The sequence below is a fragment of the Crinia signifera genome, chromosome 1, assembly GCF_055691185.1.
Source record: "Crinia signifera chromosome 1, ASM5569118v1, whole genome shotgun sequence".
NCBI classification, from domain to species: domain Eukaryota; kingdom Metazoa; phylum Chordata; class Amphibia; order Anura; family Myobatrachidae; genus Crinia; species Crinia signifera.
The window spans coordinates 39250505-39322593 of record NC_139217.1 but is presented as its reverse complement, the minus strand read 5'-3'; positions in this window follow the sequence as shown (position 1 = coordinate 39322593).

Genomic DNA, 72089 nt, shown 5'->3' with positions numbered 1-72089 from the left:
TAGCCATGCCCCCAACCCCCTGGCTGTGGGAATAGACGCTGTGCCATATCATGAGGTGGGAGAATGTGTGCATAGAATGTGTCTTCTATTCTGTCTGTGTATTTGTTTGTTATGGGATATTTAACCTTTTACCTTTTTATACTATAGACCAATACAGTGTTACCTATTAATATGGTATTCTATACACTGCCCATTGCATAAAAAGACCAATGTATATATAAATGTTTAGGATTTGTAGTTTGTTCCTTCATTTTCTCTCCAAGACTTTTGCACTTGCTCCAATTTTTTACAGAGCAGAAAATAGGGGACTGCATTTCAAACCCCCCTTCCCGAATTCCTGCATTTGCCCCTGGAAGATGCAGTTATAAACCAGGTGGGCAAGATGTCGGTTGCCAGAATCCTGGTGCCAGAAACTCGACTGCCATCAAGACATCTACACCTGAACTTTAACATGGCTGAGGATGCAGACCCCAGAATCTCAATAGCTGTCATCCAAAACCTAAGTATTACCCCATCCCCATTTTTTTTAATTTCCATATTTTTATTTTTTACATAGAGAAGGATGCCGCGATCTAATAGCTCTGTTCAAGCTTCAGAAAAACATGGATTTAAAATGCAGTGTATTTTCCATTTGTATTTTGAGCTGATTTCGCAAAGAAATTCCGCCATACAAATGATAGTAAATTAGACAATCTGATAGAACTCGGCTGTATATAGCCACTAAGTTCTATCAATGGGCTATTCATTCGTACAACCAAATTCAGCTGATTTGTAATTTTACAGACATGCAGGTTCCTGCCATAATTAGAATCGAATTGGTTCATTTGTACCCATTCGATCTTAGTAAATTTACCAATATTTTAGCAAAATGGGCAGGATTACATGATTGTACAATATGGAGGTGGTACCCACCATTCCCTTTTATGTTGGACTAGCTGACCCGGCCGGCGTTGCCTGGGAAAACCTTGGGGTTTTTTTATTTTCAAAATTGCTAAAAAATGTAATCTTACAGTATGCTGTGCCAAAGACCTAAGATTGTAATTTGTTAAAGATTCCACCATAATGTTAGAATGTGTTTGCATTATTACTCAATGAGGGCAATGAAATCAGGTGTGGTGTTGTTGTTTGAAACACAACGCTCCTGAGTTGATAACTTGTATGTGTTGATGAATTCCACATCCACTCCTGAGATTTAGCACCTATGACATACCCTCCAACATCTGAGGGTCAGAAATTGGTACAAAATCAGAAAGGGATGTGGCCACACCTCCATTTCTATGCTTTCAATGGTACAGTTTCTAGGGTGTGTAATTACAGGCGCAGAGTGCGTGGAGACCGGGGTGGGCGTTACTTACCGCGCCATAATTATCTAAAAATCCACTGCTCCCTGCCACTGACTTTCCCCTCATTCAATCCTGTCTGCAGCAGTATCTGAGGCCTTTGTGTATCTGTGCAATGTTTAAGTGCGTGTTTTGTGTGTTGTACTGTTTTTTGGGTGTGTGTGGTGAATGTGGGTGTGTGTTGTGCTGTTAGAGGTATGTTATGTGTGTGTTTGTTTGTTTGTTGTGTGTATCTGCCCAATGTGTAAGTGCGTAAGGTGTGCCACATATAAATGTGTGTGTATCTGTGCAATGTTTATGTGTTCTGTGTATTGTACTGTTTTTGGGTGCGTGTTGTAGTGAGTGTGAGTGGTGTGTTATGTGTGTGTGTTGTGTTATGTGTATCTGACGAATGTGAGGTACGCTACATATATATGTGTGTATAGTGTGCTGTGCTTATCCTGGCAATTCTTACGTGTGTGTGTTCTGTGTGTTTTTGTATCTCCACAATGTTTAAGTGTGTGTGTTCTGTGTGTTTGTTGTACTGTTTTTGGGTGTGTGTTGTAGTGTATATGGGTGTATATGGGTTTGTGTTGTACTGCATGTGGTGTGTTATGTGTGTGTTTTGTTGTGTGTATCTGTCCATTGTGTAAGTGTGTGAGGTGTGCTAGGTGTATATGTGTGTGTTGTGTACTATGTGTGCATATGTGGTGTACTGTGTGTGTGTGTGTGTGTGTGTGTGTGTGTGTGTGTACAATAAGTATGTGTGTGTGTGATGTGTGGTCTATGTATATCCTCAATTATTCCTAATTGTAAAAAGTCTTCACCATAATGTTGGAATGTGTCATTCATACTCAATAACAGCAATGAAATCAGATGTGGAGTTGTTTCTTCGTCAACGGTTTCCCAGATTGTCAATCTTTTTCCCATATCATCAATGATGGCAAATTAAAACTTGGTGTTTTTTAAATTTCTACATCAAATTTCCCAAAAACTGGCTTCAAGGTGCACACCACCGGGTCCAGAGGTATATTGCTGCTGAATTTGGTGGCTCTGAGTGCCACGGTGTGTCTGCAATGCGACAGACACGCACGCACACACACACACTCTTCAACTTATTATATAGATTATTCTCCCATGAACATAGTTAAATAGGAGTTAAGGCTGAAAAAAGATGTGCACCTTCAAGTTCAACCTTGGTTGGTGTGTATGTTACATTTGCTACATCCCTTATTACACATTGTGTATTCTGATTTATTTAAAGGCAGATTATTATTGTTGGTTGGATCACTGGATGTTTTTGCCCAATAGATGTTTGCCCAACCTTATTTTAAATGTATTTATTGTGTCTGCTGACACCACATCCCCAGGAAGAGAGTTCTACAATTGTTTTCCTTATAAAGGTGCGTACACACAGGGGGAGATATATTGCTCAGTGTCTCTTTTTCATCAGCGACCAGAGATGGTCGCTGATGAAAAGGAACCTCTGCCGGGGGAGCCACAGAGATAATCAGCTGGTCGCAGGAGCAAGCTTTAGAATGGGGCTGAAAACGGGAGAACCTGGCGATTTATCGCCGGGGCACACTCCCATCACTGGCAATATGGTCGCCAGCGACCATATTTCCAGTGATTATAGCCCATATCCCTGCCGTGTGTGCACGGCTTAAGGGAAAAAAATCTTCTTTCCTCTAGTCCAAACTCATTCCCACTTGTCCTAGAGTCCTTTCTCAAAGTGAAAAGGGTGCCTGATAGTTCCTTATATTGGCTCCTGATATATTTGTACATATTTAGCATGTCCCCCCTTAAAAATCTCTTTTCTAGTGTAAGAAATCCAATTTTTTTCAATCTGTGTTCATAGCTTAAAAACACCCCTTTATTAGCTTTGTTGCTCTTCTTTGGACTTTTTCCTGTTCTAAAATGTCCTTTTTATAGTGAGGAGCCCAGAATTGTACTCTGTATTTTAGATGTGGTCTGACCAATGCTTTGTAGATTGGCATAATTACATTTGAGCAGTGTTGCCTACCTGACCCTCTCCTTCAGGGAGAAAATGCTCTGTTCCTGGGCTTCCTTGGTAATGTATGATTGCCATCACCTGTGGTAAAACACCTTTCTTATCAATTACCGAGCTCACCACAGGTGATGGCAATCATTACCAGGGAAGTCCAGGAACAGAGCATTTTCTCCCTGAAGTAGAGGGTCGGGCAGGCAACCCTGCGTTTGAGTCCCTAGTCTCCCTGGCCACACATCAGACCAACTTTCCTCCAACCATCCAACTAGTTGGTTGGTTGGACTGAAAATCTGGTACTGTGTGGGGGCAAATGCCAATAAGCAATTTGCTCACAAATGCAGAAGAATGGACAAAAACATTCAATAAAATTGTTTAAATCAAATAGGTCCAACTACAGTACATTGTCTGAGTGACAGCTGTTATCTATTTTCAGATTTGGGAAACAAATTACTTAATTACAAATTAAATTTGCTCCTATCCAGTACCAGGTTTTTATTCCATCCGAGCAACTAGTTGGGTGGTTGGAGGATAGTTGGTCTGATGTGTGGCCAGCATTATACATGTTTATATCCTGATGGCCTTATTTGTTGCTACATGACACTGAGCCCTATACCCCAGTTTGCTATCAATTTGAACTCCTACGGTGACATTTAATGCGATACAAATTTGTATTTTTTGCAAATTTGTATTTATAGGCAAAAAACGTCAGAATTTACACATTTTTCCGAAATCGACTACTTAATGGGATGCAAATTGCGCAATTTTTTTTTGCTGTAAATTGACACAGCTTGCTCACCCAACTCATATATTGCTAATGCCCCCTGATGCTCCAAAATTTCCATCGTGAGGCAAAAGCTTTCTTCCAATTTGGCAATGTCCCTCAGAGTTTTGACAGTTTGCTTTAGATCCAAAATCTGGGCTTCGATGCAACCATCTCTACGCATATCAAACAGATGTATTCACCCCCCATCTTTTGATCCAAGTGTGCATACATCTGGCAAGATATGCTTTGATATAGACAGATTGCTCCTTATCGGAGCTGGGGGTATGTCTGCATACTGAGGAAATTATATTTATATGATCCGTAGATCCATTCCCCATATTTTAATCAATCAGTTAGTGGGGGTGTAGTTCCCAAACAGTATAAGTTTAAGCATCAAGCAAGAGAGAAAAGGACTGTTATTTTGGGAGCGCCCTTCAAAGGAAAAAAGTATACACAAAATTTAACTTTTAATGTGTCATGTTCTAAAAAATCCCATTATAGAATATGATGGGAGGCCACAGTGAATTTTTAGGGGTTAAAACCACACATACAAACATATATACACGCAGATGGTGTTTTAGTGAAAAATTAGAAAAGAAAAGTGTCTTAAAAAGATATGTAACTGAAAATGTCAATTTTATTTATTCCAGCATGACTTCAATGTATATGAAAGTTTACTAAGAAGGTATCAGTGATTAATAGATTTCTTAGGTAATAAATAGACTTTTTTTACTCAATATGTCTACTGTTTTTACTGGTGCTCTTGTATTTTATGATTTTAATTGCCCTCTGCTGGTCAGCTGAGGGATCTTAGGCACTTTTATGTACAAGAGCCAGCAAAAGATATATGTATGTCCCCTGTGGTATTGTCTAATATAAACAGCTAAAGTCAGTCACCTAAATCAGGGACTGTGTGGTCTTAGTAATTCTGGCTATATTGCCTCTATTATTGCCACTAAAAAGCTGTTTTTATAATCAGATCTAAGCAAGCACAGCAGTGTACTGGTTTAAATACTGTACATGCAAGGGTGCCCTCTGCTGTTTAGAAGGAGAACATAACCTCAAATATTTTCCAGGAATAGATATATGTATGTCCCCTGTAGTATAATTTAATGCAAACAACTAAATTCAGTCATCTAAATCAGAGACTGGATGGTCTCAGTAATTCTGGCTATATTGCCTCTATTATTGATACCAAATAGTTGTTAACGGGTTTAGACAAATGCAGCACTATACTTGTTTAAATACTTTACAGGCAAGGGTGCCCTCTGCTGTTTAGAAGGAGAACATAACATCAATTATATTCTATTCAGTGTAGTACATATTAGATTTGTTAGATATCTAAATACATTGAAGTAACATTTCTATATTGCTGATTGACATTCAGTTTAAATTATAGCCAACACATGTTTTACTGCCCACACAGCTTTCTCAAGGCCTTGATTTTGCGAGGCTTTAAATAGAGGGAGCCTCTATTTATAGTCCACTGGTGTGCTGCCTGCTAGTGCCTGCACTGAACAGAGGCTGTCAATGTCAATCTGTGTGGATCTGTGATAACAAAAAAATCTGCTCTTATAAAAAGGGGTTAATATAGGAAGAAAAAGGGCGCTAATGATTTTATGTTAATTTTATGTTAATTATGAATGACAAATAATGAGTGGTACCTCTATGGAAAAAAGTTGGATAAAATAATGTTTACACCCTTTTGGGGAATAGTAAGGATTTTTAAGGACAATTTCTGCGCAATCCGGTTAGGTGATATACTGCCCCTATCTTACCCTGTCTCCACTGTGTACCGTGTCTCCGAGATGTTTTGGATGATATTGCTGGGGATCAGAGTCTTTGTTATCAGGTGCTCCGATAGCGCAGAGACTGGCTGAACCACGCGTCCGTGGCAGCCACTACGCTTGATCCTCTGTCAGAGCCGATACCCAGAAGTTGCCTGAAGTTCAGACGGCAATTCACTCGAGCGGTTTGTAGCGGGTGGAAGGGGCAGAGTGCCAGTGGGTGTGGATGCTGTATGAAGTTCCAACGCGTTTCATGTGTCGAGGCGCACTTTTTCAAGGATAATATTTTTGTACATGGATTGTGATTTTATAGATAAAATCTTTATTAATCACAAACAGGAAGTTGTCTTCAGGAAGTGTTTAAAAAAGGTGGGAACCGCATGTTTTCCTACCTGCAATGAATTATTTATATATTTATGATTTAAATTGATGACTTTAGGGTTATAATTAAAAATAAATGGACTAAAAGAATTAGTAATAGGTACCACTCATTCAAATGATTATGAAAAGGCTTTTAAGTCTATATCTATGTTAAGACCTCTCGGCTCCAAAGTTTTCATGTCATAAATCCATTTTGTGTCTGTTCGTCTCAACTGTATCACCAGATCTCCTCCACACCAATTTTCCTTAACTTTTTGTATTATTGTGCATTGGAGTCCTGACGGATTTTTATTATGGTTTACCAAGAAGTGGTTTGAGACACTGTGGGTAATTAAACCCGTTAATATGTTATAGATATGTTCAGCAAATCTGACTTTTGTTTTTCGTTTTGTCTGTCCAATATATTGGAGTCCGCATTGGCACTCCAAAAGATAGATGACTCCCTCTGCGTCGCAAGAGAGATGATCATTTATCTTATATTCTTTGCCAGTTTGATTTTTTTATATTCAGTATTTCTTTATTTCATTTTATGTTCATACAAACTTACACATCATACATTGTTTCACAGTTATTTCACATTGTTCAATTAGTCTGTTTGTTACAATATTAGCACTTGTCATACATTCATTCACTCATAGTTGATTTAGTTCCCTCTAAGTCATTACCCTAATCAAACCTGTTACCCTTCCACCCCCCCCCTCCCCCCTCCCCGGTTGCATTTTACTCCCATCATTCTTTTTCCTCGAATCTTCTTGGTGTATACTCCATCATATTTTATTCACTATAATACACAGAATTCCTCCATCTTATCCATACTTTCTCATTTTTAATTGTGCTAGTGCCATTACTTATAAATTTATGTTTTTCGTGTTCTAGTGTGTTGTTCACTAGTTTAATCCACTGATTCAATTCTGGTCCCTCCTGTGCCATCCATTTCCTTGCTATTAATACCTTGGCAAGGGCAGTTAACTTTTCCAGCAGTTGATTGTTTATTCCTCTATCCCTCGGGTCTTCTAAAATTCCTAGCAAGCATACTTTGGCGTTCAAGTTTCTTGTCGCCATCCCTAACTCTCTCAAGACTTGGCACACCTGGTCCCAGAATAGTTTAACCACCTCGCAATGCCAAATCATATGGAAGAATGTCCCCCTATACTTCCTACATTTGGGACATAGATCATCTTTGTTTTTATCAAACTTTTTTATTTTTTCAGGCGTAACATACTCCCTGTGCACAATATATAGCTGGATCTGTTGGAATCTTATTGATTCTGTAGCCCTTGTTGGAGAGGCTAAGGCCCGATCCCATGCATGGCTATTAATTTCGCCCAGATCTATTTCCCATTCCTGCTTTATTTTCTCTATTTGGGGAGTTTTAACTTTATTTATCAATTCCCTATAGATATCCGCCACCCTCACTTTTTTGTTCCTATCCAAAATTTTCTTCATTGGGGACTCTTCTATATTTACAACTCCTTCACCATATCTCTTATTTAGTTGTCCTCTCAATTGCAGGTACCTAAAGAAATACCCCCTAGGTAGCTCATATTCCAGTGCTAGTTGGTTATAGGGTTTCAGTATTCCTTCCTGATATACTTGTCCAATATTTATTATTCCTACTTTCCCCCAGGTAGTTCTTGTTTCTTCCGCTCTTACTCCATCCCTTTTTTCCTTTGCTCTTTCTACCCACACTGGTGTCTCAGGGTCTACACCTTCAAGTCCCGCAATTTTATTTGCCCAGTCCCATACTTTTTTCGCTTGCTTTATTATCGGGTTATTTGTTTTATGAGCATTTCCTGTAATGATTACTTGTCTCGGGGTCATTTTTCCACACTTCTGTAGTACTAATTTATTCACTATAGGATTAGGATGAATCCTCATCCAGTCTTGAATTTGGCTTAGTTGTGCTGCCATATAATACAGACGGAAGTGTGGCAGTCCTAGGCCTCCTGATTTTTTTGGTCTTGTTAAAGTTTCACTTTTTATTCTGACCCTTTTTCCTCCCCAAATTAATGAGGTTGAGATACTATCCACTTTTTTGAACAAGCTGTTTGGTAGGTATACTGGTGAGCTTTGCAATATATATAGGAATTTGGGTAATATCACCATTTTTATCAGGTTTACCCTCCCCGACACAGTTAAGGGTAGTCTGATCCAAGTTTGGACCTTACCCTGGTACCATTTGATAAAGGGTTCAATATTGTATTTTACATATTCCTCCACCCTGTTAGTGACTCTTATCCCCAAATATCTAGTGTCATCCACCCAGTTCAGGGCTCCGATTCTGTTTCCCTGAGCTGCACTCCTACCTTTAGTTGGTATAATATTAGACTTTTCCCAATTTATTCTTAGCCCGGAGTATTTTCCAAACTTTTCCACTGTTTTCAGGACTACCGGTATTTCAGCATTATGATTGCATAAATATATCAGCATATCATCAGCATACATGGAGATCATTTCTCTGTGTCCCTTACTTATCCTGAATCCTTTCAACTCTTGTGTGTTTCTAAGAGTGCATGCCAAAGGTTCTACTGCCAAATTGAACAAGGCAGGCGACAACGGGCACCCCTGCCTAGTTCCCCGGGCCAACCCAAAGGCTTCTGTGCAGTATCCATTGATTTGGACTCTGGCCCTAGGGTCCCTGTATAATAATTTGATCCACTTTATGTATTTAGGGACAAATCCAAACTCCTCTAATACTGCCCATAAGTATGCCCATTCTATGCAATCATATGCTTTGGCCGCGTCCAATAATAATACTGCCTTTTCTGTTTCCTGTTCTTGATCTATCTGCAAGTTTGTATATAGTCTTCTAATATTTTCATGTGTACTCATGCCTCTCCGGAATCCCGTCTGATCTGGGTGGACGACACTATCTATTACTCCCTCCATTCTGTCAGCCGCCGCCGTCCCAGAGCGCCTCTGCGTGATGTCACATCCGGGACGGGCGGCGGAGATGGAGCGCCGGGGGAGCGTCGGGGGCGTTGCCTAGCAACGCCCCGAGCTTCCGGCTCCGTGGTTCCGGCTGCTGGACGTCGGGGCGTTGCTGGGCAACGCTCTCGAGTCTCCAAGCAGCGTGCGGCGTCAGCGCGGCTGACGTCAGCACAATCACAGGCGGCAGATTCAAATAAATAGCTGGCGTCTGCTGGGAACAGACGCCGGTTATAGCTTTGGTCATACCTTAGTGTGCCTTGGTGTTCCTGGTTCCAGAAGTACTCTGCAGTCCTGTGCCTTCCCGTTCTGTGTCGTGCCTCGTGCTGTTCCTCGTGCCGTGTCCCGTTTACCTGTGTCCGGCTACAGATAAGTGTCATCAGAGGACCTGGTTGTCAGTGCTTTCTAGCTCCATATTCCACCTGGTTAGAAGCATTGCTGCCAGCTGTATCTTTTATCTTTATATTCCATCTTCGGCATTGTTGCCCTCAGTTGTTGTGATATTATCCCATCTTTGTAGCATTGTTGCTTCCTTGTTCACCATTTACATTTAGTACCATCTTCACGTATTGTTACGTTTAGTACACGCCAGGCGTCCGGGGTCCCCCTGCCTTCTGTAGGTGTAGTTAGCTTTGCCCTTGCGCTCTCCTGGCCTCAGCAGCTGGTGTTGTCCACCCTTAAGACCTGCCTGTAGCGGAGCGGAGCGGGCCTAACTCGCTCCCCAGCCGAGACGGGCCCAGGTGAAGTCTAGCTCTGCACACAGCTGCTGACTCCTGTCTGAGGCAACGGAGTTAGGGTCCGGCAGGGGTCCCCTTCGCATAACATTATAACCGGCCAGATAATATTGTAACACAACCATATTACCTTTACAGTGGTTGTGTATCTCTTGGTTTAGCATGGATCCCAATGCGGGGGTTCCGGACCAGGTTTTTGCTGAACAGTTACACCACCTTACTCAGCAGTTGCAGGATCTCACTCTCAGAGTTGAGTCTCAGGAGGAGGTTCGTAGAGCAGCTCCTGCAACGGCTATGTCTGTTAAAGAACCTAAAATGAGCCTTCCTGATCGGTTCACTGGGGATAGACATCAGTTCTTTAATTTTAAAGAGAGCTGTAAATTATATTTTCGGTTACGGCCCCTGTCCTCCGGGTCTGAAATACAGAGAGTGGGGTTGGTTATTTCTCTCCTCCAGGGGGATCCACAGACGTGGGCATTTGGGCTGAAGTCAGACAGTCCGGCTCTCCGGTCCGTGGAGTCTTTTTTCCAGGCAATGGGGATTTTATATGATGACCCAGATAAGGCAGCCGCAGCAGAAGCTCACCTTCGATCTCTCAAACAAGGTCGCCAGGTGGCAGAGGCCTATTGCTCTGAATTCCGGCGATACGCTAATGATTCAGGGTGGAATGATCCAGCTTTACGCTCCCAATTTAGGGTTGGGCTGTCTGACCAAATAAAAGATTCCTTGGTGCAGTATCCCACACCAATGTCCTTGGACGATCTCATGCAGCTGGTTATCAGGGTGGATCGCCGGCTCCGTGAGAGACGCTCAGAGCGAGGGGCAGGGTTGGTGCCATTGCCCAGTGTCCCCGAGGATTCTGCTGTTGACCTTGGGGAACCTATGCAGTTGGGCGCAGCTCGCTTATCTCCGCAGGAGAAGGCCAGACGGCGTGCTCAGGGCCTCTGTTTATACTGCGGGGTGCGGGGACACTTGGTAAATGCTTGTCCTGAGCGCCCGGGAAACGCCAAGGCCTGAGGATGCGGGGAGACATCCTATCAGGCCTATCTCTTATATCTCCCAGTAATTCTTTATTAATCCCCATATGTATTTGTTCTGAGATTCATAGGTGGGATGGCCAGGCATTTATTGATTGTGGGGCTGCGGGTAATTTTCTGGACTCCCAGTTAGCCAAAGAACTGGGGATTTCCCTCATACCAGTATCTCCAGAGATTTCGGTGTATGGCTTAGATGGCAATCGATTGCCCAATGGAGTTATTACACAGCGCACCGTTCCCCTACAGGTCCAGGTTGGGGTTACCCATTCCGAGCTCTTATCCTTTTTTATTTTTCATAGCCCTGTTACACCCTTAGTGCTAGGATTACCATGGCTTAAACAACACAACCCACATTTTGATTGGCAGTCAGGGGAACTTGTAAGTTGGGGTGAGCAGTGTTCTCATAATTGTCTAGCCCTGCCAGTCCGCATGGTGACTCCCTCAGTTTCTGGGTTACCTGAACCTTATTTGTCTTTTTCCGATGTGTTTTCCAAAAAAGAAGCAGACGTCTTGCCCCCTCATAGACCATATGATTGTGCCATTAATCTCATTCCTGAGGCCAAACTTCCTAAGGGGCGATTATACTCCTTATCCCTTCCTGAGGAGAAGGCGATGGAGGAGTATATTGAGGAAAACCTGAAGAAAGGGTTCATTAGGCCCTCAAAATCACCCGTCGGAGCCGGGTTTTTTTTTGTGGGGAAAAAGGACGGCTCCCTTCGCCCGTGCATTGATTTTAGACAGCTCAATGCCATTACAGTAAAAAATTTGTATCCTCTTCCACTCATATCTGTACTCTTTGATCAGCTTCGTAAGGCATCCATTTTTTCTAAAATTGATTTGAGAGGGGCGTACAATTTAATCCGCATTAAAGCCGGTGATGAGTGGAAAACTGCGTTTAATACGCATTCGGGACATTATGAGTATTTGGTTATGCCCTTTGGTCTCGCTAATGCACCTGCAGTGTTTCAGGATTTTATTAATGACGTCTTGAGGGAGTTTTTGGGGGTTTTTGTCGTAGTATATCTGGATGATATTTTGATCTTCTCCCCATCACTGGAGCAGCACCGCTTGCATGTATGCGCAGTTCTAAAAAAATTGAGGGAGAACAATTTGTATGCCAAGTTGGAGAAATGCGAGTTCGAGGTGGAGAGCATTTCTTTCCTGGGTTACATTATTTCCCCTCGGGGTTTTCAAATGGACCCAGTAAAGCTTCAGGCCATTAAGGATTGGGTTCAACCATCTAACCTCAAATCCACTCAGAGGTTCTTGGGCTTTGCTAACTATTATAGGAGATTTATTCCATTCTTCTCTGATATTGTAGCCCCCATTGTTGCATTAACCAAAAAGGACGCCAATCCTTCAGTCTGGTCCGATGCCGCTGTTAACGCCTTTAGTAAGTTGAAGGCAGCCTTTCTTTCCGCCGGGGTTCTGAGGCATCCCAATCCTGAATTACCCTTTGTCATGGAAGTTGATGCCTCAGAAGTAGGGATTGGGGCAGTCCTCTCACAGGTGGATAGGCAGGATGGGTTCTTACATCCTTGTGCTTTTTTTTCTCGGAAATTTTCCTCAGCGGAATGTAATTATGATGTCGGCAATCGGGAGCTTCTCGCCATCAAAGCAGCCTTAGAGGAATGGCGACATTGGCTGGAGGGGGCCAGGTTCCAGGTTACCATCATAACAGATCATAAAAATCTGGCATATCTCCAATCAGCCAAGAGAGTCAATGCGAGGCAGGCTAGGTGGACATTATTTTTTGCCCGATTTAATTTCATTATTACTTATAGGCCAGGGTCAAAAAATGTCGTTGCCGATGCTCTTTCTAGAAGTTTTTCCGCTGTCCAAGAACCGCATTTACAACCAGAGTCTATTATTCCTGCCTCTTGTATTATTGCTGGGGTTACTCATAGCCTTATGGATCAAGTCATGTTGGCACAAGCTTCGGCTCCGAAGGCCGTGCCAGAAGGTAGACTCTTTGTACCTTTTGAGCTCCGCAAAAAAATTTTTTGGGAGTTTCATCAATGTAAATCAGCGGGTCATCCCGGCAGTGATAAAACGTTATCTTTGTTATCAAGAGCTGTCTGGTGGTCCACCATGAGGAAGGATGTCAAGGTATGGGTAGCTGCCTGCGACGTTTGTGCCAGGAATAAGACTCCCCGTTCTTCGCCCATTGGTCAGTTGGTTCCCTTGTCAATATCCCGGAGGCCATGGTCACACATTTCCATGGATTTTATAACTGATTTACCATTATCCAGGGGTTGTGATTCCATCTGGGTGGTGGTAGACCGATTCAGTAAGATGGCACATTTTGTCCCCTTGACTGGTTTACCTTCCGCGGAAAGGTTGGCCTCTTTGTTTTTATGCCACATTTTTCGCTTGCATGGTCTTCCTACTGATATCGTCTCAGATAGGGGCGTTCAATTTGTGGCCAAGTTTTGGAAGTCTATGTGTTCTGCGTTACAGATTAAGCTCAGTCCATCTTCGGCCTATCATCCACAATCTAATGGGCAGACGGAACGTGTGAATCAGACACTCGAGCAGTTCCTGCGGTGTTACGTATCAAAGTCCCAACAGGATTGGGTGGAAAATCTGCCATTCGCAGAGTTTGCCTACAACAATGGCTGGCATTCTGCCACCAAAATGTCTCCATTTTTGTGTAACTATGGTTTCCACCCTCGGGCCAATTCGTTTGATCCTGTTCCCGCCAGAACAGGTAATTCGAGGTGGGTGACCAGTAGGAGAAGTATCTGGGCTATGGTCCGTAGGGCTCTCCTCTCTGCGACCACGGCCGCAAAGCGCTTCTCCGACCGTCACAGGAGACCTTGTTCGTTTAAAGTCGGAGACTGGGTGTGGCTATCCACCAGAAATATTAATATCCATCAGGCATCCAAGAAGTTGGGTCCTCGCTTTATCGGTCCCTACAGGATCATTAGGAGGATCAATCCTGTGGCCTTTCGACTCCAGATTCCACGCTCTCTGAAGGTCAATCCCACGTTCCATGCCTCATTGCTTAAACCTGCCCATCGGCCACGTGCTTACAGGCCGGCCCCAGTAATTCGTCAAGGCATCAAGGAGTTTGTGATCGATAGTATTCTGGATTCGAGAATCACTCGCGGGCGTTTGTTCTTTCTAGTCCATTGGAAGGGCTATGGACCTGAGGAAAGGTCCTGGGTCCCGGACAAGGACCTTCACGCTCCATCTTTAAAACAATTATTTCATAAGCAAAATCCGTTGAAGCCAGGACTTGGAGGTCGGTTGACCTCTCCTCAAGGGGGGGGTACTGTCAGCCGCCGCCGTCCCAGAGCGCCTCTGCGTGATGTCACATCCGGGACGGGCGGCGGAGATGGAGCGCCGGGGGAGCGTCGGGGGCGTTGCCTAGCAACGCCCCGAGCTTCCGGCTCCGTGGTTCCGGCTGCTGGACGTCGGGGCGTTGCTGGGCAACGCTCTCGAGTCTCCAAGCAGCGTGCGGCGTCAGCGCGGCTGACGTCAGCACAATCACAGGCGGCAGATTCAAATAAATAGCTGGCGTCTGCTGGGAACAGACGTCGGTTATAGCTTTGGTCATACCATAGTGTGCCTTGGTGTTCCTGGTTCCAGAAGTACTCTGCAGTCCTGTGCCTTCCCGTTCTGTGTCGTGCCTCGTGCTGTTCCTCGTGCCGTGTCCCGTTTACCTGTGTCCGGCTACAGATAAGTGTCATCAGAGGACCTGGTTGTCAGTGCTTTCTAGCTCCATATTCCACCTGGTTAGAAGCATTGCTGCCAGCTGTATCTTTTATCTTTATATTCCATCTTCGGCATTGTTGCCCTCAGTTGTTGTGATATTATCCCATCTTTGTAGCATTGTTGCTTCCTTGTTCACCATTTACATTTAGTACCATCTTCACGTATTGTTACGTTTAGTACACGCCAGGCGTCCGGGGTCCCCCTGCCTTCTGTAGGTGTAGTTAGCTTTGCCCTTGCGCTCTCCTGGCCTCAGCAGCTGGTGTTGTCCACCCTTAAGACCTGCCTGTAGCGGAGCGGAGCGGGCCTAACTCGCTCCCCAGCCGAGACGGGCCCAGGTGAAGTCTAGCTCTGCACACAGCTGCTGACTCCTGTCTGAGGCAACGGAGTTAGGGTCCGGCAGGGGTCCCCTTCGCATAACACATTCTCTGTGCCAGGACTTTGGCCAATATTTTTGCATCTACATTAATTAGCGAAATCGGTCTATATGACTTAGGTTTTCACGGATTTTTATCCTCCTTTAGGATTACCACAATCAATGCTTCATCCATTGATTCTGGCAACCTTGCTTCTTCTATGCTATTATTAAACAGGGTAGTCAGCCATGGGGCTATCTTCTCTTGATGTTTTTTAAAGAATTCTGCTGGTAACCCATCACAGCCGGGTGATTTGTTCCCAGATAGCTGCTTTATTGCCATTTTTATTTCCTCAATGGATATGGGACTCTCCATATTTTTACGTTGTTCTTCCCCTATTTTAGGGAGCTTTATCCTACCCAGGTAGTGTTTTATTTCCTCTGTCTCACATTTTAACTTGGATGAGTACAGCCCCCCAAAATATTCCACAAATGCCTGTGCAATTCCTGCCGATGTTTCTTCTACCCTCCCCTGTTCGCAATCTAACTGTACAATATGGTTTTTGGGGGTTACATTCCTAACTAACTGTGCCAGGTAACTCCCTGGTCTGTCATCATTTATATATTTTCTATGGGCTGTAAACCTTTGCTGCCTTACTGATTCCTCCCTTAGTGTACTGAGCCATGCTCTATTTGCTAGGCTCCATTCTTCCTTGACTTTTTCTGTTTTTTCCTTCCAGTATTGATTTTCAAGCCTTTTATTATTGTCTTCTACCTCCTGTCTTTTTTCCCTAGTGTTTTTTTTTATATGTGCTATTCTTTTGATTAGGGATCCCCTCATAACTGCCTTCCCTGCATCCCATACCACTGCTTGAGGTGCAGACCCTAGGTTGTTCTTAAAATAGTCTTCCCATTCTATTTCTAGTTCCTTGCCTGCCCCCATCTGTTCTAACCATGTTGGATGGCACTTCCACATACTACATCCCTTATCCTTTTGTTGTTTAATCTGTACTAATACTGGCGAATGGTCCGAGATCCCATGAGGTAAATATTCTACTTTTTCTATTTTGGGAAACATTTTATCATCAACGAAAACCATATCTATCCGGGACAGAGCCTCCAGGGATCTTGAGTAGCATGTATAGGCCTGTCTATCTGGATTTTTCTCTCTCCATACATCTCTCCACCCAATATCACTTATAAACCTATCCAGCCCTTTGTTCCCTATGCTCCCAGTTCGTCCTACTCGGCTCCATCTATCTATCTTTGGGTCCATTACGTTGTTTATATCACCAAGACATATTACCTCTGCCCCTGGGGCCCTAGATACAAACTCCACTGCTCGTTCCAGTATCTCATACCTGAAAGGTGGAGGGATGTAGATTGCCAGAATACAAACTCTGGATCTATCTAGTTCACCCTCCAAAAATACATATCTCCCATACTTGTCTATCTCCTTCCTTATATGTTGATATGACACATTTTTATGTATCAAAACCGACACCTCTCGTGAGCAATTTGTGAAAGTTGAGTGGTATATTGATCCTACCCAAGGTTTTTTCAGTGCACCGTCCTTACCCTTAATTAAATGTGTCTCACTTAAACAATTCATTCATTACAGTGGTTTTTTTAATATTATTATTCAACCCTCGAACATTCCAATATAATACCTTAGTCATTCTATATTTTTATTACCATAATTATATCACTGTGAGCTTCCGTGTATACATATATAGATTTTTTATTTTAATTTTATTTTTAACTTCGTGTTTACATTTTTTTTTGTGCATGTGTCTATTCAGATACATTATGCATCCTATCAGGTTGCATCCCATATTGCTTTGTTTCTTGTGTTATTTGTGTCACCATACATTGAGAAAATAGAGAAGAATAGAAAAACATAATTTTTTGCAACCTCCCCCCTACCCTGCCTCCCTCTCCCCCCACCCCCCTCCCTGTATACCTTCCCCCACAAAGGATACCTTATTCCCCCACATTCATTCCCCGACCCACCTCTCCCCCCCTTCCGCACACACATTCACACACTCACTTAGCCAACCAAGCTTACCAAGGCGTACTAGGGAACCTTTTCCCCTGCAATCACCATTATGGTGGGCTCTCTGACATGTGCTATTTATATATTTGCTACCTTTATGCACCAACTACTGGGTAGCTAACTTTCTCCCTCCCCACCCTCCCCCGACCCAACAAAGGTTCTATTATTATCCCGTATTTCTAGTTTGAACCATATTTACACAAGAACATTGGCCTACTCAAAGACATATTACATTGGACTTTTACAATCCCCTGTCTCGCCCTCCTTTGTGCTCATAGAAGATATAGGCCACTAAATCATTCTCCTTTATGGTACCCCTTGATCTCAGTTCCAGAGTTGTATATTCCGATTACTTTTTCTTTTTGTAGCTATCTAGCCACATTGATGCTTCCTCTGCCGAACCAAAGAACTTTGTTTCTCCATCAGCTATAATTCTCAGCTTGACTGGAAACATTACAGAGTATTGAATCACTTTTTCTCTCAATCTTTTCTTGATGTTATTATATTTCATTCGCTCTTTTTGTACCTCTCTGGAGTAGTCAGGGAAAATCATAATTTTTGCCCCATTAATTTCCAACTGGCTTTTTGTCCGGGACGTTCGTATGATGACATCCCGGTCCCTAAAATTCATCAGCTTGGCAATGAACATCCTTGCTGGCGCACCTGGTGGCAACGGCCTTCCAGGTATCCTATGAGCCCTTTCGACGCAGAACTGTGGGGACAATACTTCTCTCCCAAAGCTCATTATCAGCCAGTTTTCTAGCCACACCTCTGGAGAGTCTCCTTCAGCTTTTTCAGGTACCCCTACCAGCCTGATGTTATTGCGCCTTAAACGCCCTTCCATTTCAGACATCTGGGATTGTATTCCCGCCACCGATCCTTTCAATTGGCCCATTTGAGCTATAACTGAATTTTGTGTGTCTTCTAATTGGGATATCCTTGTCTCTGCTTCTTCTACTCTTGTGTTTACACTTTGCACCTCTTGTCTCAATGAGCCAATGTCTGCTTGAGTTTTCTCAATCTTTTCCCCCAATCTTTGTTCACAGCCATTAATCGCCTCTAGCAACTGTTGTAATGTGGTCTCTGTTGTTGGTTCACATACACTAGTGCTAGATAACCCAGACTTGTGAGGGGACATGGACTGTCTGTTCTCGCCAGTAGCTGTTCTCGTTTGAGCATTGTTTCTAGCATACTTCTCAAGCTTTGCCGCAGCAGCTGTCTGCCCGGTTTTCCCCATATCACCACACTCAGTTTATTGCAAGGTTATTTATATAAAACTTTCTGGTACTCTTTACCTAGAACGGCGCCCGCGATCAGAATCGCGGGCGTCGGGGGTAAAAAATCGCGGTAATCGCGGGCATCGCGGGTAAATCGCGGGTACATCAAAATCGGGTACCCGCGATTACCGCGATTTTCCCATAGGGAACAATGTTAAAAAGCCTGATTGACCGCGATTTTACTGTAAAATGCCTCAATGCCCGCGATTTTCCCATAGGAATCAATGTTAAATGGGCTACAGAGCCCAAATAGCCCCAATTAACCCTTAAATGTCCCCCCAATTTTTGTACGCCACCCCACGATCCACGCCAACCCGAAGCGTGGCGAGCGCAGCGAGCCCACGAGGGGCGGCGGTACGCGTCCTCCGACCTTTTCATGCCCTACTATCCACGTCGGCGTGGAGTTGAGAATAGAATAGTGTGGCGAGCGCAGCGAGCCACCGAGCCCGAAGCGTGGCGAGCGCAGCGAGCCCCGCGAGGGGACGCGGATACCTTCACAGGTAAACGCGTCCCTTCGCGGGCTTCACAGGTGTCCGCGTCGCCACGGACACCTGTGAAGTCCGCGAGGGGACGCGTATAACTGTGAAGGTATCCGCGTCCCCTCGCGGGGCTCGCTGCGCTCGCCACGCTTCGGGCTCGGTGGCTCGCTGCGCTCGCCACACTATTCTATTCTCAACTCCACGCCGACGTGGATAGTAGGGCATGAAAAGGTCGGAGGACGCGTACCGCCGCCCCTCGCGGGCTCGCTGCGCTCGCCACGCTTCGGGTTGGCGTGGATCGTGGGGTGGCGTACAAAAATTTGGGGGACATTTAAGGGTTAATTGGGGCTATTTGGGCTCTGTAGCCCATTTAACATTGATTCCTATGGGAAAATCGCGGGCATTGAGGCATTGAATGCAAAATCGCGGTCAATTAGGCTTTTTAACATTGTTCCCTATGGGAAAATCGCGGTGATCGCGGGCATCGCGTCGCGGCCGTTTATGTGCTGCCCGCGATGTCGCGATCACCGCGATGGGCGCCGTTCTAGGTAAAGAGTACCAACTTTCTTTCAAAGAGTTGTACTCACGATACCGGTCCTAGAAGCTTTCTCCCGCTGTCCTACTTCCAGAGAGGTCTTTTTTTTTTTTGAGAGAGAGTAAGACGTTTCTCCGCTTCTGGCTGTAGGGCTCAGTAGGATTCTCCGTCGCTATCAGGGATGGTTTGCTTGTTCGTCTGCTGGTTGTCCACTTCAACCGGCACAACCCTATTAAATTAAGAGTTATCGCCAGGAGCAGACTTCCGCTGGCAGCACTTCTTTATCCCTCTGGATGCTGATTTATACTTTTTTTTTTTTTACAGACGAGACACTCTGTTTGTTTCAGATATTATCGGTTGTCTGAAGCTTCTAGAGACATATATAACCATGTCACTGAGGATAGGGCTCATAGGTTTTAAATAGCCACTAAAGGTGAAGTATACACGCTGTGCAATGTCCCAGAGGCTCTCTTAGTGCAACCACCAGTAAGGTGTACTTGCTGTGCGATGTCCCAGAGACTCTCTCAATGCAGCCACAGATGGGGTATACACGCTGTGCAATGTCTCAAAGGTTCTCGCAGTTCGGCCACAGGTGAGGTATACACACTGCGCAATGTCACCGAGGCTCTCACAGTGCAGCCACAAGTAGGGTATACTTGCTGTGCGATGTCCCAGAGGCTCTCTCAATGAAGCCACAGGTAGGGTATACACGCTGTGCACTTTCTCAAAAAGTTCTCTCCATGCAGCCACAGGTGGGGTATACACACTGTGCAATGTCCCAGGGGCTCTCTCAGTTCGGCCACAGGTGAGGTATACACACTACACAATGTCCCAGAGACTCTCACAGTGCAGCCACAAGTGGGGTATACTTGCTGTGCGATGTCCCAGAGGCTCTCTCAATACAGCCACAGGTAGGGTATATACGCTGTGCAATTTCTCAAAAAGTTCTCTCAGTGCAGCCACAGGTGGGGTATACACACTGTACAATGTCCCAAGGGGTCTCTCAGTGCGGCCACAGGTGAGGTGTACACACTGTGCAATATCCCAGAGGCTCTCTCAATACAGCCACAGGTGAGATATATATCTGCTGTATAATGCCCCAGGGGATCTCTCAATTCAACCACAGGTAATGTATACACGCTGTGCACTATTCTGGAGGCTCTCTCAGTGCAGCCACCCCTTTCCACTCTGGCTTACTTGTTCTGTCGAGTCAGGCACTCCCACTGGCCGGTGCTCGCCGTGTACATTTGGCCGCCACACTCTGGGCTCTCCTCCGCTTCTCTTCAACCCCACGCTGCGGTAGGTTCCCGCACTGATGAGTAAGCCACGTCTGTAATGCTATGTCCGGGGTCAGAGGGTGTCTCTACCGGCGTCTCCGCTGTATTTGTCTCTGCTGTGTTTATTCTATGTCTGCCTTGCCGGTTTGGGACGTCAGGGGGGGAGCCGGATCAGTCCCGTCTTCATGGCGTGTGCATCTCCTCACCGCATCTCCACGCTCACACTGTCAGAGAGCCCCCGTCACCACATCCTACGTCAGACGTGCCGTGATGAGCAGGCCGAACTTCCTTCTTAATGATTGCATTTCCTTTGCCAGTTTGATTTGATTTAAAGTTTGTTATTGGTTTTGTTGATTTTATATTATTATTTGTGCAAGCTTTACAGTTTAAGCATTTAAAATATCCTTTATTCTGTGTGGGTACTTTCTGTGCCTGGCTTTTGGTGAAGCTTGAGACTAGATGCTGTTTGATATTCTTCGCTTTTCTTTAAATTATCTTCGGTTTTTCAAGTAATGCTGATTGTAATGTATCATCAAGTTTCAGTATATCCCAGTGCTTTCGGATCATATTCTCTACGACTGAGGAGTTACTAGTGTATTACGTGAAGTAAAAGCATTCTTGATTTTTGGAAAACTAGATCGTCTGTACAATTTCGTTTCACCCATCGAAATTGGCCAACTGGAATATTCAATACCCATTTTTTGTAATGGTTACTGGTTGATGGCAAGATTCCATGTACTACTTTTGTATGTGTACGTGTTTTTAGTTGTTATTCCTCTATATAAATTTCCAGATCCAGATAGACGACTTGCTGTCTACTTGAGGTTGTAGTGAACTCCAGGTTCAAGTTGTTAGAATTTATATATCATGTAAACAGGTTTAATTCTTCCTCCATGCCCTGCCAGATAAAGAAAACATTGTCTATATAGCGATGCCAGCTGACAAGATGTTTACTATGTTGGTTTGGGTGCCAGATGGAGTCGTCCTCCCATTTGGCTATCAATAAATTTGCGTAGCTGGGGCCAGGGGTGTCCCCATGGCTGTCCCACATTTCTGCAGGTAAAATGTCACATCATGCCAGAAATAGTTGTGTGACAGAATGAAATGTAAGTTCTCCATGATGAAGTTGATTTGTGAATTCTTTAAAGATTTGTCTAATGAAAGAAAGTGCCTTATGTGGTCGCATCCTTATTTTCAGGCTGCTGGTGCCCTGCCAACCCATACCTACTGCAATTTAATTCATAATTATTATAATATCATTCTACTACTGCCATAGCTACCTGTCTTGTGCATAGTACTGCTGTATCTACCTGTCTGGTGCCTGGTACTGCCGTATTTACCGTCTGGTGCCCAATATCAGTGCTACTGCCTACCTAGTAGTTTCTACCTAGGCTGATATATCTAATTAAAAAATAATACCCATCCCGCAGTGCTGTAACTGTAATTAATCCCAGGCTGCTGGTGCCCTGCCAACCAGTACCTACTGTAATATAATTAATTATTATTATAATATCATTCTGCTGGTGCCTACTACTGCTGTATCTTCCTGTCTTGTGCCTAGTACTGAAGTATCTACCTGTCTGGTGCCTGGTACTGCCGTATCTACCATCTGGTGCCCACTGCCAGTGCTACTGCCTACCTAGTAGTTTCTACCTCGGCTGATTTATTTAATTAAAAAATAATACCTGTCCTGCAGTGCTGTAACTGCTGTAACTGTAATTAATTCCAGGCTGCTGGTGCCCTGCCAACCAGTACCTACTTATATATATACTTATATAATTATTATTATTATAATATCATTCTGCTGGTGCCTACTACTATTGTATCTACCTGTTGTGTGCCTTCTACAGCCGTATCTAACTGTCTGGTGTCTAGTAATGGTGTATCTACCTGTCTGGTGCCTAGTACTGCCGTATCTGTAATACCTGCCTGCTGGTGCATACCTACTGACGTATTATAATTGCACTCCAGTGGTGCTGTCCTGTGACATAACTCCACAAAAATAATGGAGAACCATATTATGGAGAATAAAAAAATAGGGAACGATGAAGATCCGCTTTCTCATAGTTCTGAAGCTGCTGCCACTAGTCATGACATAGATGATGAAATGCCAACAACGTTGTCTGCCATGGCCGATGCCCAGTGTGAAAGCAAAGGGTGTACACAATCTAAACCAAAGTTCCGTAGAAGTATTCGAAAAAGTAAATGTAAATCATTCAAAGAGAAACGTAATCTTGCCAATATGCCATTTACGACACGGATAGGCAAGGAACGGCTAAGGCCATGGCCTAAGTTCATGACTAGTGGTTCAGCTTCACATGACGATCAAAGTCCTCTTCCTCTCCCCCTGCCCTATAGTAAATTTAAGAGAGTTAGGCTGACACCGACTAAAAAAACTCAGAAAACAACTCTGCCTTCTAAAGACATATGCCAAATCCCCAAGGAGAGTACAAGGGTTCGGTGGTTGTGATGCCGGACCTTCCCATCACTGTACGTGAAGAGGTGGCTCCTTCCACCATTTGCAGTACACCCTCTGCATATGCTGGAAGGATCACTTACAGTCTAGTTCCAGATTTTAATAATGAAGGTGATGTTGTACCAGGAGGAGGATATTGATGTAGCTGGCGCTGAGGAGGAAGTTGACAAGGAGGATGGAGAGGTGGTTTGCTTAAATGAGGCACCAGGGGGAATGAGGCACCAGGGGGGGGGGGAGTTGTCCATGGGATGAAAAAGCCCATCGTCATGCCTGGGCAGAGGACCAATAATTCCACCTCTATGGTCTGGAATTTGTTTTTTTATCTGAATCTGGACAACAAATGAATTGCCATTTGTAGCTTATGTAAAATGCCAATAAGCAGGGGTAAGGATCTTGCCCACCTAGGGACATCCTCCCTTATACATCACCTGAACAACCTTCATAAATCAGTGTTTAGTTCAGGGACACCTAAATCTCTTGGTCCTTCTGGAGCCAAGCTCCTGAAAAGCACACCACCAACTCCCTCCTCGACAAATTCCTCCTCGATCCGGATCGGGGGGAGTCCTGCAGGCCATGTCACCTGCATGACTGACTCCATAGATTCCTCTGGAGGATCCTGCAGTGCTACGCCTACTACTGCCACTGCTGCTGTTGCTGCTGCTGAAAGTCAGTCATCATCCCAGAGGGGTAAGTCCTAAGACCGCTACGTCTTTCACTAAGCAATTGAACATCCAACAGTCATTTGCCATGAGGACGAATTATGACAGCAGTCATCCTATGGCAAAGCGGATAACTGTGGCCTTGATAGCTGTGTTGATGTTAGATGTGCGTCCAGTGTCTGCCATCAGTGGAGTGGGTTTTAGACGGTTGATGGAGGTATTGTGTCCCCGGTACCAAATCCCGTCTAGATTCCACTTCACTAGGCAGGTGATACTCACAATAAAATGCTGCTGTATCCACTGTCCACTTAACTATGGACATGTGAAGAAGTGGATCAGGGCAAACTAAGGACTATATGAAGGACTATATGCCTCTGTAGAGCCAGTTTATACAAGGAGAGATTAATTGCCTTTTTTTGTGGGGGCCCAAACAAACCAATCATTTCAGCCACCGTTTTGTAGGCCCTGTCGCTGAAATGATTGGTTTGTTTGGGCCCCCACAAAAAAAAGCAATTCATCTCTCCTTGTATAAACTGGCTCTACAGTGCATGTCCTATTTCCGCAACATTATGGTGGGTGGGAGGTTCCAAGGACAATTCCATCTTGCACCTCTTTTTTGACCATTATGTGCTTTGTGGGGACTAGTTTTTAAAACTGGCATCCTGTCTGCCGCTGCACTGCCACTCCTAGATGATCCAAGTGTTTGTGCTAAGCATAGTTAACCAGCTACCTCAGTGCAACTTTTTGCCCTAAAAACAATATTGTGAGGTGTTTAGAATAGACTGGAAATGAGTGGAAATTAATGTTATTGAGGTTAATAATAGTGTAGGAGCAAAAAAAAAAATTATGCGATTTTAGCAGTTTTTATGCTTAAAAAAAAATAAAAATCAGAACCCAAAACGTTTAGGGGGTGTTTGGCAAAACCCATTACAACCCAAAACCAGAAGGTAATCAAAACCCAAAACACGAAAAGTGGCCGGTGCACATCCCTAATCAACACCCATACCGTGGTAGTAACTCAGGACAACTGAGGATCATATTCTAATGCCATTTAACCAAGAGTTGTTTCCTAAATTAGCCCAATAGGCATATATTTTGGCCCACTATTTTAATATTTTTGCAGCATTCATTTATGTGTTATAAATAGAAACCTACCGATCTAATTTTAGCGCATACTGTATCTAATAAAGACATTTCATTTTAATACCGTATTCATACATACTATCTGTGATGTAAGGGTGCCCCCACCTAGAGTTTTATATTCTTTCTTCTCCTCCCTTGGCAATTTAAATACAATTGTCTAACTCAGTGGTGCACCACTGACTGTCCTACCAAACGGCACCACATGACACACCTAGGTCAATAGTGCAACAGGACATATATACCTTAACTTAAGGTCTTAGTCAGTTTTCAGATATTATTTAATCACCATAAAAAATCATATCACCTAAAAAAATGTACTACTAACCTGTGCGGTAATACTCTCCCAAAAATTGTCCCCTCGTGCCACATACCTCTCTTTTCCTTTACCAAATTTCTGAAGATATGCATTGAGTGACAATGCAAACCCCATTCATGATCTGCCTGTGTCTGTTCTCATGTTGACTACTGTCTCCAATTACAGTACCGTGTTATCGTTCTCTTTCCAGGTTGGTTGGAATTTTGTTGCTGACCTATTCAGCTTCTACACTGACAACCACGTCTTTCTATTGAGACTGGACTATTTGTTTTATTTCTCTATTACAGTGGTTCGGATAGGAACCACACGGCTGGTGCTGCCAGCGCGCGCGTTTCGCTTTCCGCTTCCTCAGGTTGCCCTGTGGTTCCTACCCGCGTGTGTGTCTTTATCTTGCTATATGAGTAAGAAAGAATACAATATATAAATAAAATAGGATCACTCCCTTGGCCATAGAGACCCTGTAAGCATGCAACAGTTGCTGAATATTCATAAACATATCAGAGACGTTTAGAACACACACGATATCCCCACATGTGCTGTTTTAACATGAACATTGTTTCACTTGTCTGTTTATGTCTGTATGTTTCTTTTTAATATTTTTCACTAAGTTTTTAAATAATTAACATTAAAAGTTATTTCTTACTGTGCAATTCTTTCTCTCTAGGTGCATCACACTATAGACACACCTTCTCTTTCCTAAATAAATGATTTATATTTTTGTGTCTGCGATAGCACACCCCTGATATTGGTCAAAAAGTATTAAGAACAGTGATAAATATAGGCAGGGGGCCAATCTGTAAGATACTAAGCAACTTAAAGGCATCTAAATCCTGTGCGACTGGTATGCATGTCTGGCTTTCAATTTATACTTTTATACATACAGATGGAGTTGCTGTCGGCAAACGGCGAATGGTGGACTGGCTGATTGGGACACAATGGCTTGCACGTCCCCATCAGCAAAACAACAGGGAGCGTCAGAGAGCAGGGATTGATGGCTTCTATGCCCATCTCCGCTTCAGGGAGATGGGCAGGGAGCGGGGGCAGGGTAGGGGCAGAGCAGCAGGAGTGAGGAGATGGGTGGAGGTCTCCAACAGAACAGGGTGCGCAAGTGTGCACCCCCTTTTGTCAAGGACGATGGCTGGCGGGGGGTGGCGATTGGCAATAGAATCGCTAGGAGCAGCTCAAAATAGAGCTGCTCCATCTGTACAGTATACAGTATTAGAATTGCTTGTGTAGCTTACAGTATATGTACAGTATATCATTCTTACCTAATTTGTAAGTCTCCATTCCCGGAGAAGTCGAGAGAGACACTGCAAGACATTTCAGGGTGAGTGTACAAATGGCCTTGTCATTATTCCCTGCACCTTACATAGGGAAATAACATCCATCTCAAAAACATATACAAAGTACGACCGTATCTCACACAAGACACTACTAAATCTCTTATCCATGCACTCATTATATCCCGCATTGATTATTGCAATAGTCTCCTAACAGGTCTTCCCAAGAACAGACTCACGCCACTGCAATCCATTGTAAATGCTGCTGCTAGGCTGATCTTCTTGATCCTCTCTGCCAGTCCCTCCATTGGTTACCTGTATCTTACCGTATTAAATATAAAACACTTCTACTAGCATATAAAGCTATTAACCATACTGCATCAGCATATATCTCCCAGAAAATATTTCCCATCTCGACCACTCCACTCTGCACAAGATTTGCGTCTCTCTTCTGAACGGATCACCAGATCCCATTCACTATTACAGGACTTTCATTGGGCTGCTCCCATCCTATGGAATGCCCTTCCACACACAATAAGACTCTCCACTAGCCTCCAAACTTTCAAGCGTTCCCTGAAAACTCACCTCTTCAGGCAAGCCTATCATATTTAAGTTCTACTTGCATAACCCTCTGAGGCACTTATGTATTATATAGCTTCCCTTCTGGACTTGTAACTTGGTGGGACTGCTATGCTATTACTGATGCCTGTCCTTGTGTTTCCCTCTTATATCCCTATAGATTGTGAGCTTGCAGCAGGGCCCTCTAACCCCCAAGTCTGTCTGTTGTTACCCAGTTTGTTTTATCACTGTCTACTTTTGTAAAGTGCAACGGAATCTGCTGCGCTATATAAGAAATTGTAAATAAATAAATAAATCCATCTACAGTAGTGAAGGGGCAGGGCTAAAGTACAAGATACATTCATTAAGATTTGGGCAGGATGCAGTAGAGTTGCTTATGCTTTGAGGGATACAGGAGACAATCCAATAAATCGGGAGCCTCCTGCAGCTTCCAGGACGGTAGGCAAGTATGAGGTATATTAACACTGCGGGTTGTGTTGTTGTAATAATTATCAGGGTTGTTTTGTCACAGAGTACACCAGAGAGAATATCAGCAGCTGCAGGCTTTTATATTGGCCATTGATGATATTAACAGCAACCCCAAGATTCTTCCCAATGTCACTCTGGGATATCACGTATATGATTCCTGTGGAAGTACAATGAAAGTTCTTATGGATATTCTACAGATAATGTCTGGGCCCAAGCAGATAGCTCCGAATTATGCATGTATGAAACATTATAAGGTGGCCGGCTTTATTGGAGATCTCTACTCAGTCACTACACTTCCCATGGCGCAAATGTTGAATTTGCTAGGATACACACAGGTACTGTAATTGTTTATAGTTTTTTTTCTTTAGCGTATAGGAGATAAGATACACATTGATTGTATCCTCATTACATTTGAAATTCCTCTGACATCTAATCTGCCAGAGGAACGTCACTAGATCACAATCACCTAGTACCGCAAGCTTAACTTACTGTTCTGGTGAGAAAGTTTGCAAATAGAGCATCCACCCATCTGAGGGACTATATGACCATGTTCATGTTTCCGCATACTGTTTTCCAGGCCACAGCCATAACTGACACCCTATTTCCGTCTGCATGCCCCAAACATGCACATAGATCAGCCTATATGGTTTTCATCTTAGGGCATTGTACAACCAAAAATTGGTCGCATCGCATGCGATCATATCGCATGCGATGCAAAGCGATTGGACCCGATTTTTAATTGTACAGGCACCCAGATGCCTGATTCCTATGTTAAATGCCCCCCCCCCCCCCCGATCCGATTTTTTATTGTATACCCACCCTGATGGGTAATCACTATGTCAAATGCCCCCCCCCCCCCCATTGTTAACACCACCCCACGATCAATGCATACCCACTATCCATGTCGGTGTGGAGTTAATTTTATATAGTATGGCAAGCGCAGCACACTATATAAAATCAACTCCACGCCGACGTGGATAGTGGGGGTATGAAAAGGTCGGAGGATGCATACCGCCGCCCCTCGCGGGCTTGCTGCGCTCGCCACGCTTGGGGATCGCGTTTATCGTGGCTTTGCTTTAACAATGGGGGGGGGGGCATTTTACCTAATAATTAACCATCATGGTGGGTATACAATTAAAAATCGGGTCTGGGGGGCCATTTAACATTGGGTACAATGTAATGGCATGCGATGCAACCGATTTTTCAATTGTACAAGGAACGTCTCAAAAGCCCTAAAATTGGGTCCCAGCGTCTCATCGCATGCCTTAAGTTGTGGCATGCGATGAAAGAATCGGGCGCCAAATATAACACAAATACCGCCTATATTGTATGTCCACAAAACTCCTGTTAGTTGGAAATGTGTATCTATACAGTAGCCACACGGTGCCCACATACAGGGATTTACATTTAATGTGTGTATAGGTGAATTTCCTGCACCTCAGGTGAACGTGTGGAGGTGGCGTCTTAGATGGTCAACACCTGATGTTTGCATTAAGTTCAACCAAGAAGCACGTTTCTGTGTCATCATTATTTTGTGATAGACTTAGAGTCTCCCCCAGAATATGGAGCCCCTAGGCAGCTTCCTATTGGTAGAGCTAGACTTGGGGGCATTCTGTGATTGCTTTCAAAGGTGTATGCGCAGAGTAAGGATATCTGCAGGACTTGCTATATGTCAGAACCAGGCCAGTATCAGGATGGGCGTTAAGGTGGTGGTTACCTTTAAATGCACAGCACTTTGGCCCTTGTTCTGATTGAGTCGGATGGCTCCGAATGCGGACGGATGGCCGATGGTTGGTGTTTGCGCATGTGCGGAGGCATATCTGCACATGTGCGAACGCCTCACACGTATGAACACGGCGTGAGTTTCGTACAGAAAATGATCATACGGAACCATCCGAGCAGGGGATGGAGAGGAGAGTGAAGGGCTGTTTCGGCTCATTAACATATGCATACGCCCCACGTTTCATGGGCGTTCCCATGAAAACGCTAGGCGTATGTATGGTAATGCGGCCGTGACGCATGTGTGGGGGGCGGACAGCTGACATAGCCGGATGTCAGCTGCCCACCCATATCCCTGCCTTCATACGGAAAAATGTCCGAGTGGTCAGGAGCACTCGGTGCTGCCTGACCGCTCGGTCCTTCCTTCGATGGTCGGCGAACACTCGGTGGCCGTCTGAAAATACGCATCCGACCGATTCAACTAGAATAAGGGTCTTTATTTTAGAGATGAGAGGTTTGAGTTCATAATAATCTGAACCTCCTCGGAACATCGGGGATCTAATTTTAGACAAGCTGTGGCTCAGAAATTACCACCAGACAGATTCCAGAGCGAGACCAAACATGTCTCCCTGACATCGAATTCCCACAATGCTTGGTTTCCATATAAGGTGCTAAGTCTGCGGCTCGGCACCATTACATAAGATCCAGGCCTCAAGCAGCTTTGCTGCTTGCTCTGCAGTAATTATTTTTATAATAGTTATTTAACTGACTGCTGAATATTATTTAGAACATACACCCCACTGTCAGCAATCCCCATAAACCCCCAATGTGCATACTGTGACCTGTGTACACAGTGCATTGTCTGTGACTGCCGGCCATAACCCCACAGTGCATACTGTACTGTGACTACTCCATACCTCCCAACATTCGGAGACACTGGGGCAGCAATTTTTTGGGGGGCGTGGCATGAGGCCACAACCCCATTTTTCACTGTGGTGGGGGCATGCCCAGCAGTTCTGTGAGCTGCTGCCCAGCCCCCAGCCCCTCTGCCTGCAAGAGTAGATGCTGTGCGCCATGCGCACAACGTCTATTCACGGACAACAGGGGGACTCCCAACTGCCCCCCCCCCCCCCGCCGAGGGACACTTCCAGCGGTGGGAGGGATGCAGGAATGTCCCAAAATATCGGGACGTTCCCGCGATAAGCGGGACAGTTGGGAGGTATGTTACTCTCCATAACCCCATGGTGCATATTGTACTGTGACTACTCTCCATTATCCCATGGTGCATTCTGTACTGTGACTGCTGGCCATAACCCCACTGTGTATACTGTAGTGTGACTGCTCTATATAACCTTACTGTGTATTCTGTACTGTGACTACTGGCAATAAACCCACTGTGCATACTGTACTGTGACTACTCTCCATAACCCCATGGTGCATACTGTACTGTGACTGCTGGCCATAACCCCACTGTGAAAACTGTAATGTGACTAATCTCCATGACCCCACTGTGCATACTGTACTGTCATTGCTGGCCATAACCCCACTGTGCATACTGTACTGTGTCTGCTGGCCATAACCCCACTGTGCATACTGTACTGTGTCTGCTGGCCATAACCCCACTGTGTATACTGTAGTGTGACTGCTCTATATAACCCCACTGTGTATACTGTACTGTGACTACTGGCAATAAACCCACTGTGCATACTGTACTGTGACTACTCTCCATAACCCCATGGTGCATACTGTACTGTGACTGCTGGCCATAACCCCACTGTGAAAACTATAATGTGACTAATCTCCATGACCCCACTGTGTATACTGTACTGTCATTGCTGGCCATAACCCCACTGTGCATACTGTACTGTGTCTGCTGGCCATAACCCCACTGTGCATACTGTACTGTGTCTGCTGGCCATAACCCCACTGTGTATACTGTACTGTGTCTGCTGGCCATAATCCCACTGTGCATACTGATATGTGACTGCTGGCCGTAACATCATAGTGATGCCTACTGCACTGTGACTGCTGGCCATAACACACTGTGCATACTGTATTGTGATTACTTTCCATAACCCCACTATGTATACTGTAGTGTGACTACTCTATATAACCACACTGTGTATACTTTACTGTGACTACTGGCAATAAAGCCACTGTGCATACTGTACTGTGACTACTCTCCATAACCTCACGGTGCATACTGTACTGCGACTGCTGGCCATAACTCCACTGTGCATACTGTACTGTGTCTGCTGGCCATAACCTCACTGTGCATACTGATATGTGACTGCTGGCCGTAACATCATAGTGATGCCTACTGCACTGTGACTGCTGGCCATAACACACTGTGCATACTGTATTGTGACTACTCTCCATAACCACACTGTGTATACTGTACTGTGACTACTGGCAATAAACCCACTGTGCATACTGTACTGTGACTACTCTCCATAACCCCATGGTGCATACTGAACTGTACCTGCTGGCCATAACCCCACTGTGCATACTGTACTGTGACTACTCTCTATAAGCCCATGGTGCATACTGTACTGTGACTACTCTCCATAAGCCCATGGTGCATACTGTACTGTGCCTGTTGGCCATAACTCCACTGTGCATACTGTACTTTGACTACTCTCCATAAACCCATGGTGCATACTGTACTGTGACTGCTGGCCATAACCCCACTGTGCATACTCTTCTGTGACTTATGTCCATAACACCACTGTGCATATTGTACTGTCCCTGCTGGCCATAACCCCACTGTGCATACTGTAGTGTTACTACTCTCCATAACTCCACTGTATATTTGGTACTGTGACTGCTTGCCATAAAAATACTGTGCATACTGTACTGTGAATACTCTCCATAACCCCATGATGCATACTGTACTGTGACTGCTGACAAAACACCACTGTGCATACTGTACTGTCACTGCTAGCCATAATCCCACTGTGCATACTGTAGTGTGACTACTCTCCATAACCCCACTGTGTATACTGTACTGTCATTGCTGGCCATAACCCAACTGTGCTTACTGTACTGTGATTGCTTGCCATGACCCCACTGTGTATACTGTAATGTGACTGCTGGCCAAAACCCCACTGTGTATACTGTATTGTGCCTGCTGGCCATAAGCCCACTATGCATACTACTGTACAGTCTGACCCCGTGTTCCTAGCCCCCCTGGGAACCGGAGATATCACCTGGCAAACCTGGAACGTTTTTTTCCCCATAGGATAACATGGCTAATTCCAACCCCCACCCAGTTCTGATGGCTACCAGTTTCCCCACTGGAATCACAGAAGCTCATTTGAACCTAAATCGCTGGACCTTCAATATGATACCAGGCTGGTCCATATGGGTCAATTGGTACCGGAGATATTGCGGGTAAACCGATTTTTTTATTTTTGAACTGTAATTTCATGGCTGCTCATGTCCTTTGAGAGCAGATTACTCTGGAACCAAATGGGCTCAAAATAATTCGAAGCCCACCGAAAAGTTCTTCAATATGAAACTTGTCTCATATAAATGGGTCAGTTGGCTCCGACGATATAGCCAGTTAAATGAGATAGCCGGTTAAAGGGGGGGAGAGGTGGTTTTCTCTCCCCCTCACAGCAGAAAATGCAGGGACTAGGCTGGTGTAAAAGGGGCCAAACCAGGAATGCATTTTCTGGTGTGAAAAGGGTATTATTTAAAAAACCCGGGACCTGCAGCCTCCTGCTGTCTGCTCGGCTATCAATGGCTATCACTTCTGCCTGGCAGCGGTTGTCCCCCATTTACCGCAAGCATGTATTCTCCCTTGGCAATGAGAATGTAATCCCACATGGCAACGAGCATGAGCATGGACCCTTGGCAATGAGCATGTAGGTAAGCAGCACTTATGTTGCATAATTTTTAATAGTGTTTGGCATAAAACGTAATGGACATAATGGCATGTGGCTTAACATGCAATAGACATTATGGTGTAAAATTTGAATGCTCGCCTTTGGTGTGCAATGTCCCTGTGTATGAAGCATATTGTGAATTTTTGGCTTAATCTGTGTGGCATTATGTGAATTTTTGCTCTATCCATGTGGCTTTATGTTAATTTTGGCTCAATCTGTTTGGCATTTTATGAATTTTGGCTTAATCCATGTGGCATTATGTGAATTTTGGCTTATTCCATTTGGCATCAAGTGTAAGGGGCAAGTATAATGGGGTCTATTATTTAGTTGCATAATGTGTAGAAGTTGGATATGTTGTGGTACACTACACTCAAGGACATGCCCCCTTTTGAGTGGCCACACCCCTTTTCCAGAGCGCGCCTTCGGCGCGCGCACAACTAGTATAGATCTCACTTTGAAGTAGAACCCCACCTAAATCTAATTTTCAGCATAAGTTACATCTGCCCCACCTGCAGTGCACATGGTTTTGTCCATTTGAGAAGGAATTTACATTAGCGTGTGAACCAGAATAAGGGCCCTGGTGTGTGTGTCTTTATCTGAACATTATTTTTACAGGTGATCTAAAAATCCAAGTTGGCCCATTAATGCCCCGCATGCTGCGGACTTGTATTTTGCCAATTCCCAGCATGCGGTGGAGGCCTGCTGGTACTTGTAGTTCAACTGTAAAAGGCAACGTTTTTTAGCCTAATTTTACATGTTTCAGACCGGCGTCCACCACCTTGGGACACTGGGGACAGCCCCAGGCTGGAAAGCCATGGTGCACATGGTATGGCCAGGAGACCTTACGTGAAAAGTGTTGCCTGGCTGTGGTCTGACACCATGGGCTGTTGGAGCCCAGTACTGGTTCCAAAATATGGGGAAACCCCAGTTTTTTTGTCCCCAGTATTTTTAGAACCATGACCGGTCCAAGAGTTCGGGGCTGGTTTAATAAATATGGTGGACTCCTACACTTTTTGTCCCATATTTTTGGAACTAGGTCCGGCTCAATGAGCCCTGGGGCTGGTTGTGCTTATGAGGGGGACCCACGCCATTTTTTTAATTATTTTTACTTTTACACATTTTTTAAGACAGATCTGTGCATGGTTCTTTCAAATTTGCCAACCAGAACCTGGTCTATTTCAGTTTGGTAAAGTTCACCAAAAATCACACTCTATTACATTTGCGAGTTGTATAATTAATAATGGGAAAACATCTGGATGCAAATTGTGAGAAAATATCGACAGGTCAAAATGTGCTATTTTTAGTGGCAATTAGTGCGATTTTTACTGCAATTTGCATCCTATTACATGTACAATTTTTGGAAAACTTGTGAAGTCTAAATTTCGCACTCTACAGTAGTTCCCACTATATTGTGTAACACAATTACCATTACTTCTGCTTATCCACCAATGGAATCTCTTAATTGATACTTTTGAAAATGTGCAATATTATAATTTCTAGATCAGCTATGGGGCAAGGGACCCGCTGCTGAGTGACCGGACTCTGTATCCAAACTTCTTTCGCACAGTACAAAACTACCGGACACAACATGTGGGAATGGCAAAGTTACTGAAAAGCTTTGGATGGAACTGGGTGGGAATCATCACATCAGATGATTACAATGGAGAACAAGAGCTGAATGATCTCAGCCAGCAATTGGATAATTATGGAATTTGTATTGAATTCGCAGTAAGAGTTTCTCAAACTGAATACACGAATGAAAACTCACCTGAGTTAAAAGCATCAACTTCTGAGATTATGGTTATGTGTGGAACACATAATGCAATGTCTGTTGATTTTTTGGTAAGAGTAAAACATAGTCATCCTAACAAGACAGTGATCCTCCCAGCGTCATGGTCACTTGCAGAAGAACTTCTAAGTGTTTTTCCAAAAATAGTAATAGAGAACAGTTTGGTGTTTTCCCCTCCATTACGTCATATCCCTGCATTACAGGAGCGTATGTCCACTTTTCATCCATCCACTCATCCGGGTGACCCATTATTGCAAGATATTTGTCTTCAGTACTTCCAGTGCTTGTCAGCAAATTATTATAAGAACAAGATCTTTTCACATACATACAAAATGTTTTATAAGAACTGCACTGGGGAGTTTATCTACAAGTGTAATTATTCTGGAGATTCAGCCACCTACAAGGTGTATACTGCTGTCCTCACCATGGCAGAAGCATTGCATGATGTGAATATAGCTTTAAATATGTATATGGAGAAACATGATTTGAAAAGATTTATGTTTGAACACAAGGTGAGTGAGTGCAAGTTAAGTGGAATTATCAGTACATTTAGTGGTATAACTATAAAATTGGCACCACTGCCATAAACGTTTCAGGCACTCCAGCAATGAGTACTTCTCGTTATTAGGTAATTCCCCCACATTGTCACATTTGGTCCTTCTTGTGGATTTCTATCCCCCCCCCCCTTTCTGGACAACATGGCTATTGGGTCTGTCGTTCCTGCTCCCATTTGAATTGTCCCACCAAAAAATGCATCTAGCATCCGTAATAACGGTCCCCTGAGAGGGCATTTTGGAAGGGATGTTTTTAATAGGGGTAGGCGCGATTTACTGCAGGTTCAGGCAGGGGTGTAGCATTAGCCCTCACAGTGCCCACAAGCCACACACCGTGTCCAAGCCACAGCTGGGTATTGATGCACCACTGAGTATATATCAGCAGATCACATAAACGTAATTTAACAGATGGATTTTGCAAAACTCAGAAAAAAGTTGTAAAGCTTCTATTCTTTCTATGGAGACTTTTTTTTTTAAATTCCATTGTTATTTTAGCATTTTAGAGTTTAGAAAAAGATAAAGCAGGATGACAATCTTTACAGTTTTTCGGCAATTGTACAGGCATGTCTACATAAAATACCATTAATGTAGAAGGCCAATGAATACATTTTCAAATTACTATTTTTCTTAAGGTGTTGTGCCCTCAGCCTCCGTGATCTCATCTTCAATTTTAGCCGAATTGGCTATTTCAGCCCACTTATAAGCAAAATAACTTATTTCTATACCTATTTGTCCTTTACTCCTACTACCTCTGGTGATCTATGTGTTAATTAATTTATTTATATATACTATCTTTATTTTTTCCTAATAGTGCTACAATTATCATCTAGTCCTTTTTTTTTTAAAATAAAGTTGGTTTTTATTGATAAGAATAAGCGTGGTACAGCGTGATCAATACATTGCATAGTTATGAAGTGTATATAACTTCGTACTTGACAAACATGGAGATACAACATATCCAGTAAATACCATCACATTTTGTAAGATCTATGCAATAATATCTGCACGTGTACATACATTAAAAACCTCTATTTTCAATTTCAACCACCCCCCCCCCAAAAAAAAAAATCAAATTTAAAATAAAATAAAATATACCCCAACATTAACATCAACCCAATAAACATAATGTATGGTAACTAGCTGGATGCCTTCTGTATGTCAATTCCAATCGCGCTATTCAACGTATCATCCTACACATTGCTGCCCTACTGCACGTCCACCCGGTCTTCAAATGCTAGGCACTCTTCACACTTAGCTAGTGCCCTCCTGTGTATAGTACGGGGATTCCATTAATTTCAACCAGATTTGATCAAGTTTAGTGCTGGCTTGCCTACATCATCTAGTCCTTTTAGTGAAACATTTACTTTCTATTGTGGTTTTTCAAAGCATAATTACAACCTTTAAACTTATTAATGTGTGATTGTGTTTTTATTTATATGAAACTTCCTTGCTTGACTAAAGTGAACTTTTCTAGTGATTATTGACTTATCTCTAATATCATGACTATTCCTCTCCCACCTACTGCTTAAATATAGGAGCACGTGGACTAGGGCACAGCATAATCTTTTTTAAATTGCACCTTTACGCTCAATAGCTATTGTACTGTACATTCTGTTTGTCTTGCTTTGTCCTAACCCCTCCCAGTCCCGCCCCATTAGGTTAACAAAGATTCCCTACTTCTATGCATTATACCAGTTTTCTCTTAATAATCTTGTTTATAATAATAATAATAATCCCCCAATTCTCCTGACTATTGCCCCATATAATTCCGTTTAGTCCCCATCTCCATTGGCCTCCACCGGATTCATCCATCTATCCCATTGTCATTTTTGTTCCGTCCCTCTGGCCAACTAATGAATGTATATTTCCCGTGCTCCTTGGTTGAATTTACCAGGGCTAACTATGTCTCTACCTTTGGTCTTTAGCCAAGGAGAATACATTGATTAGAAATAATCCTCCACCATAGATAAAACACACACTCTCATACATATGTTTTTGGGGATACCCATAGATTACATCACATCTATCACTGGCATCCAAAGTTTGGTCACTTTTTTGCAAGTCCATAATAAATGCCAGAATGATTCACTGTCAATCAAGCCCTTTGGACAGCTAGTGTTATCTCTGCCTCCAAATTTAAACATTCACTCAGGTGTCACAGTATATAAGTCCTGTGTGTTATGTAAAGTTGAACTTGTTGGAACTTTGCCTGGTTTTTTTTGCGTTTCATATATTAACCAACGCTTCATTCCAGTCACCCCCTTTTATTTCCCCACTTCCCTTTCCCATTTAGTTTTCAATCCCACTAAGCCAAAAAGAAAATAGAGAGAGTGCACTGTGTTGATCCAACAATTTATTATATATAAAAAAAAAAATATAAATATAAAAAGAAGCAATTAATAATACACAAAACCATACATGAAAACACTATTAAAAACAATAATAGAACACGATATCCAGTAGTAATGATGGGATATATAATTAGACTAATTTGTAAAGTCCCATCAATTGATGTAAACAGCTCTGTATGTGTGTCTGTAAATTAGACTTTTGCGCCCCAGCTTTTTAAGTTCAATTGCCTTTAATAAAATTTATTGGGTTCCAAAAGATATATAGTTACCAGTCCCGCTAGGCTCTGTGAGGTCTTGAACAGGAGATGAAATAGACAGGGGGATTTCCTCTGTTATCCGCTAACAACCGGCGGGGCTCAGTTGTACTGAGAGCTACCGTCGGGAGCAGATTGTCTGGATCAGATGTAAATGACGATGGGATTTCTCCGTCATTCGCTTCAACCGGTGGGGCTCAGTTGTGCTGAGAGCCACCGTCGGGAGCAGACCGTCCGCCCCCCGTCTCCCGATGCCCTCTGGATGTTTGGTGAGGTAAGAGATAACTCACTTGCCAGCCTGATTACGTAACACGCTGTAGAGTTCGCCGCAGGTCACTCACAGCGGGCAGCCAGTCTTGCGGTAGTGCTGGGATCAAGTTTGAAGAAAAGACTGGAGGTGGGTTCAGATTGATGTAAGCAGAGCAATGCTGGATGTATGACAAGCTTGACGCGTTTCTCCATCCTACAAACGACGGTTTCCTCAGAACGAGCTATGTGCACTGCAGGTGGGGTAGATGTTACTTGTGCAGAGAGAATTAGATTTGGGTGGGGTTTTACTTCAAAGTGTATTGCAGTGTAAAAATAACGCAGCAGGTATTTTCTAGGGATGTGTACAGGCCACTTTTAGCATTTTGGGTCTAATAACCTTCAGGTTTTGGGTTTTAATGGGTGTTGCCAAAACACCCCCTCAAGGTTTTGGGTTTTGGGTTCTGATTTTTTTTTTTTTTTTAAGCATAAAAACTGCTAAAATTGCAGAATTATTATTTTTTTGTTCCTACACAATTATTAACCTCAATAACATAAATTTCCACTCATTTCCAGTCTATTCTGAACACCTTTCACCGAGGTAGCTGGATAACTATGCTAAGCCATACAAGTATGCGGCACAAACACGTGGCTCATCTAGGAGTGGCACTGCAGCGGCAGACAGGATGGCAGTTTGAAAAACTAGGCCCCAAATAGCACAAAATGCAAAGAAAACAAAGAGGTGCAAGATGGGATTGTCATTGGTCCTTCCACCCACCCTTATGAAACCTGCCATGGAAATGACAGAGCCTGATCTACCTGCACCGCATGGGATGCATGACAGTATCCTACATGCCATTAAACGGGCAGTTGAGGATGAAGAGACAGAGGGCCAAATGTAATAGGGTGAGAGTTTCAGAAAGTGAGAGATTTTGGGAGAGTTTTCCCATGTTTTTTAAAGCAGCAATCAATTACATGGCAAAATCAACCTGGTTTTGCAGTGTAATTGATTGCTGCTTTAAAAAAAGGGGAAGACTCTCCCAAAATCTCTCACTTTCTGAAAATCTCACCCTATTACATTTGGCCCAGACTATGTTGTGATAGACCAGTTTCAGCCTATGCTTGGTCCTGCAATTCTACATCTACAGAGCCAGAAAGTCCTGAGCTTAGGTGCAGTGGGACTGAACTTGTGTCGCCATGGCTGCAGATGGCTATGGAAAAATGCAATTATCTTTTTGATGTCCTTCTCTTGGGGCCTGGAGTTTTCAGAAATGGGCTACAAATGGTGCTTGAAGACAAAAGCATTCTAAAGGTGGTCCATGGCTGGCTGGGGGATGTCTTGTCCCACCAATATGGGGTGGTTCTTAGCAATGTCTTTGATACACAGGTAGGAGATGTATACCTGTTCTTCATGGAAACCGGGGGCTTCCTTCCTAATGGTACATGTTCACTTAAGGAATGTTTGACTCTACATCTTAACATGTCAAGTTTCATTCCTGACTTACAAGCAAACATTTTTTTTTTTTAACATTTTTTATTAGTTTCAAACATGAGACACACAGAGGTACATTATATGCAGTGTAGACAATGAGCATAGAGATCTGTTCTGGGGAAACATAGGCCCTTATTCAGATCTGATCGCAGTACAAATTTGATCTCAAAATGGGCAAAACCATGTGCACTGCAGGTGGGGCAGATGTAACATGTGCAGAGAGAGTTAGATTTGTGTGAGATATTTTGTTTCTGTGCAGGGTAAATACTGGCTGTCTTATTTTTAAACTGCAATTTAGATTTCAGTTTCAACACACCCCACCCAAATGTAACTCTCTCTATAAATGTTACAGTTGCCCCACCTGCAGTGCACATGGTTTTGCCCATTTTGAGAACAAATTTGTACTGCGATCAGATCTGAATAAGGGCCATTATTCGCACATCTGGTCTATGTTGATATACGAAACATACAATGCCCCCCACCACAGAATAGTATTACCGTCTGCCAAATATGTATAACAATAACTTTAAACTATTGAAATCAGATAGAGAAGAGAGAAGTTGATGGGGGAGGGGGGGGGGAGGAGGGGGGGGGGTTATCAGCAATAATATAATTACTCACATTCTAGAATATAAAATTTTGCCATTTGAGGGGTACAAGCAAACTTTAATAGAGGTTAACCCCAATATATGGATTGATTGTCAAATGTCTCCACATTTGCTGAAATTATTGGCTCTGGAAGTCTTACACCTCTTGTGTCGGCATCTAGCAATGTTGGATGCCATGTTAGCTGATTTTACTGATTTTACATTATTGGTTAATGGGTATTTAAATACGTATAGCCAAGGAGCAGCAGATGATTTGGGCAGCACTGAGATTTGCTCTGAGTTTCCAAAAGAACTTCAGCAACTTTCTGTTTAACAGCAATACACGAATACATTCTTAATGGCCAAGGGTTTCTTACATAGGTCGAAAAGAGAAGCCAATGAATGGAATAGCTGCACTGCAGAGCTGCAAAGGAGCAGAACCTACTGGCCAAACATAACCCCCCATCCTTATTATATCCCCTTTAGTATATGCTCTTGCACTTGAGTCAGGTGCATCCCCACTCCATTGCCTACGTCGAAGGTGGATGTGTAGGCTTGAATGACCTTTTGCTGCTCCTCCATCCTCTACAGCATATAGAGGGTGGAGTTCCAGCATGCCACAACCTCTTGTTTGAGGTGATGGCATGGCAGTTTGAGGAGTTTTTGCTGCTGCTCCAGCCTTCGGCAGGCAGTGACAGAAAGGCAAAAGTGTCCAGCAATTTTGCGGGCCACCACAAGCATCTCCTGCATGCTCCTGTCACTTTTTAGGTCATCTTCCGATGCCGTCTGGTTGTGTGATGCAGGGTGAGAGCGGTAGCTGCGGGCTCCCGGAATAATATATGGAATATCTTCATCTGCATTACAGTGTCTGTGAATGTGACACAGTCATGTACGTGTTATCTGTGCTTAAGGTACAGTGCTTCCATTAACACTGCAGAATGGCTTTCCAGGGACACCTGTAACACCCTATCTAAGTGTGATTCAGTAGCAGAACAGGTGTGAGAAGCAGCCGCCATTTTTAATCCTTGTGCAATATCTAGATTTTGATTGTTCCTAAGTGGACAAGAGCCTTACCCCTGCTTATTGGAGCTTTACATAAGCTACATATGGCAATACATTTGTTGTCCATATTTGAATAAAAAAAATCCAGACCGAAGACAACGCACTTTTTCATCCCAACTGTTTCCCCCCCCGGTGCCTCATTTAAGCAAACCAAGGCAGCATCCTCCTCGTCAACTTCCTCCTCATCGCCAGCTACATCAATATTCTGCTCCTGGTGTACAACATTGACACCTACATTATCAAAATCTTGAACTGCACTGTGGGTGATCCTTCCAGCATATGCAGAGGGCATAATGCAAATGGTGGAAGGAGCCACCATTTTGATATTTAATATAAAGTATATTGTTTTAATAGCGTACAAACACACACAATGTTAAAATGTATCTCCCTCCCTACTCCTGTAGTAAAATATTCAGCAACAGCTTTTATAGAACTAAGCATAAGTTTTTCCTGAGGGAAGGAACATACTACGTATAAATATGCATTTGTAAAGCGGTGAGTGGTGATTGACGGAGTGTCCGCTAAGAGAGGTAGTCAGCGTTACCATGGCCACCTCTCTGATGAAGTCTGATGATGAATTGCGTTGGGGCGTGGCCAGAGTGACGCAAGGCGTTCCCCCACTGACCGAGCCACAGGGAAGCTGCCGGGACCCGGGCCTCATCTGACACTGCTGGACACTGCCGGGAGGTCTCGTTAGTCTAAACCAACAACATAGACGGTGGGTCTTTGTGAAGCTGGTTTGCCAGTGGGAGATTAATCCTAAGCCATGTGGTATTGTTAGTCCACAGCTGATATATTGATTGGTATGGGTGAAATACCCCTACTTTTTATGAATTGTCATCCACATGTTTTTAAAAATAAAAAAACGGTACTACACCATAGGCGCCCCCTTTGTTCCTCTTGTTCCAGATTTTCCAGATTGTCTGCCCTTGGGATCGGGCTTTTACTCTGGGGAGCTGCTGTCCAAGAAGATTTAAATGGACTAGTGTTCAGGGCAGCTGAGAGGAATGCCGGTAAAATGTTGGGAGCGTGGCCTAAGTGTGGGAGGTGTGGGCACCTCCCACACTTAGGCCACGCCCCCAAATGTTTAGAGGAGGGTGAAAGAAAACTCTAAAAACTGTAATCTCAGCAGCAGCAGCACACCTACAGCATGTGCTGTGTTGACAGCAGGCTCAGCATGACCTCTCACGCTGTCAGTGAGACACTCATGCTAAGCCAGCTGTCAGCACAGCATATGCAGTAGATGTGTGTGCTGCTGTTGCTACCCAGGAGGGATGGAGGGGGAAGGGAGTGGTCGGATCAGGGCCCCCACGGGGCCCCTCCAGCAAGCCTGGGTAATTAGTACCCCCCTCTCGGCTGCCCTGCTAGTGTTTAATACCTGAGTCTGAGAGACTAACTCAGAGGAACCCTGTTAAAGGATTAAATCATTGCAGGTGTCAGCACACCATTCCTACTACACTGAGTTGCACTTTGGTGTGGGATACAGAAATGCCATGATAAGAACCATGCTGGCTCCGAAACGTAGGCTAGTGTAACTGTCTTTTTTGACATGAAGGAATAAAAAGGTAAACTGCTGTCTGGTGAGTGCCCTGATTCGATATTTTGTGGAATTGGACCATATAATCTTTATTTGTGTCCCTGATGGGAGCACTGCATGAAGAAAATTACTAACTGTGAGTGCAGCCCTTTATCAAGACATGATATATATATATATATCTATATATATATATATATATATATATATATATATAGATATAGATATAGATATATATATATATAGATATATAGATATATAGATATATAGATATATAGATATATAGATAGATATATAGGAACAAGAAAGAGGCGGCACTCGACAGACTGCAAATAAATTGTCCTTTTACTCCAACTGTTTCGGGGTTACCCCCCGTTGTCAGGGACAGACAGCTTGACAAACAGGTAATGCACATATCACAATATATACCCCCACAGCCAGACAAAAACCCGCCCCAAACACAATTACTTACTAATCCCGTGCATCTGCCGGGCAGAGGTCCATGCCACACCACCAAGTGGAACCGGAAGTGTCCCGCAGCTGCAGCTGTCCCCCACGCCCGACAGCCGAGCAACATATGGTTCCCCTGACTGAGCTCCATCCGGAAGCCGCTATACGCAGGCGAAGTGGCTGGCGGGTGACAAAATACTTTTGCCTGACTTCCGCCAACCACGGCCTTAACGTGCGGCCAACCAGACCCGGAACCCCAGCTCAGAACCAAGCCGCTCAGACGGCAAAGAGTTAGTTGCCCAGCAACCGGTGTACACAATTTCTAAAGAAATAGAGAAATTGTCATAAAATGTTATCACATCGCCTGTCAAGTATTACAAATTACTGTCACAGTAAAAAAAACAACAATGTACAAAAGAAATACATACATACTGTACATAGAAACAAAACATAGAAAAGGCTTAAATCATGTGAAATATATAATGTATCACAGATCCAGTGAGGAAAACCCCGGGTGGTCCGTCATACACATCAGAATTCACATGACAACAAAATGAATGAAAATACTCACTACAATAATCCCTGAAGCTGAATATCTAATATTAAACCTAAAATGTTTTAGTGTATAGCTAGAACTGTCCAGAAACGTGTGGTGAGGTCAGTGACTGGTGAGGCACTGGCTAGTATCAGAACCAGATTTACACACAAACACACATACAGTATAGACCGGATAGGTTTACCATTTAATTGAAATTGAACAATAACGCAAAATAGACCAGGTCCAGCCTGGCGAGTTTGACAGAACCATGAACAGTTCAGTGAGATCTGTGCATGGTTCTGTCTTGAAAAGTAAAAAAAAAAAATGCATAGGGTCCGGCCATTGTCAATATAATATTGTCTATGTGTTTAAGTGCAGTTAGTGTTAACTTAACACTTACATGCTAATGCTGCTGACCAGGTCCCTGTCTGCACTCTGCACTGCAGACACTGACTGCGCAGCTCATGGACAGCGGATATAGGCTATCAGTGAGTGACAGCCTGCTCCGCTGTCCTATCACATCTGTCTCAGTGACAGGGGCATCCGTCCCTGTCATTGAGGCAGAGGAGTAGATGCCGCTTCCCCATACAAATTCAATGGGCTTCTCAGCCTCTTTACTCCCTGCGGGTTATGCCTGCCCCCAGCTGCCTGACAGTTTTCAATTGTCAGCGGGAGGCACAGCTCCCGCTGCCGCCCAGCCTCCCCACAGTGTCCCACCTCATGACTAATTAAAGAAAAAATCAAATAAGATATTTATAACAACAGCATATGTGTTATTATGTTATAAATATCATCTTTGAATTTTTTTAAATCAGTTATGACAGGTGAGGCTCTGCCTCCCCTGCCTCCCCTGACTGCACATCCCTGGAACTGTCCCAAAGAAGGCTCAGTATAGTTAACCAACATAAAAAAGGCAGAAAAAAGACATATACATAAATACACAGTAAGAGGAAAACATCCTATAGGTAAGCACTAAGGCCTTGTTCCTGTTCCCTCCCCTCAGAGATTTGGGGACATGATCAATGATTAGGGAATGTATTTTATCTACTGGATGTTGATGTTTTACACAGTGTCTGGCTAGAGGTTGATGGCTGTAGCCAGACTGTATTGCTTGGTTGATGGCTGTCCTATGCAGGGCCATGCGCTCCTTAAATTGGCGCTGGGTTTTCCCCACATACGACAGCCCACAAGGACAAGTCAAAAGGTATATCACATACATGGAACTGCAGGCAAGGGGAAATTTAATGGAAAAAATCTTACTAGTATGGGGGTGTTTGAAATTATCTCCCACCGCCATAGTCTTGCAGGTAGTACACCCTAAACATCTAAAGCAACCATTCTTTCTAGAAAGAAAGTGAGATGGTGCTACCTTATCCCAACCTGTGATTTCCAGCTTGACCAGGTGGTCTTTCAAATTGGCCTGTCTGGAATAGCTGGGCATCAAACTTGTATTGTGTAATAAGGGGAGATCCTTATCAGTGGACACTATGGGCCACCACTTTTTGGCTTGACAAGTGGTGTGTTTGCTATCCGAAGAAAACTTGTTAACCCAAGGGAAATTTTTTACAGGACTATGCCTGGGCCTGTATAGGTTTGCTCTTCAAGTATCATCCCTGGTGGTGTTTAATACTTTTTCTCTGATGGGAGTTAACATGGCACGGGGATAGCCCCTCTGGATGAACTTGTCTACCATAGTGTCAAGTTCCGCCGGCACTTGTGAGTCCTCTGAGGTGACACGACGTACCTGCAATAATTGCGAGTACGGTAATCCTTGTGTGACGGCAATCCTTTAAGCATTTAGTTCAAACCTTGTTTGGGTATTTGCCTGACTTAAAAAAAAAATTGTTTTCTATTTGATACAAAGCGCCTGACTATTTTCCTTTTCTTTTGCCCTATCTGGCTTGATCGTGTTTACGATGTGCAGCCGAGTAGCAGTGGGCGTTTAGTGCAGCACTGAGTTGTTCTGCGAGTGTGCTGTGCTGTGTATCTGTTTTCATCAGTTTAATATCTAATAAGACCACTATCTGGCTTGATCGTGTTGTTTACCACCAGCCGAGGAGCAGTGGGCGATTCGGCAGCATTCTGCAGGCAGTGGCAAAAATGTTCCTGTCACTTAGGCCATCTTCTGACGGCATTTGGTTGTGTGATGCAGGGTGATAGCAGCATCAACGGACTCCCAGAATAAAGCAGGGTGAGAGCTGCAGTGGCAGACTGCCAGAATAATGCAGGGTGATAGCAGCATCAACGGACTCCCAGAATAATGCAGGGTGAGAGCTGCAGTGGCAGACTCCCAGATTAATGCATGGTGAGAGCGGCAATGGCAGACTCCCAGAATAATGCAGGGTGAGAGCGGCAGTGGCAGACTCCCAGAAAAATGCAGGGTGAGAGCGGCAGTGGCAGACTCCTGAAATAATGCAGGGGGAGAGCTGCAGTGGCAGACTCCCAGAATAATGCAGGATTAGAGCGGCAATGGCAGACTCCCAGAATAATGCAGGGTGAGAGCTGCAGTGGCAGACTCCCAGAATAATGCAGGGTGAGAGCTGCAGTGGCAGACTCCCAGAATAATGCAGGATGAGAACGGCAGTGGTGGACTCCCAGAATAATGCAGGGTGAGAGCGGCAGTGGCAGACTCCCAGAATAATGCAGCCTCAACTGCACTTAAATCAGGTGCACCCCCGCTCCATGTAGGCTTGAATGGCCTTTTGCTGCTCCTTCATCCTCTGCAGCATATAGAGGGTGGAGTGTCAGCGCATCACCACCTCTTGTTTAAGCTGATGGCAGGGCAGGTTGAGGAGTTTTTGCTGCCGCTCCAGCCTTCGGCAGGCAGTGGCAGAATGCCAAAAGTGTCCACAAATTTTGCGGGCCACCGCAAGCATCTACTGCACACTCCTGCCACTTTTGATGAAATGCTGCACAACCAAATTTTTTTGTGTGGGAAAAATATGGCACATGCTGGAAATTGCCCATGTCTAATGCCCGCACAATGTTACTGGCATTGTTAGACACCACAAATCCCCAGGAGAGTCTAAGGGGAGTAAGCCACTGGGAAATGATTGCTCTAAGAAGTTGTCGTGTTGTGCCTCGTCCTGAAACCGGTGATACACAGCGTAGCCTGCCTTGGAAGAATCTGGTGTGCAGGAGATGCTGCTGCTGCAGAAGGCGATGCATCTACCCAGTGGGCTGTCACAGTCATATAATCCTTAGTGTGCCCTGATCCACCTGTCCACATGTCCGTAGTTAAGTGGACAGAGGGTAGAGCTGCATTTTCAGGGCACTGAGGACACTTTTTCTGACGTCCCTGTACATCGCGGGTATCGCCTGCCTAGTGAAGTGGAATCTAGATGGGATTTGGTACTGGGGACACAATACCTCCATCAACCATCTAAATCCCACTCTACTAATGGCGGAAACCGGACGCATATCTAACACCAACATAGCTGTCAAGGCCGCAGTTATCCGCTTTGCCATAGGATGACTGCTGTCATATTTAGTCCTCATGGCAAATGACTGTTGGATGGTCAATTTCTTAGTGAAAGACGTAGCGGTCTTATGACTTCCCCTATGGGATGATGACCGACTCCCAGCAGCAGCAACAGCAGCAGCGGCAGTAGTAGGTGTAGCGCTGCAGGATCCTCCGGAGGAATCTCCGATAGAAGGGGAGTTAGTCATGCTGGTGACATGGCCTGCAGGACTCCCCCCGACAAAAGGACTGACTAAAGGACTAAAACTATTCAAATGCATGCCTGTTGGTTATACTAACCATACTAACCTCAGTGTCAGCAGAGACTTGCAACCTAATATATATACTGCATGTGTGCACGCCTATCACTAAAAGGGACTAACACTGCCTGTCTAACATTGCTTGATTGCAATATCAATTATATCCAGCAGGGGGCGCACTAGATATAATATTGGTACCATCTTATCAGAATCAGTGAATTTTTAAAATAAAGGCCGATTGTGACATTGCATACATTTGTATTTTCTGTATTATATATATTTCCTACTTTTTATTTTTTATATTTTTATAATTACATTTTTTGTGTAATTAATACCTCGACCTCTGCGCAGTTTTGTTCTGTGTTGTAAGCCAGATAGGGGTCTTATTGAAGTTATTCTCTTCTCTATTGATTTAGTTGGGCGCACCCCATACATTTGTGTCAATTGGTGTCTTTACTACACAATGTGGCATCTTCCATTTTTTGTCATGTGTCTGAGAAGTAAACACCATGTTGGTATCAAAAGGGAATAAAGTTGTCAAACATCATCAAGAACGATTTGTTAATTTAAAATGTTATCCTGGCATTAGTGCCAACTTCCACACTACACCAAAAACTATCCTACAGTATGTTGGAATCTGTGATGCATTGCTATAACTACAGGCACTGGTGTAACTATAGCACCGCAGCCACCGCGGGGGGGGGGGGGGGGCGCTGTGCATATGAGGGCGCCGGGGGCTGCGGTGCTATAGTTACACCTCCCCCCAATCCCCTGCAGGCTTACCTATTTCACTGGTCCCGGCGGCTGCGTTCTTCTGCTGATGACCACCACAAAATGGTTCTCTGAAACTGTCTGCTGTATGGGGGCGACCATTTTGTGGTGGTCCTCAGCAGAAGAACGGAGCCACCGGGACCAGCGCGAAAGGTAAGGCTGCGGGGGATTGGGGAGGTTTGAATGGGCGGCAGGAGGCGCCCCCCTAAAGGCGGGGGGGCGCCCAAAACGTAGCTATGCCGCTGACTACATGTGTGTTTTAGATGTTACAATTTACCTGGTGTTGTGTATTACAGCAATTAGATAAAGTTTTTTCCATGTAGAACGTTCTTCATATATTTCGAAATGCTTACTAGTTCTAACACCAGGTTTTCTGTTTGTTTGTATTTTTAAAGCTGAAAAACTTTGTGAAAAAAATTAACTATACTGGTCTCTATAATGAAATGCTATATTTTGATAAAAGAGGAGAGTTTCCTGAATTTCTGGACATTGAGAATTGGAAATGGAAAAAAACTGGCCGTCACAATATTCCCTATCGGACGGCTGTTGGTAGATTTGATCCAGATCTTCCAGAACATGAGCAGCTGCTTATTTTACCATGGAAAATAGCATGGAATCACGGAAAGGTAACAGTCCTAAATGACTGGTACAAAACATTCCAGACACAGCAGATGTTGTCTGATGAGCCTCTTGATCGTTGTGTGAAAAAACGTTAGTTGAAAAGTAAAAGGAAATCCCATGATATAATAATGACACAAGTTATTCAACATGTTTGAAAGTGCCACACGGTTCCCTGATTACCAGCAAGGTAAGGACCAATCAGGGCCATCACTTGGATAGCGCTGGGTGCTCCACTGCACACATTGCTACAGGGTAGGGGGAGTTGTTGGCAGCAATTATCTTTTTTTTTTAATTTATTTTATTTTATTAGTATACAAATTAAAACATATTACATATTATACATAGGTATACAAGAACAATAAGTAAATTCCATTCATATGTTCAAATACTGAGTATTACATAGATAATATACAGTACTTGTGTAGTTTCACGGCGCCCGATATATCGGATGCGATCCGAAGCGATTTTTTACCTGTTCATAACCCCACTATCCACTACACATGGAGTTGATTGTACAGTATATAGTGTGACGAGCGCAGTAATCCGCGTCCCCTCGCCACACTATATAAAATCAGCTCCATGCATAACGGATAGTGGGGTTATGAACAGGTCAAAAATCACTTCAGATCGCATCGATATATATGTGTCGATATCGCATCTGATATATCGGTTGATATCGCATCTGATATATCGGTCGATATCGCATCTGATATATCGGCCAATATCACATCCGATATATTGGGCGCCGCGAAACTACACAAGTACCAAGCATATATTATATCTTCTAAAATGTTGTAGTTCCTCTGGCAAGATGTTCCTTATTATGCCATGTAGTTCTTCCAACAGTTTTACATATTTGGTCTTTAGTTGTTATCTGTAGTGTTTTTATATATGGTAACGACTGTATATAGCAAATAAAGGTACTCTTTACCTAGAAGGGCGCCCGTCGCGGGCATCGCGGGTACATTTATGTATGGCCGCGACGCGATGCCCGCGATTTCCCATTGAAACCAATGTTAAACATGGAAATAGTGTCGGTCGCGTCGCGGCCGGCCATAAATGTACCCGCGATGCCTGCGACGCGATGCTCACAATTTCCCATAGGAATCAATGTTAAAAGGCGCGATGGACCCGATTTTACTGTTAAATGGCTCAATCCACCCGATTTGGCCATAGGAATCAATGTTAAATGGGCCACAGAGCCCATTAACCCTTAAATGTACCCCCAAATTTTTAACGCCACCCCACGATCCATTTAAGGGTTAATTTGGCCTATTTGGCCCCAAATCGGGTCCATTGAGGCATTTAACAGTAAAATCGCGGTCAATCTGCCGTTTTAAAATTGTTCCCTATGGGAAAATCGCGGTCATCGCGGTCATCGCGGGCATCGCGGCCATCCCGATTTACCCGCGATGCCCGCGTTGACCGCGATCACCGCGATTTTTACCCCCGATCACCGCGATTTCAATCGCTGGCGCCCTTCTAGGTAAAGAGTACCCAAATAAAATGCTAGATCTAGTTTACATATCTAAAATGTTTGTATTACAGAGCATTGCCAAATACAATGTATGATATCTGCATCTTCAGTATAACATTTAAAACATTTTGAGTTGTCCGATTCCCCAATTAAGTATCTCAGTTTAGGAGTATGGTAAGCTCGATGAAGTCATTGTTTTGCATCTAGTTATTTATTTAATTAGTTATTCCATCGAATAATTGTAAGTTTGTATTCTCAAAACTGTCTTGTCATTTGGCCAATCCTGTATTAATTTATTTAAGATCTATTTTTTTCCTGGTTAAGTCATATATTAGTGAGGTGGAATATACAAGGTCTTGTTCAACACGTATCAATCTATCTAATGGAAATTTGTTATCTGTTAAACTTAATTGAGATCATATACTTTGTAAATAGCTTCGTGTTTGAAAATAAAGAAAGTATGGAAAAGCAATATTTGGATTTTTTTTAGTTGATCTAGAGTCCATAAACTGTAATATATGACAAAACCTTGGCGGTGCCAACTGCGAATAATAGTGTTATTTTCTCCAGCCAAAAAATAAGGGTTATCTAATAGTGGCCTAAACCAGGAGATTTGTACATGTAATCCTCTTCTCTTCCTCAAAGTTTGCCATGTCAACCATGTAGTATATAGTAGTGGATTATTTATTTTATTTCCGTATTTAGAGAGGTACTGTACATGGTATGTGTAAAACAGTCCTCAAGTCAGTTTGTGAAGTACTGTAAAAGATTGTTCCAGATCTAGGTTTGCATAATTATTTGTACCTCTTACCCAGTGTAGAGCGTACCTATAATTGGGTGCCGTTGCATAATCTTCTGCAGAGGGCAGGTTCACCACTCCCAATGTTTTTGGTTGTTGCAGTTTAAATAGTGAAATTCTCAAGTGTTTGCCCATATAAATTTTATTAACGCCTTATTCACAGTGTATCATGTTTTGCCAAAAGAAAATACATCATCTGCAATATGTATAAAAAAGGTGGCAATGATACCATTTTTTATAAATTGCATCTTCCTAGATATGAGAGGGGTAAATATTGCCACTTCGCAAAATCTCAACAGTTAGTCAATGACATACTGTAGGTGATATTATAGCTATAAATATCCGCAGATTTTTTTGGGATGCATACACCCAAGTAACGCAGGCAGTCTTTCGCCCAAGTAAAAGGAAACCGAGAATCCCATTCATTCATTGTGTCTGGGCCTATGGCTAATGCTTCTGATTTAATATAATTAATCAAGAAACCTGATATCCGATGAAATATTTGAAAAATGTTCAGTGATTTAGGATGAGAGAGTCTTGGTTCTATAAAATATAATAGCAGATCGTCTGCAAATGCTGATACTTTGATATCATGGGCCCCTATCTTATTTCCTTCCCAATATGTTTCTAATACAAATGTGCAGATTAGGGAATCTAGTGCAATGTTAAAGAGTAGTGGTGACAAAGCGCAGCCTTGTCCTGTGCCTCTATATAATTGAAAACTGGGTGAATCAAGTCCGTGTATAGTTAGATACGCCATTGGTCAGGTATACAACATACAAAATACTTCTATAAACTGAGAGCCAAATTGTTGTATTTGTAATGTTCATTGACTGTGAGTTCATGAGACCCGATCGAATACATTATCAGCATCACAACTAACCACGAAACCATTACGAAGTTTTATATTCTGAGAATGATGCATCGGAGCTATTAGCATTCGTATCGTTGTGTACCGATGTTCTACCTTTCACAAAACCATTTTGAGCAGGATGTAAAGTACATTGTAGGACATATTGAAGGCGATCCGCTATTAACTTTGTAAATATTTTCATGTCTTGATTTACAAATCATATTGGACGATATTATTGTACTAACATGGGATCTTTATTAGGTTTAGGGAATACAATTATTCTGGCCTCATTAAACCCAGGAGATGGAATATGACCCATTAATAAAGAATTAAATAGTGTTGTCAAATGGGTAACTATTTTTGGGGCTAATATCTTATAATATTCTGCCACTAGTCCGTCTGGGCTAGGGGATTTCCCTTTTTCAATGATTTTATTATTGTGAGTATTTCCTTATTAGTAGTTGGTTCCGTTAAAGATTTCCTTTCTTCTTCTGTCAAAGTGGGTAGTTTAGCTTTTTTAAGGAAATCTATCCCGATCATGGGGTCATCTGTTGGTGAGGTACAGTATATAAAGATTTGTAATAGTTCAAAAATATTTCAGAAATGTAAGAAGTATTAGTTGTATTATTATTATTATTATTATTATTATTATTATTATTATTATTATTATTATTATTATTATTAATGTCTATTGTACCCATTTGATTGAATAATGAAGAGGATGAATATGGCATAATCAGGTTGGCCAGTCATTTGCCAAGTTGATCTTTCAAAACAGAATAATAATCGTTTCTACATTTAGAACTGCAATTTAACATATTAACAAAATCAAATTTTCCCTCTTTCCCTCTCTCCCTACCCCCTCCTCCTCCCCTCAGATCCAAAGGGTGGTCTATTCAGGTAGTTATTATGATTCAAGGATTTTAAGACCTTATCAGTATTTCTTTTCATGTAACATAACCACTCCTGCACCGATCTCGTTGTCAATATAGACCCCATATAAATCATAAATAAGATAAATAAGAAAGAAAAGGAGAAAAAGGGATCTTTTTGAAAAAAATATCTTATGATATAATGTACTAATATGAATTATACCTACAGAATCAGATTATAATACCCATTATTTGTAATACTTTCATGCTTTAGATTGAAACATTTTACCAAATAATTTTCTCTCATCGTTAACTAGTAATACTTGAGATCAATTATATTATGAAACAAAGTAAAAAAAAAGAAAGAAAAAAGAAAAAGAAAGAAAAAAACAACAACTTTATACTCAGTCTATGTCAGGCCGCATCTTCCTTATGGGATGAATTTGATGATGTCAAGGAATCCATGTAATTTTTTGCAGCTTGGACAGAATCAAATATGTATGATTTCCCATCATAGTTGACTTTCAGTTTAGCCGGTTAAAGAAGTGCGAATTTGTATCCAGATTCAAATAGGTGTTTGCATATAGGTGAAAACTCGCAAAATCTCAACAGTTAGTCAATGACATACTGTAGGTGATATTATAGCTATAAATATCAGCAGAGTTTTTTTGGATGCGTAAACCCAAGTAACGCAGGCAGTCTTTCGCCCAAGTAAAAGGAAACCGAGAATCCGATCCATTCATTGTGTCTGGGCCTATGGCTAATGCTTTTGATTTATTATAATTAATCAAGAAACCTGATATCCGATGAAATATTTGAAAAATGTTCATTAATTTAGGATGAGAGAGTCTTGGTTCTTTAAAATATAATAGCAGATCGTCTGCAAATGCTGATACTTTGATATCATGGGCCCCTATCTTAATTCCTTCCCAAGATGTTTCTAATACAAATGTGCGGATTACGGAATCTAGTGCAATGTTAAAGAGTAGTGGTGACAAAGGGCACCCTTGTCCTGTGCCTCTATATAATTGAAAACTGGGTGAATCAAGTCCGTGTATATTTAGATTGGTCAGGTATACAACATACAAAATACTTCTATAAACTGAGAGCCAAATTGTTGTATTTGTAATGTTCATTGACTGTGAGTTCATGAGACCCGATCGAATACTTTATCAGCATCACAACTAACCACGAAAGCATTACAAAGTTTTATATTCTGAGAATAATGGATCAGAGCTATTAGCATTCGTATCGTTGTGTACCGATGTTCTACCTTTCACAAAACCATTTTGAGCAGGATGTAAAGTACATTGTAGGACATATTGAAGGCGTTCCGCTATTAACTTTGTAAATATTTTCATGTCTTGATTTACAAATCATATTGGACGATATTATTGTACTAACATGGGATCTTTATTAGGTTTAGGGAATACAATTATTCTGGCCTCATTAAACCCAGGAGATGGAATATGACCCATTAATAAAGAATTAAATAGTGTTGTCAAATGGGTAACTATTTTTGGGGCTAATATCTTATAATATTCTGCCACTAGTCCATCTGGGCTAGGGGATTTCCCTTTTTCAATGATTTTATTATTGTGAGTATTTCCTTATTAGTAGTTGGTTCCGTTAAAGATTTCCTTTCTTCTTCTGTCAAAGTGGGTAGTTTAGCTTTTTTAAGGAAATCTATCCCGATCATGGGGTCATCTGTTGGTGAGGTACAGTATATAAAGATTTGTAATAGTTCAAAAATATTTCAGAAATGTAAGAAGTATTAGTTGTATTATTATTATTATTATTATTATTATTATTATTAATGTCTATTGTACCCATTTGATTGAATAATGAAGAGGATGAATATGGCATAATCAGGTTGGCCAGTCATTTGCCAAGTTGATCTTTCAAAACAGAATAATAATCGTTTCTACATTTAGAACTGCAATTTAACATATTAACAAAATCAAATTTTCCCTCTTTCCCTCTCTCCCTACCCCCTCCTCCTCCCCTCAGATCCAAAGGGTGGTCTATTCAGGTAGTTATTATGATTCAAGGATTTTAAGACCTTATCAGTATTTCTTTTCATGTAACATAACCACTCCTGCACCGATCTCGTTGTCAATATAGACCCCATATAAATCATAAATAAGATAAATAAGAAAGAAAAGGAGAAAAAGGGATCTTTTTGAAAAAAATATCTTATGATATAATGTACTAATATGAATTATACCTACAGAATCAGATTATAATACCCATTATTTGTAATACTTTCATGCTTTAGATTGAAACATTTTACCAAATAATTTTCTCTCATCGTTAACTAGTAATACTTGAGATCAATTATATTATGAATCAAAGTTAAAAAAAAAGAAAGAAAAAAGAAAAAGAAAGAAAAAAAAACAACTTTATACTCAGTCTATGTCAGGCCGCATCTTCCTTATGGGATGAATTTGATGATGTCAAGGAATCCATGTAATTTTTTGCAGCTTGGACAGAATCAAATATGTATGATTTCCCATCATAGTTGACTTTCAGTTTAGCCGGTTAAAGAAGTGCGAATTTGTATCCAGATTCAAATAGGTGTTTGCATATAGGTGAAAACTCGCAAAATCTCAACAGTTAGTCAATGACATACTGTAGGTGATATTATAGCTATAAATATCCGCAGAGTTTTTTTGGATGCGTAAACCCAAGTAACGCAGGCAGTCTTTCGTCCAAGTAAAAGGAAACCGAGAATCCCATCCATTCATTGTGTCTGGGCCTATGGCTAATGCTTTTGATTTATTATAATTAATCAAGAAACCTGATATCCGATGAAATATTTGAAAAATGTTCATTAATTTAGAATGAGAGAGTCTTGGTTCTTTAAAATATAATAGCAGATCGTCTGCAAATGCTGATACTTTGATATCATGGGCCCCTATCTTAATTCCTTCCCAAGATGTTTCTAATACAAATGTGCGGATTACGGAATCTAGTGCAATGTTAAAGAGTAGTGGTGACAAAGGGCACCCTTGTCCTGTGCCTCTATATAATTGAAAACTGGGTGAATCAAGTCCGTGTATATTTAGATTGGTCAGGTATACAACATACAAAATACTTCTATAAACTGAGAGCCAAATTGTTGTATTTGTAATGTTCATTGACTGTGAGTTCATGAGACCCGATCGAATACTTTATCAGCATCACAACTAACCACGAAAGCATTACGAAGTTTTATATTCTGAGAATAATGGATCAGAGCTATTAGCATTCGTATCGTTGTGTACCGATGTTCTACCTTTCACAAAACCATTTTGAGGAGGATGTAAAGTACATTGTAGGACATATTGAAGGCGATCCGCTGTTAACTTTGTAAATATTTTCATGTCTTGATTTACAAATCATATTGGATGATATGATTGTACTAACATGGGATCTTTATTAGGTTTAGGGAATACAATTATTCTGGCCTCATTAAACCCAGGAGATGGAATATGACCCATTAATAAAGAATTAAATAGTGTTGTCAAATGGTTAACTATTTTTGGGGGCTAATATCTTATAATATTCTGCCACTAGTCCGTCTGGGCTAGGGGATTTCCCTTTTTCAATGATTTTATTATTGTATTTCCTTATTAGTAGTTGGTTCCGTTAAAGATTTCCTTTCTTCTTCTGTCAAAGTGGGTAGTTTAGCTTTTTTAAGGAAATCTATCCCAATCATGGGGTCATCTGTTGGTGGGGTACAGTATATAAAGATTTGTAATAGTTCAAAAATATTTCAGAAATGTGAGAAGTATTAGTTGTATTATTATTATTATTATTATTATTATTATTATTATTATTATTATTATTAATAATAATAATAATAATAATAATAATAATAATAATAATAATAATGTCTGTTGTACCCATTTGATTGAATAATGAAGAGGATGAATATGGCATAATCAGGTTGGCCAGTCATTTGCCATGTTGATCTTTCAAAACAGAATAATAATCGTTTCTACATTTCAACGTGAACCCGAAGCGTGGCGAGCGCAGCGAGCCCGTGAGGGGCGTCGGTACGCGTCCTCCGACCTTTTCATGCCCTACTATCCACGTCGGCGTGGAGTTGAGAATAGAATAGTGTGGCAAGCGCAGCAAGCCACCGAGGCCCGAAGCGTGGCGAGGGGACACGGATACCTTCACAGGTAAACGCGTCCCCTCGCGGGCTTCACAGGTGTCCGCTTTTCGCCACGGACACCTGTGAAGCCCGCGAGGGGACGCGTATAACTGTGAAGGTATCCGCGTCCCCTCGCCACGCTTCGGGCCTCGGTGGGGGCCATTTCAGAGTTCACGGTGACTATTAGGGCTCTGTGGCCCATTTAACATTGATTCCTATGGCCAAATCGCGGGCATTGAGGCATTTAACATTAAAATCGCGGTCAATCACCGTTTTTAACATTGATCCCTATGGGAAAATCGCGGTCATCGTGGGCACCCGGTTTTAATGTATCCGCGATTTAACCGCGATGCCCGCGATGGCCGCGATTATTTACCCCCGACTCCTACGATTCCTATCGCGGGCGCCCTTCTAGGTAAAGAGTACCTAATTTTCTCTCATCGTTAACTAGTAATACTTGAGATCAATTATATTATGAATCAAAGTAAAAAAAAAAAGAAAGAAAAAAGAAAGAGAAAAAAAAAAACTTTATACTCAGTCTATGTCAGGCCGCATCTTCCTTATGAGATGAATTTGATGATGTCAAGGAATCCATGTAATTTTTTGCAGCTTGGACAGAATCAAATATGTATGATTTCCCATCATAGTTGACTTTCAGTTTAGCCGGTTAAAGAAGTGCGAATTTGTATCCAGATTCAAATAGGTGTTTGCATATAGGTGAAAACTCGCAAAATCTCAACAGTTAGTCAATGACATACTGTAGGTGATATTATAGCTATAAATATCCGCAGAGTTTTTTTGGATGCGTAAACCCAAGTAACGCAGGCAGTCTTTCGCCCAAGTAAAAGGAAACCGAGAATCCCATCCATTCATTGTGTCTGGGCCTATGGCTAATGCTTTTGATTTATTATAATTAATCAAGAAACCTGATATCCGATGAAATATTTGAAAAATGTTCATTAATTTAGGATGAGAGAGTCTTGGTTCTTTAAAATATAATAGCAGATCGTCTGCAAATGCTGATACTTTGATATCATGGGCCCCTATCTTAATTCCTTCCCAAGATGTTTCTAATACAAATGTGCGGATTACGGAATCTAGTGCAATGTTAAAGAGTAGTGGTGACAAAGCGCAGCCTTGTCCTGTGCCTCTATAAAATTGAAAACTGGGTGAATCAAGTCCGTGTATATTTAGATTGGTCAGGTATACAACATACAAAATACTTCTATAAACTGAGAGCCAAATTGTTGTATTTGTAATGTTCATTGACTGTGAGTTCATGAGACCCGATCGAATACATTATCAGCATCACAACTAACCACGAAAGCATTACAAAGTTTTATATTCTGAGAATAATGGATCAGAGCTATTAGCATTCGTATCGTTGTGTACTGATGTTCTACCTTTCACAAAACCATTTTGAGCAGGATGTAAAGTACATTGTATGACATATTGAAGGCGATCCGCTATTAACTTTGTAAATATTTTCATGTCTTGATTTACAAATCATATTGAATGATATGATTGTACTAACATGGGATCTTTATTAGGTTTAGGGAATACAATTATTCTGGCCTCATTAAACCCAGGAGATGGAATATGACCCATTAATAAAGAATTAAATAGTGTTGTCAAATGGGGAACTATTTTTGGGGGCTAATATCTTATAATATTCTGCCACTAGTCCGTCTGGGCTAGGAGATTTTCCTTTCTTCTTCTGTCAAAGTGGGTAGTTTAGCTTTTTTAAGGAAATCTATCCCGATCATGGGGTCATCTGTTGGTGAGGTACAGTATATAAAGATTTGTAATAGTTCAAAAATATTTCAGAAATGTGAGAAGTATTAGTTGTATTATTATTGTTATTGTTATTGTTATTATTATTATTATTATTATTATTATTATTATTATTAATAATAATAATAATAATAATAATGTCTGTTGTACCCATTTGATTGAATAATGAAGAGGATGAATATGGCATAATCAGGTTGGCCAGTAATTTGCCAAGTTGATCTTTCAATAATCATTTCTACATTTAGAACTGCAATTTAACATCTTAACAAAATCAAATTTTCCCACTTTCCCTCTCTCCCTACCCCCTCCTCCTCCCCTCAGATCCAAAGGGTGGTCTATTCAGGTAGTTATTATGATTTAAGGATTTTAAGACCTTATCAGTATTTCTTTTCATGTTACATAACCACTCCTGCACCGATCTCGTTGTCAATATAGACCACATATAAATCATAAATAAGATAAATAAGAAAGAAAAGGAGAAAAAGGGATCTTTTTGAAAAATATCTTATGATATAAAGTACTAATATGAATTATACCTACAGAATCAGATTATAATACCCATTATTTGTAATACTTTCATGCTTTAGATTGAGACATTTTACCAAATAATTTTCTCTCATCGTTAACTAGTAATACTTGAGATCAATTATATTATGAATCAAAGTGAAAAAAAAAAAGAAAAAGAAAGAGAAAAAAGAAAAAAAAAAACTTTATACTCAGTCTATGTCAGTCTGTATCTTCCTTATGGGATAAATTTGATGATGTCAAGGAAACCATGTAATTTTTTGCAGCTTGGACAGAATCAAATATGTATGATTTCCCATTATAGTTGACTTTCAGTTTAGCCAGAAAAAGAAGTACAAATTTGTATCCAGATTCAAATAGGTGTTTGCATATAGGTGAAAACTCGCGGCGTTTAGAGGCTACCATGTACGAGAGAACTTGAAAAAGTAGGATTTTGGCATCTTGGTACATCAAGTTGGAGTGTTTTCGGTAGGCATCCATTTATTGCACTTTATCAGCATAGTTCAGGATTCACATTATAACTGATCTTGGCCTGTCCCTTGTGGTTTGTCTGTCCGGGCCAATTTGATGTATACTTTCAATCAGCAAGGTATTGGATATGGTGGTTATACCCAACTCCTTGGGAAACCATTGTGTCGCAAATTGCATTCGCTTGTGTGGTTTGACGGATTCTGGTACACCGAGGACTCACATTATTCCTTCTTTTTCTGTTCTCAAGATTTTCTAATTTATCTTGAATAGTAGTTAGAAGTTTCACATTTTCTTCTAAAGTAGTGCGGGTTGTAGCTAAGTCATCCTCTATATCTGAGATGCGTTGTTCTGTTATGGAAATGCGTTATTCTTGTTTATTTATCTGAATAAGGACTGCATCTAAAGATTCTTTCAATGGTGCCAGCTTCTGATCTAGCAAAGATGATAGTATATGTGTGATCTCAGCCATTGTAAATGGTTGTGGGATTTCATTGTCTTTATCACCTACCCATTCCTTTGGGAATACCGATAAAACACTTTTTTTTTTAAGCTGAGGAGTCCAATCCATCACCTGTGGCATTGCAGTCAGATAAACGATTTATTGAGCTACAGTATCTGACCTTGTATCGCTTCTTTATTGAAATGTGTTATTCACTAAAGGGTAACTATAACTGAATAAAAAAATCTCTCAAGTTAAGTCAATGAATGTGGTATAAAGAGGATTTGTGCCCGATTCCATTTTTTTGTCGTTCTATAAATGTGTGTATAATATATATATATGATCAGTTTTCTCATGACCCTTCCCCACAAGTCCATGAACCTTATGTCCCTTAAATGCAAATGCAATGCCCTGATTCTACCTTGATTGTATATGATAAACTGCCTTCAGCAGCTTAGCATCTGTGATCTGTGAGCAGTGTAAATGCAAGAGGAGGTATATACCACTCCCTGCATGCATTTGCAATCATATAAAACAGCACTGTGATCGCAGTTCAAGAAAATCATCATGTCCATCAGTTATGGTGTTACGGGCTTTTTGGTAAGGTTCCAAAATCACACTAAATTGCATGATTGAAAATTGCTACATTTTTGCCCAAATTTCAAATGTAATAGTATGCGGTTTTAGGGGTACAAATGGAATTCGAATGTAACTTATGGTGAATTTTGGTCACGGAAATGTGCAAATGTTTACACATGTGGATTTTTTACACATGGTATTGTGGGTTTTTTGGTCATAATAAAAAAAAAAAAAAGGAGTGGGGTCTCCCCATCCTGAGCCAAACCAGCCTCGGACTCATTGAGTCAGTCATGGTTCCAAATATATGGGGACAAAAAGCATATTGGTCCACCGTATTTATGAAACCAGCCCCGGGCTCTAAGACTGGTCCTGGTTCCAAAAATACGGGAGATAAAAAACTGGAGGTTTCCCGTATTTTGGAAAGAGCACAGGCTCCAACTGTCAATGGCATCATGCCACAGCTGGGGGACAGTTTTTATAAAAGGTCTCCCGGTTGTACCATGAACACTGTGGCAGTTCCATGGGGGAGTCGGAACCCCCTATTAAAGGGGAGACCTCCATCAAGGGCTGAAGTCTGATGCAATCCCCAGCATCCCAGGAAGTGTGTAAAAAAATAGAATTAAAAAAACCTTGCTTTGTACAGGAGAACTACAAGACCCAGCATGTGGGGCATTAATATGCCCACTGGGTTTCATATAATAATAATAATAATAATAATAATAATAATAATAATAATAATAATAATAATAATAATAATAATAATAATAATAATGACACACACTCAAAATTCAATAACACACACTCACCTGGTCCAGTGTTGTCATCTCTGCCACTGCTCACTCGGCACTGACAGCCACTGAGTCGGCAGGCTTTTCTATAGTGGAGACAGGGTCCCCATCTCCACTATAGAACACCCTGTTCACTCAGCGGCTCTCAGGCTGCTGGTGCTGTAGCGGAGATGGAAACCCACAGTATCTCCATCTCCGCTACAGCAGCAGCCTGTCAGAGCCAAGAGAGCAGTGGCAGAGATGACAACTCTGGCCGGGGATGAGCAGCCATGGTGCTCATGGTATGGTGGGTGCAATTGGTTAAAAACTATTCCCCGGCAGTGGGATGACACCGCTGGCTGTTGGAGCCCAGTGCTGGTTCAAAAATACAGGGGACCCCCAGTTTTTTTGTCTCCCATATTTTTGGAACCAGGACCAATCCAAGAGCCAAGGGCTGGTTCAGGAAAACGAGGGACCCCTACACTTTTTGTCCCTTATATTTTTGAAACCAGGCCAGCTCAATGAGTTCAAGGCTGGTTTGGCTCATGAGGGGGGACCCCGCACTGCTTTTGTTTCAAATTTGTAGAATCAGAAAGAGAAGTCGGAAAGAGAATGACATAGTCACTATGAGAGACTACTGAAAGATAGAGTCAGGGGAGAGAGACAAAGGAGGAAAAACAGTAGAGACAAAGTCAGAAGGAGAGAGACAGAATCAGGGGGAGAGCGATAGAGTCAGAGGAGAGCAATAAAGCAAGAATTAAAGACACTGAGATAAAGAGTCAGGAGAGAGATAGAGTCAGTTGAAGAGATACACTAACTGATAGAGTCATGGGAGAGTGATAGAGTCAGGCAAGGGCAAAAGAGTTAAGGAAGATTGATAGAATAAGGAGTAGAGACAGAGGCAGAACTCTGGGAGGCAATGGAGTCATCTGCCGCCGGGCTCCTGCTACCCAAGGGGGCACCTCTCCTCCCCTGTAAGTTTGAATTAGCTAATTGAAAGCCATTGTTATGGCTTCTGTGGCTGACTTCTTCTCCTAGCAGGACCATAGATGTCATACACTCTTTATTCTAAACATAATATCCATAACATACATACACTCAAACATATATTTATATAAGATGGTGTGTGTGTTATAGGGGCACATATATGTATCTTGCCTCCGGGCAACTGGGACGAACTGACGCCACTGGGTAGAGACAAAGTTAGAGGTAGAGTACCAGATTAATTGGGATATATATACTGAGAGACAGAGCCAGGGGTAGGGAAAGCAAAGTGACAGAGACACTGAGACACAGTATCAGAGGGAGGGCTAATGAAAACATACTGTAATTTGTGGTCTTTCTGTGGAAAAAGTTAAGTTTCTACAAATGAATTCCTCCTTACCCCTGTGTGTTGAGACAAGCATTGGGTCAAACTAGAAAAGAAGATGAGAGATGAAACAGATTGAGTATTGTTATATTTGTATGAAATACATGGTTTCGTAGAAAATTAAAATATTATTAAAATATATAAATCTATTTTTGAATTAAATAAAAATAAAAAAATGCACATGGATACCTGAATTTAAACCTCAAACAGTTTGTATGATATGCAGTGACTATGGGCCTTATTCTGGTCTGTGCGCACGGAGACGAATATGCGGCCAGGACCGTGCGTCCTAAACCCCGCCTTTCGTACTGATCGCTCACTCCGTCCGAATGCGGTAAGAAGCTGTCCGAACGGACCGCAAGTGTATTTCTCATGAATACACCTCCTCCATCTCTGGGAACCTCCCCCATCATTCGATGGTCGCAGACCATCGAATGCAGGACCGAGTGGTCAGGCAGCTCCCGCAACCTCAGACCACACGGGCATTTCTCCGTGCAAAAGCAGGGATCTGGGCGGGCAGCTGACATCCGACAATGTCATATGTCCGCCCCCTACACGTGCGTCATGACCGCATTACCATACGTACGCCCAGCGTTTTCATGGGAACGCCCATGAAACGCGGGGTGTAAACATATGGTAATGAGGCCAAACGGCCCTTCACGCCCCTCTCCACTCCCTGTTCGTAGTGTACACATTTCATGCAGAATTTGGACGTGCGTCCCGTTCGCACATGCGCAGAGACGCCTCTGCACATGCGCAGACACAAAACATCGGCGGACCGACCGCACGCGGACATTACCGCACCAACCAGAATAAGGTCCTATATCACTACACCATCTGTAAGTGAAGCCATTGTTTTATGACTCCTGCATAGTCCTAATGAACTGAAACTGACCATTTTTCTATTCGATTTGAGACACTATCAACAGTTTTAAACAACCGCTGTATCAGGTATTGAAAGCAGTTACAGCATGACATTTTACTATACAGTACTTTATGTGTAGGTAAAGTTTGAAGGGCATTTTGTAAGCCTGCCTACAGGATATTTTCTACTTACACAACCGCAGTATACTATAATTTTCAGAAAATGTCACCTGCTGTCTGAAAAGTGGTACAGCACTTGGGGGGTTATTCTGATTCTCTCAATCACTCTCAAATGGGCAAAACCATGTGCACTGCAGGTGGAACTGATGTAACATGTGCAGAGAGTTAGATTTGGGTGGGGTGTGTACTTCAAACTGAAATCTATATTGTAGTGTAAAAATAAAGCAGCCAGTATTTGCCCTGCACAGAAACAATAAAACACCCAAATCTCACTCTCTCGGCATGGTTCATCAGCCCCACCTGCAGTGTATATGGTTTTGTTCATTAGAGAGTGATTGTGCCTTTCTGAGTGAATCAGAATAACCCCCTAAATTCAGCCTCTTTAGACATGGCCCCTCATACTGTATATGTCTTGGGAGAGATGTTCTCATGCCATCAATGGCAGGCCATGGCATCTCTAGCAAAAATGAGTTGTTTTGCATGCACAAATCGCAGCGCAACATGGTCTCTCCACTGCAGTTGTCTTAATCTTTAGAATAACACACAGAAGAAAACTGCATATAATTTGGCAACAGTTTAATAATTTGGTTTCCCAGGTTCCCCATGGTTTGTGTACTGAAGTCTGTCTTCCGGGAACCAGACGGGCAATGAGGAAGGGCTTTCACACCTGCTGCTATGACTGTATCCCATGCTCAGAGGGGGAGATATCCAATGTGACTGGTAATATAATGTAATATTTCATCATTTTACCTTCCTGCAGCCCTGAGGACACAGAGAGGATTGCTATTCGCACAGGACCCTCACTAATGTTGAGGATAATGGGTGGACCCCTAGTGAATATGTACACTAGAATTTCTAAGTGGTTCTTGTCAGGGGTGTGCTACCTACTGGACATCAAAGATATACACAGGTAACAAAGAAGAAAAAAGTATGTCCTGGTGTGGTGCACCTGCTGAAACTCCAACAAATAAAAAATAACTTTTATTAACAGTTTTAAGATAGCGAAATATAAAAACACACAGACAGAACATATATGCAAATGTGTTTAAAAAACGATGGCTCTCCGACTCCACATAAATGTTGACCATAGGTAAGTATAAGTTTTTACAGGTATTGTTAGCCGACACTTTTTGTAATGATATATATGAAATTTGATATGCTGGTGTCTTTATTGGCTAAATTCCCCTGTGCATAGGTGCAGGAAACCGATAATAGTGTGGTGGTTAATATTTTTAACACTTTATATTGGTATAGGCCCCAGACAATTCCTATAACCCTGGAATAATATTACAATGGCTATCTGGGTATTCACCAGGGATGCTGCTGGTCTTAAATAGGTGAAAAAGGGAGAAAATTGAGTCGACACAGATGTCGATCAGTGTCAGTGGTTCCTCACCAAATAGGGCTGTCGGCGACTGCCCTTGTTAGGTGGACCCAAAATGTATGCGTAGTCACCAGTAATCCATAAACTTATGTAGATTTATGGTGAAAGGTCAAAGGAGCGTCACCGCTAGCCAAGGAGCGGTGACGCTCCTTGACTCGCACATTTTGACTAGGATGCATTTTGATCTGTACTTTCTATTTACAGGAACCCCTGAGATGTTGTAGTGTGCACTACCTGATTAAGTGTTGTGGGCACAATTGGTGACACCCTCTGGCCACTGACCATATACCGGCAGAGGGGCACACTGGAATATATTATCTCTACCCAGCGATACTGCCCTGCTTTGAGTTTAAGTACCTGCAGTACATTGAGAAAGGCACTATAGTTGCACTTGCCGTATTTACTAATATACAGATAAATTCTGATAATCGGTGTACAACTATTAAACATTCAGGTGTGGTTATTATATCCCACATCCTGATCAATCGTTACAATCACTCTAAGACCCAATAGTGCCTGAATATAGTGATGTCGACACACTAGTTGACATTATAAGGTGACTCTTTATTTATTCATTTATATCTACCCAAGTATACTAGCTTTCACCAGTAATTTCCCCACTGTTACCCTATTGCTTTCTTTATTAGGTGTAATCTCAGTTTATATGGGGTTTAAAACCACTTTGCGCTGCTAATGGATATATTTTTACATAAGATACCACCAGACAGAATGATACTGGACACACTGTTCAATATTTAAATAAATTTTATAGAGAAAAATATATAAAAAAGATATACATATAAATAATATCAAAAATTCATACAATAGTATACAATATTAAAAACATTGATCAATATGGCCATGTATAGGTCACGTTTGCAAACTGATGATTATGGGAATACTCCGGAGTATGTAATGATGAGGATTAGTAACAGTCATTCATAGCAATTAGAATGCTTAAGCAGGGGGAAGGGGGAAAAGGGATGGGATGAAGATATTGGGCGTCAGTGAGCCAATAGCACAATCAGAAATGTAGCACAGTCAATTCAAGCTCAAACAGCAGGTTAGTGTGGAATATGCCGTATATCTCACCCTCCGTTGATGTTGTTTTTGGAGGGGGAAGCGTGTAACGGGGAGCTTCAGATGGTAGTTTGCTCGACCCGACCACAGTGCAGGAATGATGCGGGGAGCTTTGGTGGATCTTACCGCTCTACCCGGGGTCCGGTAATAAGAGTATGTGCCCAGATAACGTCCAGTGCGGGCGGCTGTAATGAGAGCCGAATAGCGGGAGGAAGCGGGAGGGGAACCTCGACCGCCAGATGATGTTCACTCGCTGCTGCCAGATGACGGTGGATCACACAGATTTTGAAAGGACCGCGGCAGACCAGCTCGTGTGATAGGCGGTGAGATGGGAAACACAGGGGTTTGCAGACGTGACGTGACGTGGCCTGTGACGTCGACGCGTTTCGTCTCAGTAGGCGGAGACTTTTTCAAGACGGATACATGTTACTACCAAGTGTCGGTATTTATTGGGTGTCAGGTACTCATTTAGCCAATGAAAGCATTAATTCACATGTGGAGTCATTAGCAATATATTAGGCAAGTGTGTCCAGTAATGAAACATTTCTAACACAAAGATTAAAACGTAAATAGCGTACATATGGATATTCAGTACTCAAAAACAATCTAATGCTAACATTTTCTCGTTTTTCGAGATTTAAATCTCGAAAAACGAGAAAATGTTCATTACTGGACACACTTGCCTAATATATTGCTAATGACTCCACATGTGAATTAATGCTTTCATTGGCTAAATGAGTACCTGACACCCAATAAATACCGACACTTGGTAGTAACATGTATCCGTCTTGAAAAAGTCTCCGCCTACTGAGACGAAACGCGTCGACGTCACAGGCCACGTCACGTCACGTCTGCAAACCCCTGTGTTTCCCATCTCACCGCCTATCACACGAGCTGGTCTGCCGCGGTCCTTTCAAAATCTGTGTGATCCACCGTCATCTGGCAGCAGCGAGTGAACATCATCTGGCGGTCGAGGTTCCCCTCCCGCTTCCTCCCGCTATTCGGCTCTCATTACAGCCGCCCGCACTGGACGTTATCTGGGCACATACTCTTATTACCGGACCCCGGGTAGAGCGGTAAGATCCACCAAAGCTCCCCGCATCATTCCTGCACTGTGGTCGGGTCGAGCAAACTACCATCTGAAGCTCCCCGTTACACGCTTCCCCCTCCAAAAACAACATCAACGGAGGGTGAGATATACGGCATATTCCACACTAACCTGCTGTTTGAGCTTGAATTGACTGTGCTACATTTCTGATTGTGCTATTGGCTCACTGACGCCCAATATCTTCATCCCATCCCTTTTCCCCCTTCCCCCTGCTTAAGCATTCTAATTGCTATGAATGACTGTTACTAATCCTCATCATTACATACTCCGGAGTATTCCCATAATCATCAGTTTGCAAACGTGACCTATACATGGCCATATTGATCAATGTTTTTAATATTGTATACTATTGTATGAATTTTTGATATTATTTATATGTATATCTTTTTTATATATTTTTCTCTATAAAATTTATTTAAATATTGAACAGTGTGTCCAGTATCATTCTGTCTGGTGGTATCTTATGTAAAAATATATCCATTAGCAGCGCAAAGTGGTTTTAAACCCCATATTTCTTTGTTTTTCTTATGAGCTCTAGCTAACTCATACAAAGCCGCCTGCAGCAGCAGTGGATTAATTATATCAAACCACAGTTGTGGTGAAATATATAGACCAATTAAACAGCGCCAGAATAATTGTGCAATACGGGTTGGATTTATCCACTCATATTTTGCGCATTCCCTTCCCCTTTTTTTACTTAGTAATCTCAGTTTATACATGATAATTAGTTACTTTGTATTTGTATCAGATACAGGTGTCCCCATGAGTGTATGACACTGCACTTACATGATACACCCTAAGAATGTATAGGATGTCCTTTTGAATTCAACACAAAGGAATCCTATGGACAAATGGTGTAGAGGGAATTGATAACCCTTAGTCGACATTTGTGTTGACCTTTCACCATAAATCTACATAAATTTATGGTTACTGGTGACTACGCATACATTTTGGGTCCACCTAACAAGGGCAGTGGCCGACAGCCCTATTTGGTGAGGAACCACTGACACTGATCGACATCTGTGTCGACTCAACTTTATAAGAGTCTCCCTTTTCACCTATTTAAGACCAGCAGCATCCCTGGTGAATACCCAGATATCCATTGTGATATTATTCCAGGGCTATAGGAATTGTCTGTGGCCAATACCAATATAAAGTGTTAAAAATATTAACCACCACACTATTATCGGTTTCCTGCACCTACGCACAGGGGAATTTAGCCAATAAAGACACCAGCATATCAAATTTCATATATATCATTACAAAAAGTGTCGGCTAACAATACCTGTAAAAACTTATACTTACCTATGGTCAACATTTATGTGGAGTTGGAGAGCCATCTTTTTTAAACACATTTGCCTATATGTTCTGTCTGTGTGTTTTTATATTTCGCTATCTTAAAACTGTTAATAAAAGTTAATTTTTATTCGTTGGAGTTTCAGCAGGTGCACCACACCAGGACATACTTTTTTCTTCTTTGTTACCTTCCTGCAGCCCTGTTCCTATGTGTGGTGGAAATATAGAAGGAATATTTGACTTGCTTGATTATTTAAAATTGTGGAACTTTCATATTTAGCAAAGATCACAGATTGCTTTAAAATAAAAATAAATATTAGTTGGAAGGTATGATTGGCTCATCTTTGTAATTAATAACTATAAATGTCCATAATCATTTGGCATCTTACATGAATACTGCCATACGGTACTGTATGCTACATGAATACATTGCTATGATAACATATTATAGACAAAGATGATTCCTGTGCCATAGTAATTGGTTACTGTAGCTGATGCAGTGTCAGACCCAGTTCTAGAATCCCCCAAACACTATTATGAAATGGCCCTTTCTTACACAATTTTGACCCATCGGGCTGATAAATCATGTCAAAAGTGTCCTAAATCATTTACTTCTGATCTGATTTGTGGTCTTGTGCCCATCGGATCTTGAGATTGTTATGGCTGCCACCAGGATACATCATATCCTAGAGCAGTGAATGGCATCACATTGGATACATTGGGGGAAATTTACTAAGATGTGTATTCTACTTCACATGTGATGTTGCTATGGGCAACCAATCAGATGCTGTCTACTATCTTCTAGAGCTAAATAAAGAAGAAGTGGATTTTGATCGCTTGCCTATAGCAACATCATATGTGAAGTAGAATACACCTCTTAGTAAATTTCCCCATTGTATGCAAAAGATGTGAAAACCTAATTGCCAGGGAAGAGGTATCGCATGTGAGTAGGGATGCCAATCCCGGGGCATTTTTTCAGTGCCGGAAATCGGGATTGAAAAATGCTCAATCCCGGGATTCCCGGGATCCCCGGGATTGGCCTCTCTAATAAAAAAATGACCCCGCCCCTTAAACTGCCCACCCCGCACATGTCATTGTAAATGCTTATAAACCCACGCCCAACCCCAGACAACCCCCCCCATCCCCCTGTAAGCAAAGTGCAGTCACTTACGTTGGTTGTGACAGGCAGGAGTTTGTCTCCTGCAGACAGGCTGCACAGCAGGGTGGCGTATACTTGATCACTGGGCTGGACATGACCCATTCATAATGCACCTCACATAGCAGTAATAAATAAGAATGGCCGGGCGTCTGCGTTCGCAACAGTGATCTGCGCTGACAGGCATAGCGGCGGCCAGGCTGCGCAGCGTGACGTAATGTCAGGGGTCACGCTACAGCGGCGCCGCAGGGGGGGAGGTGAGAAGAGTTAGCCGGGCATCACCTGAGCCATATACTAGTGCTCAGCACTGCCCGGCTTTGTGCATTTTACACGGGGTACTAATCCCGGAATCCCGGGATTGAAAGCTTCAATCCCGGGATTCAAATCCCTCAGATTTTAGGCCTAAATCCCGGGATCCCGCCGATCCTGGGATTGGCCCCCCTACAAGTGAGGCTGCATGTGAAACCTTGTGCTTGTGTATGGGCGCCTCCAACTACTGTGAATTGTCACTGACTTCGGGTTCAGATCTGAGGCAAGACCCTCAGGCTGGGCTGATGAAGATCAAAGGAATCTTGGAGGTTAATTACAGTATAACTTCTGCTTACATAAATCAGAGTGGTGATAATTACTCTGAACCACTGGAGGCATCGCTCAGACAATTGGAACCAGCTCTAGAAACAAGGAGAGGAACTCATCTCAGTACTTGTAACCCAAGTCAATGGAGATGACTCAGTAATGTGCACTAGAGGAAACTTAGGGCCCTATTCCTACCTGCCCACTAGGCTGCATATATTTGCAGCTTATCAGGTGGGTTAGCACATCCTCAGCGAACGCATGGCCATCCTGACAGATCCCTTTGCTACACTGCGAGCGGTTGTGTACGCTTACACATCCGCTCGCATGTGCCCGCACAAAGGAAAAATCATTTGATGGTTACTCAAATACAAATTACAATCTATTAATAGACTATTTAATGACACGTGGGTACTGGAGATGTTATCATAACATTATTTCCCACTTCTTTTTTCAGACAGTGAAAGCTGCCAGAAGTGTCCGGACGATGAATGGACTAATGAGTATAAAGATGTTTGTGTGCCCAGAATCTTAGAATATCTATCATACAATACAGACACAATAGCTATCATTTTTTCTTCAATATCTGTCCTATTTGTTATCTTAACTATCTGTATAATTGGAATATTTGTTTCCTTTCGAGACATTCTCATAGTAAAAGCCAATAACAGAAACCTGAGCTTCATTCTTCTCATGTCCCTCAAGCTGAGCCTCCTCTGTGTGCACCTGTTCATTGGTCGTCCAGTGGACATCACCTGCACGCTACGCCAAATATCCTTCGGACTACTATTCACTGTGGCCTTGTCTTCTGTCCTGGCCAAGACTGTCATGGTTTGCATCGCTTTCAAAGCCACCCGACCTGGAAGCTCCTGGAGAAAATGGCTGGGTGTTAGATTGCCAAATTCTATAGTATTGATCTGTTCATCTGTCCAAGTTCTCATCAGTGCTGTTTGGTTGTCAGTCTCTCCTCCCTTTCAGGAGAATGATAGGAAGACATATAATGGAATAACCATAATTCAGTGTAATGAAGGTTCTGTGCTGGCCTTTTATGTCATGTTGGGTTACATGGGACTCCTGGCAGCTCTCAGCTTTGTTCTGGCTTTCAATGTAAGGACATTACCTGACATCTATAATGAGGCCAAGTACATCACATTCAGCATGCTGGTGTTCTGCAGTGTGTGGGTCTGTGCCATCCCGGCCTATCTGAGCA